Source organism: Cibotium barometz, chromosome 29 (assembly GCF_041138505.1).
Source record: "Cibotium barometz isolate CiBa-2024 chromosome 29, ASM4113850v1, whole genome shotgun sequence".
Classification (NCBI taxonomy): domain Eukaryota; kingdom Viridiplantae; phylum Streptophyta; class Polypodiopsida; order Cyatheales; family Cibotiaceae; genus Cibotium; species Cibotium barometz.
This window is the reverse complement of record NC_141074.1, coordinates 16,780,021-16,852,109: the sequence shown is the minus strand read 5'-3', so window position 1 is coordinate 16,852,109 and position 72,089 is coordinate 16,780,021. Positions and strand designations below refer to the sequence as shown.

Sequence of the window (72,089 nt, the reverse complement as noted above, 5' to 3'; positions counted from 1 at the left end):
AATCTCTGCAAAACGCGTGTATAAACGCAGCTAAAATCATATACACGCGAATATACCTGCGTTCATAAACGCGAACATAAACGCGGCGGCATATTTAAACTAAAAATAGCCCGCCTTCCCCAAATATAGATTTTGAACTTAGAAATCAACAGTGCATGCGTTTTCACCTGTTTTCGCCTCTTCCAACAGCAAGGAGGGAGCAGAGAAAGGAGCACACACACGGGAGAAGGAGGGAGCAGAGAAGGAGCAGAGAGGACTCACTTTTTCAGAGGTGAGTCACTTTGTCCTGTGCCTTGTCTCTTTTGTCAGATTTGTTTACTTTGCTCTTTGCTCTTTGGGTTTGTCTTTTTGCACACGATTGGGTTGCTGCATCCTGACAGGGGCGACAATGGCTGGTCCTTTTATAAGGACATTCTGTCTTTGTCAGGGGGTCGGTCTTTTCGAGAAAATTTTTTCGCAGGTCGCGTGTACAAACACGTGTAGAAGCGCGTGTAACCTGTCTGCAGAGTTTTTTCACGCGCATATACACGCGTTTTTGGCCGGGTGTATACACGCGTTTTTTGACGGGTTTATACACGCGTTTCTGCAGACAGAAAACTGCGGCGTTTCAGATTTCATGGTTTGCAGGCAATTGACTTGTGTAATGACAATGTGTGAGTCAAGAGACAGCCCATGATGTACATGATGATGTTTGTTGCAGGTTCTTTATGGATATTCCAGGTTCTTCATCCGATCCATTTGCGTACAGCAATTGGTTGATGGAGATGATGAATCACTTTGGGTGCCAACCTGGTCCGGTTGAGCTTACAGAGTATATGTATGCCCATCCCCCTCCTTCCCTGCCTGGTGTCTATACCCCTACCGCGAGTATCCAGGGCACTCCAGTGCCGTCTATTCCTCCGAGTCCGACGAGACGGCATGCAGCTTCTCCTCTTCCACGTCCACCGAGGAGACATACCTCGTCCCAGACACACTCACGTACACCCTCACAGCCACCATCACGTGCTCCCTCAGAGCCACCGTCACGTCAGGGCTCACAGCCACCGTCACGTAGACAATCCCCCAGTCGTGACTCCACCCGCAGCAGTAGGAAGAGTGGGAGTGGAGGATGCGGCGGGTGCTTTGGTGGGGGAGGTGGGGGAGGTGGGGGAGGTAGTAGGGCACGGGGTGAGAGAGGAGATAGAGGGAGAAGAGTTAGAGGAGACAGTTCGGAAGAGGAGGAGATGAGAGAGATGGAGAGAGTGGTTTGCTATGATGTGACGGATAGGGGCGGGATAGTGATGGATGCGAGGGGGAGGGAGGTAATGGAGTACATGCGTGGGGTAGTATCAAACTCATATAGAAATTGTTTTATTAAATTTAAAGATCAAAATAGGCGATTAGTTGGGGAGGTGATAGAGGCTGTACACAGTCGGTACCCCAATCCCCCACATGCTACATTCTCGGATGTATGGGGAAGGACGCGAATAAGGGAGATCTTAAGTAATAAAAGATCTCACCTTAAAAAACTCGCGTACGATGACCGGCTAAATGTAGCTGCGGGTGGCTATCCTGCCGAGAAACCTGCCACTGCGCACAAACGCGAGGGGAAGGAGGCAAAGAAACAAGCAGAGGGTGGCGTGAAGAGCACGCAGCATGTGGAGGCACGACGGATCCAGATGGAGACCGTTGGATCTTCGCATTTCGGATCTGGCGGCGTCGAGTCATGGGAGGCAGAGTTCGTAAGTATCCTGTCACTTTATTTGATTGTTTACTTAATTCATTGATTCTATGAATTGTTTTAATCTTACAAATTGTGTTGATTATGATACAGCGACGGGTTACGGGGAGGAAGCCCACAACCCACGATACTGCGTATGCTCGCCGGCATAGCAGACGTGACACGTGGGCCATCTTCAGAGCCGAGGGACGTATTACGGACGCGCAGTTTGAGTTGGCCATGAGACCATACGGTCGACAGGTACTTGAAAATTCGTAACGAATGGTTTTGGTTTATTGAATTGCATATATATATATATATATACTTATATACTATATATTACTTGAACAGGCACAAGCTACTGATGATCCACCGGCCGCCGCTGCAAAGGGTGGACGTGAGCACTACTCCTCGGACATTCCAACCGATGCGAGCTCATTTGAGCATGGGGGGAGCACCGAGTCATCATCTGGGTCTGAGTAGTACTCAGATTTGTAGTATCACATTCCATATTTAGGATGTGATTGTATATATTTTTTTGTAAACTCAAGCCATGGGCTACTTCGAGATATGGACTCCCTTGTATACATGTATGAAATTTTGATAGTAATATTGAATTGATTGATCGATAGTATTACATTCATGTCTGTCTTGAATCGTGTAATGACAATGTATGCATTCATGTTGTTCTTGTCTTAATCTCCCTCATGCATATGTTCTTCGTGGAATATGGTCTAATGGGATGGTCTAATGCACCAAAAACCCTAAACCAGAGAGTGCTATTGGGTGCTGGAATGCTGGAACAGTATTCAGGCACCAAATAGCACTCTCTGGATTTTTTTTTTGCTCTCTGTTCGCGTGTATAAACGCGTCAAAACTGCTAAAACTTGCGTGTATCTGCGCGGATACCCTGGAACTTACGCGTGTATTAATGCGTATAAACTGGCAATAACGCGTGTATAAGCGCATCTAAATTAAAGAAACGCGTGTATCGACGCAAGTAAAAACGCGTCTGGGACATTGAACTGAACAGGATGCGGCTATACACCCGTGTATAAGCGCGTTTAATATAATAAGAAGCGTGTATAGTGGCGTGTATTAACGCGTCTGTATAAAAAAACGCGGCTATATACCCGTGTATACGCGCGTCTGAGAGGTACTGTACACGCGGTTTTACACGCATGTCTCTGGCCGCGATTATACACGCGCTGATACACGGGCCCGCTACTTTTTTTCACAAGTCATTTTTAGCGGCTGAGAGCGCGGGTATGAGCCCGATCCCTTGTAGTGTCATGTTTAATTGATGGGCAATATCAAGATCGAGATACTCCGCTGCTTGAGTTGCATCGATGTCCCAATTTTAGAGAGAGTGAACGAAAGTGAGTACCCTCATCTTGCAACCACCCTTCACAATGTAGTAAGAGAAACAAACCCAACACAAGAATTCTAATCAAGTCTACACGCAAATTAACTATGCTCCTTTGTAGCAGCACCAATGGAAAGCTTAAATGCACCACACTCTCTCACACAAGACTAACCAAGTGGAGTGTACTTACCTTTCTCTTGTTGTGGGGGGAACTTTGGATGCTTACCCATCATCTTGGAGAAGTGGCAACCGCATTTTGCAAACAACAAAGCTAGCACTTAAGAAGATAGTCTCCCATTATCACCATGTGAGTTGTCTATGATGTTGAGTTTAGGACTTCTCATGGTTGAAGAGCTCCAAGAAAGGTAGCTTCAAGATGGTAGCCCTCTCCTCATACACATCCTCACACTCTCACTAGTATCAATGGAAAGACATATGGGAGAGAAGAAGAGACCCACGCACTCTCACACCTACACACATGAGCATAACACTACCAAGAGGTAAGAGAGCATAGAGCTAAAGAGCAAGAGCACAAGAGGCAAGAGGTTAGTTTTAATCCAACTCAATGGAATTTCCCTTTCTCGTTAGACTTCACTTATATACAAGTCACTTATTAGTCTTTGACTTCACTGATTTTTGGGTGCCCAAGTAGACCTTAGTCTAATATTTTTCTAATGTAGATACAAGAGGGTGGGTGCATGGGATGTCAGCTTCACATAAAGCCTGACCATCTCTTGGGTTATAACTTAAAGTGTAATTTTTAGCAAGATTATAACACACTAGAGTTAATCCTATCTTGCTTAGGCAAGATTACAACACACTAGACTTAATCCTAGCTTGCTTAGGCAAGCGTTCACACATAGGGTATGTTGCCTTAAGTCCATAGCTAATTGGAAAAATCAAGCATAAGAAGTAAATACTAACTCCTTCTTCCCAAAGCCACTAATTTCTATTTTTGGTTTTCCTTTTAGTTTTTTTTCTAGCACTTCTTAAAGTGCGAGAGAAAAAATAAATAATGTAAAATTCATGAAGTGTCAACAAGCAATTTGATTAAATAATATATTAAATAAGTAAGATTCTATTTGGTATTATTCTAAAATTTTAAACATCATGCAAGTTAGTTTGTATCTTTCTTAGGAAACGAAGTCTCCTCAATCTAAGAGTCAAAAAGAAATTAGGACCTAAGAGACAATTTTGGTACTAGGCCTTGGATATTATAACAAAAAACTTAGCAAACATTTACTTACAAACTATATTGCTGGCCTTTCTTAAATTGTAAGATGTACCAATTGAAACTTTCACTATCTTCTTGCTATGGACCTTACGAAAAAAGGTTAATGAATATATCTTCTTGCTATGGACCCTACCAAAAAAGGTAAGTGAATGTATGTAAGAAATGTGTTAAAGCATATGATGATCATATATATATATATATATATATATATAGAGAGAGAGAGAGAGAGAGAGAGAGAGATTTGTTTCTATGAGGTGGCATGTGGATTCACACTCTTCTTAGACTGTGAAATAGGAGACTAGTGCATTCACAAGTGTGGATCACCTCCTCCACCACCACACATGTATGAGTCTCCATCTCCTCCTCACTACAAATATGAATCTCCTCCTCATTTGCCACACAAGTATCATTCTCCACCTCTTACTTCTATAAATATGAATCCTCTCCTCCAACCGCATACAAGTATCATTCTCCACCTCTTACTTCTATAAATATGAATCCTCTCCTCCAACCGCATACAAGTATGAGTCTTATTCACCTCCACCCTTCAAGTATGAATTTCCTCCACCTCCTTTGATATACCACCATTAGCACACACAAAAAGATAACCATTCTAATGATGGATTTTCATAAAAGATGACTTTTACAATTTATGTGTACACAAATGAAAATATACTCCACCTCCTACCTTCTATAAGTATGAATCTCCCCCTCCACCCGTATAAAAGTATGAGTCTCCTCCACGTCTCCACGTCCATCCTTCAAGTATGAATATCCTTTAACATCTTTGACATGCCCTCATTAGCACGCACGCACACACACGCGCGCGCGCGCGCGTGCAAAATGATATTGTGCTTCAATTGACAAATGTAAAAATAAGTTTACGCACATCTCAATTTAGCCTTTTTTGAAACATAAGATATTTAATTATGTAAGACTTTATTATGCATATAAAATGCCTTAGCATCACTAAGTATATACATAAAAGAGCTTCACTAATTATGTAAGGCTTTATCATGCATATGAAGGGTGGTTGTACAATGAGATTCCTCACTTTGGTGCACCTTCCAGGGTATTTTATAGCAAAAAACTCTCATTTTTCACAAAAAAAAAGTGGCTAATGTCACCCAGTTTTGGCCAAGGAGTTTTACATTGAGATCTTCTAATGAATCATCACACCCTTAGTCATTACATGGTTCGATCGAAAATTAAAAAATTCAAATACCAAATGGAAATTTCAAATGCCGAATTTCTTACATCATATAGTGTAAATGGCATGTCCCAAATTTGAATAAGTACACAATATAATCTTAAAATGCCAATAACTTGCTTATTTTAAATCCAATGCCATCCCCACTTTGCACATGTTAACCAAGGGTACATGGGCATCCAAACATTAATTCCACACACTTGGACCACATCAACACTAAGTGAAGGGAGCAAAAGGAGCCATGATTAAGTAACAAAGAATAATGAAGCCAACCGAGTCTAAGCAATCAAGGTCATGCATATGCTTGAGCTTGCTTTGCATTTAACAATCTTCTGAGGGAGTCCTTTGTTTATACTTTGCATTTTCTAAGAGATTGACTTTTTTCAACCTTATTTTACATTTCTTAATGACTCTAACATAAAGTTTAGCACTACAAGAATATTTGTTAAAAAGTAGTGGATGGATACATGAGTTATATTTCTCACAACTAAGAGTACATATTAATAGTGAAGCTCTTTATGTGTATACTTATTCAAGCTAAGAGATTTCATATGCATGAGAAAGCATTAAATAGTTAAATATATTATATTTGAATAATGGTTAAATTTAGATGTGCATAAACTTATTTTTGCAGTTGACAAGATAAACGTATGCATGAAAAGAATCACCTTGGTGAGAGAAATATAAATCTCATATACTTGGCATGGGTGGCTCTCTTAAATATAACATAATTTTCTCAATCCAAGTGTTTCCCTTTCCAATACTTAATACTTTATCAAGTGAGGAAGAAGTATTGCATTATTGTAAATACAAATTTTCAAAGGCCAAATTGTTTTTTAAACTCATCATCCCTACTAGACGAATTATACAATTGCTGAAGGGATTGAGTAGGGAAATTGGACTTGCACTAAAGATGTAGGTGAATCCGTATCCCCAAAAGAGAAACAATTGTATAATTCCAAAGATGTAGGTGGAAGAGTTTGGATACTTCACGTATGCAATGAAGTCACAGATTGATACTTCTCCCATCCTTTTTATGCTCTATGCTGATTCGCTTTACTCTGTGTTGTATAAGCTAGTGGTGTTGCATAACCCAACCATATGGGTTAGGATAGTCAAATGTAGATGGTACACGAGGCCTAGAACTCCATAAATTGCTACATTCGGCCCTACTCATCGTACTATCCCTTGGCAATGGTAGAAGATATTGGTGTTTGAGCCTTCACTGGGTCTACTAGCATCTCCTCTTCCCTATATAATCTAACTCCTATGGGTCCTTGCCCTTGGTTTAGTTGTCCTCGTGATGGTCCGGGATTTTCTATTGTCCCTATGATGATTCCATGAGGAAGTCCTATTGGACTGAAGGTTCCATATATTCATCATTCATCCATGGACCAATCCTACCAACGAGCATGTAGAATGCCCCCCCTTTCATCTATCTCACGTTGTGCAAAGGCTAGTGTGCAATGAACTAGTAAGCTATAACTCTATAACCCTAGTAAGATCTCGAAGTGTACATTCCCATCTACAATCTCCAATAAATTTTGATTCTATTTGCAAAAGTTTAACCATCCGCCCATTTTTAAAGAAAAAGCTGACATAGCATTTCTTACGAGGTCCTTTGTGAGTCCAAATTTTGCCTAATGTGATTGAGCACAATATCTAAAGTAGATATTTACCCATAGAAACCTTAATATGTATCGGGAGGTGGATGCAAAATATTACAAGAATTTGATTTTGATATTAAGTATAAATCAGGGAAGAAAAATGCAACTATAGATGCCCTTGGTCACAAAGGCATCCTTGCTTGCCATAACAATAATTTCCAACCCGCTGGCGCCATACACATAGAAGACATACCTATATAATGTCCACATCCCACATAATGCACAAATTTTACGTTTGCTATAAACACAATATCCCACACAATCAAAACTAAAAATGGACAAAGTGCAATAAACACCATATTAGATAATTTGGGAAAAATCCCATTCCCATTTTAAAAATGGGAGCATGGTGAACTTGTCCAAAAGTTTATCAAAACCCCTTCATGTGACATATCATCGGAAAGATCTTGAAGAGTAGAATCTAAATCTATGATCTCCAACAAATTTGGAGTTAGTATGTTTAAGATATGTCCAAAACTATATGGAGTAATTGATTCCCAAAATGTGAGATTTTTCCCAAATTACCTAATATTGACTTAATATGGGTGTAATCAGCTTGATTTTTGACGGGTTTGGTTGTCTTGTTCGTTGAAGACTAAGAATTGGAGGAAGTGTGGGATATCATGGAAAATAGAGACTTCGAGTATATTCTTTGACATTGCATTTGGGCAAAAAATACACATACGGCTTGAATAAAAACATAGATACATAAAGAAGAAGAAATTTTTTATCTTATATCCAAGAAGTTGTCCATAGATGATGGTAGCCACATGAGGCTTGAAAGAGAAACATAGTTGCATAAACCAAAACTATACATGAAGAAAAACTAGCGAGCGACTACTCAGAGGAGTCATCACTCGCCGAGTCATCTTGTCCATCTTATGCCTACACAAAGTGAAGATATATATAAATAAAAATAGAAAGTATTATAAAGGTCGAAACATGTTTTGTAAATAAAAATAAAAAATATTACCTGCAATGTTGTTCTCCTTGCCCGATTGTATTGTTCGTCAGAGATGATCCCTTCATCGTGAAGGTACTCCCATGTATCTCCTCTATTGTGGCGACGACGACAGTCTCTGCTCTGGGGTAGGATCTCTACCCACAATGTCATGCTACATCACAAGACAAACATTATAACAGAACTCAAATAGAGAGAATACAAAGAAGAGACATGAAGTTGCACTATACATACAAACTCGACCTCCCATGATGCACGACCTTCAGATCCAAAGTGGGACGATCCATATCGCTCCATTTGTATTCGCCGCGCTTCTCTTTGTTGCCGGTTCACTACTCCTTGTAAGAGCTCGTTCTTGACTTTCTTCCACTCACCCTTATGAGCAATAGATGGCTTACTGTGTCCATTTGTATTCGCCGCGCTTCTCTTTGTTGCCGGTTCACTACTCCTTGTAAGAGCTCGTTCTTGACTTTCTTCCACTCACCCTTATGAGCAATAGATGGCTTACCGTGTCCATTTTGACCGGCATCTATTTGGGCTTTCTCCTCCTTTGCATGTCTCCTTACTAGAGACCTCCTATTCTTAAGTATGTCTTTGATTTTGTGTCGCGCCTTTGGTCTCATGAGGATTAGGATACTTCTTGTGGACAGCTTTAATGCATTCATCCACTAGGCTCTCCCTTTGCTACTTACAATGTATAAAGCAGTCTTTATAGTGTGCAAAAACTACTTAGCGCAAGTAGTTTACCACCTCCTTCCCACGAGAGTCATCAACTATGCCACCCACATCTGTGATATCATAATATGATATATCACCATGATGTGGTGGCGACTCTGAAGAACTATCCCCACCCCCAAAGCACTGCCCTAGGCATCCTCTATCTCCTCTAGCCCCACTATTGTGCTAACTTTATGCTCTTTCTTGTCTTCCATGGTGGTAGGCTAGGATAACTTTACTCTTTTGAAATTGTAACACCCCCACACACATAGAGGACATTATTATAACCTTCAATCACGTCGGTGCCATACACATAGAAGACATACCTATAAAATGTCCACATCCCACATAATGCAAATTTTACGTTTGCTATAAACACAATATCCCACACAATCAAAACTAAAAATGGACAAAAACCAATATAGGTGTAATCAGCTTGATTTTTGATGGGTTGCGCTGTCTTGTTGTGTTTTAAGACTAAGAATTGGAGGAAGTGTGGGATGTTTCATTTGGGCGAAAAATACACCGATTAAAAGAAAGTTTAAAAAGGATTCATTGGTGGAAGAGTTTCGATACCTCATGCATGCAATGAAGTCACAGATTCATACATCTTCCATCCTTTTTATGCTCTACAATGATTCGCTACACTCTGTGTTGTATAAGCTAGTGGTGTTGTTGCATAACCCAACCATATGGATTAGGAAAGTATGCCATCGAGTGTAGATCACACACAAGGCCTAGAACTCCATGACTTGCTACATTGGACACTACTACTGGTACTATCCCTTGGCAACGGTAGAACATATTGGTGTTTAAAGTAGAGCCTTGATTTGGTCTACTAGCATCTCCTCTTCCCATTATACTCTAGCTCCTATGGGTCTAACGTTGCTTCCAATTCCTTGCCCTTGGTTTGGCAAAGGGTTTGGTTGTGCCCGTGATGGTTTGAGCTTTCCTATTGTCCCTGTCATGGTTCCATGAGGAAGTCCAATTGGACTAAAGGTTCCATCTCCCTTATCTCCCCTTGATTGTAGTTGTTTAGTGGACGACTGATTGGAGTTGTTTATTGGATTCAATTAGGGCAAAATTAATGGATGTACTAGCTGCCCCAACTACGGTTGGAGTTTCAAGGTTCCATCTAATAACATAGGACTTGATCTTCTTCTTTAAGGAACCATGATTGCATTGATTGTGCCTATGTGCCTTTACATTATTCAATCCAACTACTAGTTAGGTCAAGTTACGTCAAGCGCATCAATGTCATCAAGTGGATTATAATAACAAAATGCCTAGAGCAAAGGCGCAAGAATTTATTAAAATAGGGAAAAATATAAGTTTTGTTCAAATTTTTGCTCTCTAGACCACTTTTCAAATTTTCATTTAGAATCACTAGTTTTTTTATGGGCACACTTCTTTAGAAGTGTTACATCCTCATATGTAGAAGTGCTTGTATTGTTGTTATTATACAATGTAAAAGTGATATTTCTAATTCATAAAAAAGAAAAAGAGAGGGAATCTAGACATCAACAAAGACATCAAATCTTGAAAAGAAAGCTCAAGAAAGATACTATAAAGTAAAACAAGAGAGGTTAAAGGTGGCACCAGAAGCCAAGGCCAAGTAAGACTAGGCACCTAAGCAAAACAAAAGAAGCTAGGAGAGAATAGGAAAGGCAAGAAGAGGCCAAGAACGAGCAAGAGAAGGGGAACAATAAGGTCGACGAAGGCCAAATTATTTTTTAAACTCATCATCCCTACTACACCAATTGTACAACTGTTGAAGGGATTGAGTAGGGAAATTGGACTAACACTAAAGATGTAGGTGGATTCATATCCCCAAAAGAGAAACAATTGTACAATTCCAAAGATGTAGGTGGAAGATTTTGGATACTTCACGCATGCAATGAAGTCACAGATTGATACTTCTCCCATCCCTTTTATGCTCTATGCTGATTCGCTACCCTCTATATTACATAAGCTAGTGGTGTTGCATAACCCAACCATATGGGTTAGTATAGTCAAGTGTAGATGGTACACGAGGCCTAGAAATCCATGAATTTCTACATTGGGCACTACTTGTCATACTATCCCTTGGCAATGGTAGAAGATATTGGTGTTTGAGCCTTCACTTGGTCTACTAGCATCTCCTCTTCCCTATATAATCTAGCTCCTATGGATCTAACATTTCTTCCAATTCCTTGCCCTTGGTTTAGTTGTCCTCGTGATGGCAGGGATTTCCTATTGTCCCTATGATGATTCCATTAGGAAGTACAATTGGACTGAAGGTTCCACATATTCACCATTCATCCATGGACCAATACCACCAACGAGCATGTGGAATGGTCCCCCTTTCATCTATCTCATGTTTTGCAAAGGTGTCATAATCCATGTTATTTGATGGATGATAGTCATGCTCATTTATTATTTCACGAGTACGCCCGAGTATTTTTATTAGTCAGTAATGGATGGATTTCCATGTGTGGGTGGCATTTTGGTATTTGATTTATATTTTTGATAATGATGCCTATATCTCATGAACGCGTTAGGATTGATTGATGTGATGTCAATTGATTGTTTACAGGACCATGGTACACGGATATTAAAGTATTCCACAAATTCAATAATAAAAGAAATTAAACCATAATATCATAGCATATATCAAGAGCATGAATCAAAAGCATGAAAGATCAAAAACACAAGACTAGGTGCAATCTCCCCCCCCAACATGAGTGGCTTCTTCTCCTATGGGTATTTGTGATATATTCCAAAAGTAGGCTTTAACCTAAAAATAGAGTACACATCCATATTTGGATTTTGCCATTTAATTAGGCTTTGTCCTCAAGCCTTCTAAGGTTTGCACAATTTTCTAACACAATAATCTAACTTGTGCACATATGCACATTACAAAATAAATCAACTAGTGCTCACACGCACACTGTATAATAAATTGGCGCGTGCGCATACACACACATCACAATGATGTCAAAATAATATCAAACGCCATCATACGGCCACTAAATATTGTGAATATAATAATGAGATCTGTCCACACACCATGGCTCAATCCACCATCCGTACGACACCTAAATCGGTACCCTCGCACTGTGCAACACCTAAGTCGGTACCCTTCATGAGGATTTAGAAAACAATATCATTCACAAGGATTTGATTTAAGTCTCAAAATTCCTCTTGAGGTAAGCTCTAAAATTTGTGGAAGAAATCCAAACTAGCTATATGTGCATGAGATTCTTTTCCATAAAGTATGATGGGGATTATCAAAAAATATTTTCTTTCGTTTTAATTTTTCTTATTCCTTTTAATTGTCAGGAAATGGGTGAATATCCGCACCATCCTACTATTCAAGAACACCTTGATTCTCTCCACATTCCTTTTGAATCAAGAACGAGAGCATCGGGAACTTTCAAAGAAAGATTAAACAACGTCTGTCTAGAATGAACAAAAATATTAAGAAAGTTAAAACTGTGGAAGTATCTAACATGCATAGCCTGACCAATGACATCGTATCCAAGCTATCTACTGTCAAGTATTACAGGTGTAAGATGATGGGACATTATGCTAAATCTTGCCTAACTAAAAAGAAGAACCAAGCTGCACCAAAGGACACACTTGACACCAAAGGACACACTTGACACCAAAGAGGTTAACACACTCGACACATTAACCAAAGGTGGAGGTATGTGTTAAGAATTATTTATTGTATACAATTTCTTGTTTGCTTTTGTATCTATCTTCTAAATATTCTTTCCTTTTAGACCTTGTTAGAAATTTTTAGAAAAACTTTAGCTTCTAAAAAGAATTCTAGACACCCTAACCTAACTAGAAAGATCGAGACAAGATTAGTAAAAGTTATCTTCAAGATCTAGTTGCCCAAACTCAAGTAAAAATGACTGCTAGACATTTCATAGAAGATTAAGACAAATTTAAAGATTCAAGCTCCAAGCAAGTTTTTCCAGTCTTTTATTCGAGTTATCAACTATTGCTTAACCATCGACTAGTGATGATAAAAGTAAAGAAATAGCTTTCAAGTGACCAGAAACCAAGTGTATGCCAATCACAATTAGGAAGTTTATGCCAATTCAAGTGAAGTTTTGTCTAAATTTTCAAGTGTTCTAGTCCAAGATATATCCGAGCACAAGATTATTTCTAGACCAAGAATTGCTCTAAGTTAAAGATATAATCCACCACAAGATTTAAACCCTTTAAGAACAAGATTTATTCAAGAATTGTAGTTATGATTTAACTAAAGACTAATCTCTCAATTTTCGTCCATTCAAGTATTTTTAATCCAAGCCAAGATTCATTACTAGTATATCAAGTTCTTGCTATCAACTAAGGTGCAAGATGTCCATCTTTCTTCAAGTTTTGACTTCAAGTTGAAGATGAAGATCCCCTTTAGGTTTTAATGTTTACAAGTAAGATTCACAAATTCAAGAATTATAAACCGTTTCACATGCATTCAATTGTTTGGTTTTATTTTCAAAAATTGTTTGATGTGACGATCTTGTCCTCCACTTTTGCCATGAAGCCATCCACTCATTGATTGTGCAACTGAGGACACTTGCTTCCAAATAGGGGGAATGTTATGATCCATGTTATTTGATGGATGATAGTCATGCTCATTTATTATTTGACAGGGACACCCGAGTATTTTTATTAGTCAGTGATGGATGGATTTCCATGTGTGGGTGGACTCCCATGTGTATTTGGTGACATTTTGGTATTTGATTTATATTTTTTATGATGATGCCTATTTCTCATGAACACGTTAGGATTGATTGATGCGATGTCAATTGATTGTTATTAATGTGTTTTATGTTTATAAGTTTAGGTGATGAGGTGTGCAAGGGTATCAACTTAGTTATTGCACAGTGTGAGGGTATCGATTTACGTATCGCACAGATGGTGGATTGAGCCATTGCGTGTGGACAGATCTCATTATTATCTTGACAATATTTTATGGTCGTATGATGGCGTTTGATATTATTTTGATATCATTGTGATGTGTGTGTGTGCGCGTGTCAATTTATTGTATAGTGTGCATGCGAGCACTAGTTGATTTATTTTGTAATGTGCATATGTGCACAAGTTAGATTATTGTATTAGAAAATTGTGCAAACCTTGGAAGGCTTGAGGGCAAAGCCTAATTAAATGGCAAAATACAAATATGGATGTGTACTCTATTTTTGGCTCAAAGCCTACTTTTGGAATATATCACAAATACCCACGGGAGAAGAAGCCACTCACGTTGGGGGGGGGGAGGCGATTGCACCTAGTCTTGTGTTTTTTATCTTTCATGCTTTTGATTCATGCTCTTGATTTATTCTATGATGTTATGGTTTAATTTCTTTTATTATTGAATTTGTGGAATAAATTAATCTCCATGTACCATGGTCCTGTAACAAAAGGCTAGTGTGCAATGAACCAGTAAGCTATAACTCTACGTGTCATATCCACATGCCATTGTGCTAACTTTGTGCTCTTTCTTGTTATAAACAAAAGTTCCATAAACTATCACACCCATACACATAGAGGACATACCTATAAGGATGGACGAAGAGAAATGTAGGTGCAATCAGCTTGATTTTTGATGGGTTGGGCTGTCTTGTTCATTTAAGGCTAAGGATCGAAGGAACTGTGGCATGCCTCCTCATCACCAATTTAGAAACTTCTTGAATATGCAAAATTACCCATCATGCTATATATCATTTGGAAAGATCTCTAAGTGTACATTCCCAATCTACAATCTCCAATAAATTTTGATTTTATTTGCAAAAGTTTAACCATCAACCCATTTTTTAAGAAAAAGATGACATAGCATTTCTTACGGGGCTCTTTCTAAGTCTAATTTTTTCCTAATGGGATTGACCACAAAACTTTAAAGTAGATATTTACCCATAGCAACCTTAATATGTGTCAAGAGGTGGATGCAAAAGATTACAAGAATTTGACTTTGATATTATGTATAAATCCGGGAAGGAAAATGCAACTCCCCTTGGTCAAAAGGCTTCCTTGTTTGCCACCATAACAATAACTTCCAACCTGATACCCATAAAAATTAAGGAGAACATTGAAACATATCATGATTATTTCCCCTAATAATTATCTTGTTGATGCAAGAGAGCAAGAGAACTCAATAATTAAGTAAGGTTCAAGGGTTACAAACTTGAGGATGGATGCTTGTATTATAATAATCATTATGTGTTCTGAGCAAAGGTGAATTAAAGAAACAGACTCACGATGATAGGCCAATTGCTATGGACATCCTGGATATGTGAAGACATTCATGATGGTCAAGAGGAATTTATTTTGGCAAAGACTAAAAAATGATGTACTAAACCATGTTCATCAATGCTTTATCTATCAAAAGGATTAAAGTAGAAAGAGTAGAAATAGTAAAATTGCCTACAAAATTGCATCCTCTAATACTTTTACAATGAAATAGAAGTGTATAAGTATGGATTTCAATATCAGATTGTAATGATGGGAAAAAAAAGAGAGAAGATTGCACTCATAAGATGTACCACATGCACTCATGATGGGGTACCATATGCACTCAAGATGGAGTACCACATGCACTCAAGAGAGTACCACATGCACTCAAGGGAGTACCACCATAGCCAAGAAGCATGAAGCTCCAAGAAGTATCAACTTATTGATAAAAGTATGTTGGTAAAAGTATGGTACAAGTATGTACAATATTCACTTATATACTTGCTCCATTTCACACTCATTAATGTTGGGCCTCTACACTTGCCCGGCCATAACCATGCCCATGGGTTCTCTTTGAATCTAATTCCAAGCCCCCTTAATTACAAACCATCCCCACCCAAAGGTTTTGTCCTCGAAACCACGTATGGAGCAATGTATGGGCTGTTTGGAATCTTCTTGATGTCCCTCATGAATGCGGAAGTACATTTGTTGCATCTCCAAAAGTGCCTCACACAAAAGAACTCCACATAGAGCTGTCCACTTATTTGATGTACATATGGACTGATATCTATGATATCCATAAGCCCACAAAGTCTTGTTGAGTGTTGATTGATGAGTGGTGAAGTACACCAATGGACATGGCTGTCCATACAGTAAATTTACAGCAATGGCATCCTTCATATCATCATCCCATTCCATGCATATAGCTGTCCAAAGACACCATACGGCTGTACTTATTCCATGAAGACTCAAGCATAAGGAAATAGGTGACCCACACCAAGTACATCAATAATTTTGACTTCCAAAGATACCTGATTCAAAAGGAGACCCTTCCTCTTTCAATGGCAATGTATCCACGCGGGTCAAATGGAAATCCATCCGCTTCAAGTGGCAATGCAAGTTGTCCACCCGGATCATATGGAAATCCCTCTGCTTCAAGGGGCAATGCATGGTGTCCACCCAGATCATATGGAAATGAATCCACATCGAGCATCTTTCCATGTACACCTGGATCAAATGGATATGAAACATCATGGTTGGAAGTGTCATCATCAACCAATGATCCACCATCAAAGTCCACCCATGAATCACTTCCATGAACCAAAGCATTATCATCATCATTACCCAAAGTATTTTCCTCATAAATGTCACCAGAAGGATCACCATCAACCACATTCAGTATTACTTTCATCTACACCATAATTTTGTGAATCCATATCATATGCCACATCTTCATGGTGGTTGGCAACCACAAATCCCTCATGCAATGCAACTCCATGAAGATCTTCATGAGAGTTGTCTCCTTCATCAAGAAGAGTTTCATTGCATTCATTTTTATCCATATAATTCTCTCCAAGAAGATATCCATGCATTTGCTCTTCATCTTTCCCATCAACACTTGCATCTTCATGGCTGTTTCACTGGTTCATTTTCAGCTATCTATACATGCATTGAAGCCACTTGACACAAATCATTAAGCATCTCCGGCATCACTTGAAGTGTCTCCTAAGCAATGGCTTCCAATAAGAGATGTGGACTGAAGTGAACGTGGACTGAAGTGAACTCCTAGTAGAAAACCCATATATAGACGGGGTAGGCTTGTAGAAGAGATCAACTAACAACATGATCTCATTAAGAGAAATTTCATTGTCAATATTCATGATGCATTGGACCACTTGCATGAACTCCTTGCCTAATTTTTGCATAAATCCACCTATGATCTCGTTCTCCTCAATGTTAGGCACAAAGAAGGAAAGGTACCAATATTCCTTGGCATACTTAGGCAATGAATCCACATGTAATAATAGGATGCATTTTTCCTTAAAGCTCAATTGCTCTTGAGTAGCCACAAAGTTTTGTACCATAGGCTAAATTTGCCCAATCCCATTTATACTCATGCATAACTTGCGAGCATGTGGGGACGGGTCTCCCCCACATGCTCACAAAGTTTGGTCACCATCGCAGCATGTTTAGGTACGATGGCATGAAGAAGAGCGGGATTTTATATGGCCTCTCAAGCACTAAGAGACTTGAAACATCTGCATGGGGCGCTAATTGCTAATTCAAACATACTCCGATGGGTAACCAAACTTTGTGAGCATGTGGGGGTGGGTCGCACTAAGAGACTTGAAAATTCTGCACTAGGCGCTAATTGCTAATCCAAACACTCCGATGGTGACCAAACTTTAAGATCACATGGAGAAGAGAGGGATTTTCCATGGCCTCTCAAGCACTAGGAGACTTGAGAAATCGATATTGGCTGCTAATTGCTAATCCAAACATGCTCCGATGAGTGGTGAGCAAACTTTGTGAGCATGTGAGAATTTGCACTGGGTGCTAATTACTAATTCAAACATGCTCCGATGGTGACCAAACTTTGTGAGCATGTTACGATCACATGGAGAAGAGCGGGATTTTCCATGGCCTCTCAAGCACTAAGAGACTTGAAAAATCCGCACTGGGCACTAATTGCTTATCCAAACATACTCTGATGTGACCAAACTTTGCAAGCATGTGGGGGTGGGTCACCCCCGCACGCTCGCAAAGTTTGGTCACCATTCGGAGCATGTTTAGGTATGATGGGATGGAGAAGAGCGGGATTTTCTATGGCCTCTCAAGCACTAAGAGACTTGAAAAGTCTACACTGGGCACTAATTGCTAATCCAAACATGCTTTGATGGTGACCAAACTTTGCGAGCATGTGGTGGTGGGTCCCTCTCACATGCTCACAAAGTATGGTCACCACATCAGAAGAGCACGTTTGGGTACGATGGCATGGGATTTTCAACAAACAATATGATAGCTAAAGTGTGAAAAAAATCAAAAAACCATAAACATCAACTAAAATGCAATGATCCTAAATAATGAAAAAAACTCATATAATGATATAAAAATCAACTAAGTACATTAAAATGAGAGCTAACCCAGCTACTATGGGTTTAACCACTAACTCAATAGATCAAGGCATAATGAAAATGAGTTATCCCAACTAGTTTAAGGTTAGTCACTGCAAATAAATCTAAGTACAATGTAAGTGAGCTAACCCCGCTAGTCTGAGTTTAGTCACTATCAATGGGAACCCAATCAAAATCATCATCCTTGTCTGGTGGTCGACATGCACATCGAGGTTACTGTGCACGTCGTGGAGGTTGTGTTGGCTATGAGGGTCATCGAATATCTACGGGGAGGTCTGCCTCAAAGGCATGATCATAAGTTGGTGCTCGGAGCTCACGAGTCCCATAAGTTGCTGCTATAGCCCTCTCCTTTGTCTATGCCATGCTACTGCAAGACATCTCTATCTGTAAACCCAAAATCTATAATCGTCAATGATCCATGCCTACCACTCTACGTGTGTAAGCTCCTCTGCTATAACGACACACTACTTATGTGAAGCAGCATTGCTACTACCAGGACCATCACCCGAGGTGCCACTAGGACCAACACCACCCACACACTCGTGTACTCTGAGCTGACTCTCCTAAAGGACTCTCTGGTATGCATCAAACTCGTGTGCACTCCACTCAATCTTTGGAGGCACCTCAGGCTCATCTATGTCCTCACATAAGTGGCCATTGAGTCTTAAGTCAGTAGAGCTTATATAAAATCAAGTGGCATGCTAGTCCTAACATCTACTGGAGCGAAGCCTGGGTGAAGATCGTCAATGCCAAAAACTTTGTATGTCGCTAGGTCGATGCGTGCTTAGAAAGAGGGACATGTCGAGAAGCGTACTAGCTCTTGGGTGATGCAAGAGACAAATGGAAAAAGTATCCACATCCCATAGCATATCCACGAGTATTGTCAATGTTCTTGAGGCATAGAGCACAACAAGCATCGCGGAGGAATGGTGGTGCATCCTAAGAGAGGTCGTTGGTGGAAAACCTCTGTGTAACAGGCCATGGATATAGAGGCAAGTAAGGCACTGTCATGTCAGAAGATCTATGGAACTCTTGAACCTGCAGCATTAACTACTCTGACTTGTGCTGCGCAATTCTATCCATAATTATGTGCTGCTCCACCTCAGCTCTAGTACTCTCTACCTCAGTCCGGTCCTACTCAAAAAGTAAAGCCTATAAATAATTTATTAGTCTCTCTCATTAGGTATTACTTAAAGAAATTTATAACTTTAGACCTTAATTATAACTCTTTTACACACAAAAGAGACATACCTGCTAGATGTAAAATTCTCACATGGCATGCCTTTGCAGTGGCTGCCTTTGTTGTCTGCAATGCTGATCTAAAACGGTCGATCTTCACTCTTGCTTCTAGCAATTCCTGAGTGAGTCTCTCACAGGTAGGTGTGGAACTCTACATGAAACAATCAACCATGCCGCACATTTTAAAAATATAGAAAAGTAAATATAAACATGTAAACAAATGACTATGAAAAACCTTAAGAAGTAATAAATGTGTAAATACCTCGATATCTGTCTCGGTATCGATCGTGAAAACATGCGTACCACATGCTGGATGCTCTCCGTGGTACTCTATATGTCGATACCCACTTGGGCGCCAAGTGCCTCGAATGTAGACAAAGGCACAAACAACGTAGGACCTCTAGCAGCTACACGAAGGGCTGGTGGAGGCCGCCTACCCTAAACCTGGAGATGACCTCGACCAGCATCACTGTCGAGCCGATGGCTAGTGTAATCCACCTTCTCCCCTAAGACAAACTCCGCATATAATTGCTTTGCAAAGTATATGGGACTCTGGCGGTTTTTCGGCATCCTCCCATATGCAGCAACATATTGACTATAGATATGTGCCACCATACAGGATGCGAACAACGTAAAATAAAAAGGGGCTTCCCCACCCTAGGCTGCATCCCACGGCTATCAAGGAGGAAAAGGTCTAAGTAGCCTCCATCCCTAATCGGAACAAGCTCATAGACCTAACAGTATGTCAGGCCATGTGACATAGGAGCAATGCGATGGTGAGCTATCCACTCATCTACATAAACAATATCGTGAAGGCTACAAAGGGATGAGAGCATCGCCTCCAAGTCTGACACAATATGTAATGTAGACGGTGTGTCTATAGTAGCAATCCTATGGATAGCCACCAACTTGCAGTCTATCTCCGCGATGAGGTCCACAATAGACGAGTGGCCCTCCTCATGGCCCTCCATGCTAGAACATAAGCCTAACACAAATGTGCAGGTTAATGTGAAAGGTCCAATGCTTAGTGCTAGGTAGGACTAATAAAGTTATAAAACAACACTATGAGCCCACCACTAATTGCTGATCCAAATCAAGAGAGCAAGGACAACATGAGAGAATGAGGGGAAAAAAAATTTTCCGGTTTCATAACCCCGATTGAGGTTCGGTGGCATGTATTTTAGGGTTTGCAAGATTAAATCCCGGATGTGCGCATGATTTTAGGGTTAGTAAGACAAATGGCCAAGATATGCATTTGATTTTAAGGTTGGTGGTGATCGACGACTCTGATTTGAAATAGGTATCTCGTTCGAGATACATGGACGGCTTAGATTTTGAGCGAGTACCCCGATCAAGGTATGTTTGACTGTCGCGATACGACTTCATTCCTTGATTGAGATATGTAAGCGGTTGGTATCGCATCTTGGAATCAGTGCGAATGGACAGATTGGATTGTGTAGATGTATCTCGATCGAGGTTTTTAAATGGCTTTGATTGCATCTTGGTATCTTGAATGAGATATATGAAAATGGATGAGATCACATCCCCATACCTTGAACGAGATACATCAATGGTCAAGATGATATTTCCTTATCGCATTCAAGATACTTGGATGGTGGAGATGGCATCAATGAATATGCTAAATGTACATATGAGCGGGCAAGTCGAGGGGGATCACTGTGGCATTGATGTGGATTCGAGTGGCCTACATATCTCGATCGAGATAACGATGTGGTGGTGACATGTATTGGTGACATGGATGGTGACTTGAAACTCGAACCTACTGGCGTGGCGTTAGTTGGTATCTCGATCGAGACATGGGGCTTTAGTCTTGGGAGGTATGTGTCATGTTTAGATGGGCAATATCAAGATTGAGATACTTCGCTTGAGTTGCGTCAATGTCCCAATTTTAGAGAGAGTGAACGAAAGTGAGTACCCTCATCTTGCAACCACCCTTCACAATGTAGTAAGAGAAACAAACCCAACACAAGAATTCTAATCAAGTATGCACGCAAATTAACTATGCTCCTTTGTAGCAGCACTAATGGAAAGCTTAAATGCACCACACTCTCTCGCACAAGATTAACCAAGTGGAGTGTACTTACCTTTCTCTTGTTGTGGGGAACTTGGATGCTTACCCATCATCTTGGAGAAGTGGCAACCGCATTGCAAACAACAAGCTAGCACTTAAGAAGATAGTCTCCCATTATCACCATGTGAGTTGTCTATGATGTTGAGTTTAGGACTTCCCATGGTTGAAGAGCTCCAAGAAAGTTAGCTTCAAGATGGTAGCCCTCTCCTCACACTCTCACTAGTATCAATGGAAAGACATATGGGAGAGAAGAAGAGACCCACGCACTCTCACACCCACACACATGAGCATAACACTATACCAAAAGAGGTAAGAGAGCATAGAGCTAAAGAGCAAGAGCACAAGAGGCAAGAGCCTAGTTTTAATCCAACCCAAGGGAATTTCCCTTTCTGGTTAGACAGCTTCACTTATATACAAGTCACTTATTAGTCTTTGACTTCACTGATTTTTGGGTGCCGCCATCTCTTGGGTTATAACTTAAAGTGTAGTTTTTAGCAAGATTATAACACACTAGAGTTAATCCTATCTTGCTTAGGCAAGATTACAACACACTAGAGTTAATCCTATCTTGCTTAGGTAAGCATTCACACATAGGGTATGTTGCCTTAAGTCCATAGCTACTCCATAGCGTGCATGACCTTGATTGCTTAGACTCAGTTGGCTTCATTATTATATGTTACTTAATCATGGCTCCTTTTGCTCCCTTCGCTTAGTGTTGATGTGGTCCAAGTGTGTGGAATTAATGTTTGGATTCCCATGTACCCTTGGTTAACATGTGCAAAGTGGGGATGGCATTGGATTTAAAATAAGCAAGTTATTAGCATTTTAAGATTATATTGTGTATTTATTCAAATTTGGGACATGCCATATACACTATATTTATGACGTAAGAAATTCAGCATTTGAAATTTCCATTTGGTATTTGAATTTTTTTATTTTCGATCGGACCATATGATGACTAAGGGTGTGATGATTCATTAGAAGATCTCAATGTTAAGCTCCTTCGCCAGAACTGGGTGAGATTAGCCACTTTTTTTGTGAAAAATGAGTGTTTTTTGCTATAAAATACTATGGAAGGTGCACCAAAGTGAAGAATCTCATTGTACAACCACCCTTCATATGCATGACAAAGCCTTACATAATTAGTGAAGCTCTTTTATGTATATACTTAGTGATTCCAAGGCATTTTATATGCATAATAAAGTCTTACATAATTAAATATCTTACGTTTTAAAAAAGGCTAAATTGAGATGTGCGTAAATTTTTTTTTAAATTTGTCAATTAAATATAAATTTTCAAAGCCATGTTTTTAGGAAAGGGCAATGAATATCATTTTGCACACACGTGTGTGTGTGTGTGTGCTAATGATGGCATGTCAAATATGTTAAAGGATATTCATACTTGAAGGGTGGACGTGGAGACGTGGAGGAGACTCATACTTTTATACGGGTGGAGAAGGAGATTCATACTTATAGAAGGTAGGAGGTGGAGTATATTTTCATTTGTGTACACACAAATTGTAAAAGTCATCTTTTATGAAAACCCATCATTAAAATGGTTATCGTTTTGTGTGTGCTAATGGTGGTGTATCAAAGGAGGTGGAGGAGATTCATACTGGAAGGGTGGAGGTGAAGAAGACTCATACTTGTATGCGGTTGGAGGAGAAGATTCATATTTATAGAAGTAAGAGGTGGAGAATGATACTTGTGTGGAAAATGAGGAGGAGATTCATATTTGTAGCGAGGAGGAGGTGGAGACTCATACATGTGTGGTGGTGGAGGAGGTGATCCACACTTGTGAATGCACTGGTCTCCTATTTCACAGTCTAAGAAGAGTGTGAATCCACATGCCACCTCATAGAAACAAATCTCTCTCTCTCTCTCTCTTTCTCTCTCTCTCTCTCTCTCTATCTATGATCATCATATGCTTTAACACATTTCTTACATTATATATTCACTTACCTTTTTTGGTAGGGTCCATATATTCATTAACCTTTTTTCGTAAGGTCCATAGCAAGAAGATAGTGAAAGTTTCAATTGGTACATCTTACAATTTAAGAAAAACAAATGTCTTCTTATTTTAAAAGGCCAGCAATATAGTTTGTAAGTAAATGTTTGCTAAGCTTTTTGTTATAATATCCAAGGCCTAGTATCAAAGTTGTCTCTAAGGTCCTAATTTCTTTTTGACTCTCTTAGATTGAGGAGACGTGGTTTCCTAAAAAAGATACAAACTAACTTGCATGATATTTAAAAATTTAGAATAATACCAAATAGAATCTTACTTATTTGTTATATTATTTAATCAAATTACTTGTTGACACTTCATGAATTTTACATTATTTATTTTTTCTCTCGCACTTTAAGAAGTGCTAAAAAGACTAAAAAGAAAACCAAAAATAGAAATTAGTGGCTTTGGGAAGAAGGAGTTAGTATTTACTTCTTATGCTTGATTTTGCCAAGGAGTTGACATATGCTTGAGCTTGCTTTGCATTTAACAATCTTCTAAGGGAGTCATTTGTTTATACTTTGCATTTTCTAAGAGATTGACTTTTTTCAAGCTTATTTTGCATTTCTTAATAATGACTCTAACATAAAGTTTAGCACTACAAGAATATTTGTAAAAAAGTAGTGGATGGATACATGAGTTATATTTCTCACAACTAAGAGTACATATGTGATAGTGAAGCTCTTTATGTGTATACTTATTCAAGCTAAGAGATTTCATATGCATGAAAAGTATTAAATAGTTAAATATCTTATATTTGAATAATGGTTAAATTTAGATGTGCATAAACTTATTTTTACAGTTTTGACAAGATAAACTTATGCATGAAAAGAAGCACCTTGGTGAGAGAAATATAAATCTCATATACTTGGCATGGGTGGTTCTCTTAAATATAACATAATTTTCTCAATCCAAGTGTTTTCCTTTCCAATACTTAATACTTTATCAAGTAAGTGAGGAAGAAGTATTTCATTCCTGTAAATACAAATTTTCAAAGAATTGTTTTTAGGAAAGAGGTATGAAGGGCATTTTGTGTGTGTATGTGTGTGTGTGTGTGTATGTGTGTGTGTGTGTGTGTGTGTGTGCACCTTAGACTTGGCCCTTGTTAAATTATTTTACCTTGAAAATCAATTTATTTCAAGTATTTTTACTAGGCTAAGAAATGTCTTGTAGAAAGTAGGAGGTGGAGAATGATAGTTGTGTGGCAGAGGAGGAGGAGATTCATATTTACAGTGAGGAGGAGGTGGAGACTCATCCTTGTGTGGTGGTGGAGGAGGTGATTCACACTTGTGAATGCACTAATCTCCTATTTCACATTCTAAGAAGAGTTTGAATGCACATGCGAGCTCATAGAAACAAATCTTTGTGTGTGTGTGTGTGATCATATGCTTTAACACATTTCTTGTATATATTCACTTACCTTTTTTCGTAGGGTCCATAACAAGAAGATAGCAAGAATATATATTAATTAAACTTTTTTGGTAGGGTCCATAGCAAGAAGATAGTGAAATTTTCAATTGGTACATCTTACAATTTGAGAAAAAAATGTATCCTTATTTTAAAAGGCCAGCAATATAGTTTGTAAGTAAATGTTTGCTAAGCTTTTTGTTATAATATCCTACGTCTAGTCTCAAAGTTGTCTCTTAGGTCGTAATTTCTTTTTGACTCTTAGATTGAGGAAACTTGGTTTTCTAAGAAAGAAATAAACTAAATTGCATGATATTTAAAATTTTAGAATAATACCAAATAGAATCTTACTTATTTGGTATATTATTTAATCAAATTACTTGTTGAAACTTCATAAACATTACATTATTTATTTTTACTCTCGCACTTTAAGAAGTGCTAAAAAAAACTAAAAAGAAAACCAAAAATAGAAATTAGTGGCTCTAGGAAGAAGGAGTTAGTATTTACTTCTTGTGCTTGATTTTGCAAAGGAGTTGACATATGCTTGAGCTTGCTTTGCATTTAACAATCTTCTGAGGGAGTCATTTGTTTATACTTTGAATTTTCTAAGAGATTGACTTTTTTCAAACTTATTTTACATTTCTTAATGACTCCAACATAAAGTTTAGCACCACAAATGTTTTTGTAAAAATGGATACATGAGTTATATTTCTCACAACTAAGAGTACGTATGTAATAGTGAAGCTCTTTATGTGTATACTTATTCAAGCTAAGAGATTTCATATGCATGAGAAAGTATTAAATAGTTAAATATCTTATATTTGAATAATGGTTAAATGTAGATGTGCATAAACTTATTTTTACAGTTGACAAGATAAACTTATGCATGAAAAGAAAAACCTTGGTGAGAGAAATATAAATCTCATATACTTGGCATCGGTGGTTCTCTAAAATATCACATAATTTTCTCAATCCAAGTGTTTCCCTTTCCAATAATGAATGCTTTATCAAGTAAGTGAGGAAAAAGTATTGCATTATTGTAAATACAATTTTCAAAGGCTTGTTTTTAGGAAAGAGCTATGAAGGGCATTTTTGTGTGTGTGTGTGCGCGCGCGCACGCACGCACGCTCATACTTGAAGGGTGGACATGAAAACATGGAGGGGAGACTCGTACTTTTATTGAGGTGGAGGAGGAGATTCATACTTGTGGAAAGTAGGAGGTGGAGTATATTTGCATTCATGTACACATAAATTGTAAAAGTCATCTTTATCATTCTTTATGGTCAAATTCAGGAATCTTTATCATATAAATCTACACATTTTTATGTGCAAGGTCTCTATTTGAATTAATAAAAAATATACAGCATGACATTAAGCAAAATTTGGACTCAAAACGAGCCCTCTAAGAAATGCCATGATGGTTAAATTTTTGCAAATCAAATCAAAATTTGTCAGAGATTTTAGATTGGGAATCTACTCTTTGAGATCTTTCCAAAAATGAACTTAGTCTAATGCATGTGCCAAAAATACCAACTTTAACTAATACAAGGTGCATAACATTTGTTTTGCCTAAAACCTCTTTCCTCTCTCCATCTCCAATACAAGGTACACAACACTAATATAAGGTGCACTTGTTTTGCCCAAAACCTCTTACCAGTTTCCACATCTCCAATACCATGTATGGTTTACCTCTTTCCACCTTCCCAAATCCACTGCGGTATTGCCAAAAAGTTGTTTATATAGCCTTAGACCAAATAACCTTAGCCAAATTTAAATTAATAAATGTGCACACCTTAGACTTGGCCCTTGTTAAATTATTTTTTACCAAACCAATTTATTTCAAATACTTTTCCTAGGCTAAGAAATGGCTTGTACAAAGTAGGAGGTGGAGAATGGTACTTGTGTGGCAGAGGAGGAGAAGATTCATATTTGTAGTGAGGAGGAGGTGGAGACTCATACTTGTGTGGTGGTGGAGGAGGTGATTCACACTTGTGAATGCACTAATCTCCTATTTCACATTCTAAGAAGAGTCTGAATGCACATGCAACCTCATAGAAACAAATCTCTCTCTCTCTCTCTCTCTCTCTCTCTCTCTCTCTCTCGCCTTCTCTCTCTTTCTATGTCTCTCTCTCTGTCTCTCTCCATTTACCTTTTTTGGTAGGGTCCATAACAAGAAGATAGCAAGAATATATATTAATTAAACTTTTTAGTAGGGTCGATAGCAAGAAGATAGAGAAAGTTGCAATTGGTACATCTTACAATTTGAGAAAAAAATGTCTTCTTATTTTAAAAGGCTAGCAATATAGTTTGTGAGTAAATGTTTGCTAAGCTTTTTGTTATAATATCCTAGGTCTAGTCCCAAAGTTATCTCTTAGGTCCTAATTTCTTTTTGACTCTCAGAAAGAGAGGGGAAGGGAGAGAAGCTCACATAAAACTATGTCCAAGCTTTCCATGAAAGCTTGGAACAAGACATGAAACCATGAAGAAAGCAAGAAAGTGCTTACCTTGGAGAGGGAGACTTGATTGATCCAATAGCCTTGAGGGATGAGTTGAGGTGGGAGGAAAACTTGGGCTAATTTGATTTGGGGATACCTTTAGTGTAAAAGAGTTAATTTGAAAAGGATTTCAAATCTAAAGTCTCAGATGAATCCTTGATTATTGCCCTTTTCTTTGCTAATTTAATATTCACTCTTTCTTGAACTAAAAGCTAGAAAAATGGCTACTCTCTCTATAAAATTTCTAGGTGGTAACTAGGGTTTAATAAGAGTTTTATAATGCTAAATTACTAATTTTATATTCTATTTTCAAGGATTTATTTCAAGACACTTACTTTTCTCTTTTGACTTCAATTGATTCCTAAAAAGTATCTCTCTCTAAAATCACATAGTTCCTTCAATCATTCTTTATTGTCAAATTTAGGATTCTTTATCATATAAATCTACACATTTTTATGTGCAAGGTCTCTATTTGAATAAATAAAAAATATACCGCAGGACATCAGGCAAAATTTGGACTCAAAACAAGCCCTCTAAGAAATGCCATAATGGTCAAATTTTTGCAAATCAAATCAAAATTTGTCAGAGATTGCAAATTGGGAATCTACTCTTTGACATCGTTCCAAAAATGAACTTAGTCTAATGCATGGGCCAAAAATACCAACTTTAACTAATACAAGGTGCACAACATTTGTTTTGCCTAAAACCTCTTTGCTCTCTCCACCTCTCCAATACAAGGTACACAACACTAGTATAAGGTGCACTTGTTTTTCCCAAAACCTCTTACCACTTTCCACATATCCAATGCCATGTATGGTTTACCATTTTCCACTTTCCCAATTCCACTGTGGTATTGCCAAAAAATGGTTTATAACTTTAGACCAAATAACCTTAGCCAAATTTAAATTAATAAATCTGCACACCTTAGACTTGGCCCTTGTTAAAATATTTTTTACCACGGAAACCAATTTATTTCAAATATTTTTCCTAGACTAAGAAATGGCTTGTAGAAAGTAGGAGGTGGAGAATGATACTTGTGTCACAGAGGAGGACGAGATTCATATTTGTAGTGATGAGGAGGAGGTGGAGACTCATGCTTGTGTGGTGGTGGAGGAGGTGATTCACATTTCTAAATGCACTAATCTCCTATTTCACATTCTAAAAAGAGTCTGAATGCAAGGCCTCCGGTAGCTCGCTGAAGCTCCCGCCTCCACCCTGCATTGTGCGCCAGCCTGCACGCCCCCCCTCTCTCTGTCGCCTATTCGCCTCCCACCTCTCCGCCTGTTCGCCTCTTCACCCCCCGCCTGCCTTCGCTCCCCTCTGCTCGCTGTTGCGCCCCCCCTCCTTCCTCGCTGCTGCGCCTCCCCCCTCCTCGCCATTCGTCCCCCGCCTCTTCGTATATTCGCCCCCAACCCCCTCTTCGCCTGCTCGCCCCCCCTCCCCTTTGTCGCCTGTTCGCCCCCCTCCTTTCCGCCTGTTCGCGCCCGCCCCCCCCCTTCAGCAGCGCCCCGCCTCCCCTCCCTTTCGCTTTGTTGCCGCCCCCCCCCCCCAGGGCTTCTCCTTCGTTTTCCCCCTCTCCCTCCTCTTTCGTGTTGTTCACCCCCAGGGGGTTTTGTTTTTCTTCATTTTCATCCGGTCTTCCGCCTCTTTGGGTGCAGCCCGTTTCTTGCAGGTTTTCCGCATTCGCCTCGCCTTCGCCTGAGCTTCAGACTCTGATGGAGACTCCTCCCGCCTCGCCTCAGAGGGACTCACCCGCAGAGGGACTCACCCGCAGCTCCCTCGCCTCGCCTCAGAGGGACTCACCCGCAGCTCCCTCGCCCGCCCCCACCGAGGTCATCCCCATCAGGCTTTCTCTTTCGCCGGAAGAGGAAGCGAGCCTCACTGCAGAGGTGGAACGCCTCCAGGCTCATTCCACCATCTGCCGTATAGTCGGCACTCGCCCCAGCAGAGGGGAGATCAGGGATCTTCTTCAGGCTCGCCTTCTTGCAGATGTGGGCAAGATCCTGGATGTACAACTCCTGGGCTGGGGCCATTATCAGATCGAGTTCGAGGCCGCCCAGAGCGTTGCCAAGGTCCTTGCCATGAGTCCTCTGGACATCAGGGGTGCTCGAGCTTTCTTCAGACCTTGGCAGCATGGATTTGACCCAGCAGAGCGGCAGAGCAGGGAGAGCGCCTCTTCCATATTACAGTTTGTTTCCCTGGTCTCCGCCGGGAGTATCTTCCGCTCCTCCCCAGGCTTGGAGCATTGGTGGGCTCGGTACTAGAGACGGGCCCCTCAGTAGCTTCAGTGGTGGCCAGAGCAGCGGAGCTACCTTCGGTCAGAGTGTTGGTGTCTGACATCTCCTCCCTTCCTAAGGTCATTCAGCTACCTAGGATAGGGGGGGGGTGGATAGATCAGAGAGTGGAGTTCTCGGGGCTCCCGAACCAGTGCTTCATTTGCAGGCAGGTCGGTCATCTGGCCAAGGCCTGCCCTCGCAGGAGACCTCGACCCTCACCACAGCAGCAGGCTACTGATGGCCCACCCACAGATTCGGCTCGGCAGGCTGCCTCAGGGACACCTGCTCAGGCCACAGAGACCTCGGAGTCGCAGCCTGGACAGGGGCGCCGCCGAGGGAGACAGCCACAGCAGCACGCACAGAGACCGCTGCAGCAGCAGCCACAGTCTCAGCCTCACTGGGTTCCCGTGAGGAACAGCTTTGCTCCCCTTCAGGAGGAGACCCCTGCAGCGATCGAGGACCAGGAGATGCCAGCTCCCCCTTCTTCACCCCCCACCCCCATCCCCTCCCACCGCCTCGTCTCCACCTTCGCCTCCTCCCGCCCCCGCTCCGGTTTCGGCAGCGGCTCCCTCTCCACCTCCCTCGCCTCCCCCTCCTCCCCCTCCGCCCGCCTCACCTTCCCGGGAGACCCTGGCAGTTCCCTGGCGCTCACCTGCAGTCCGGAGAGCGCTGAGCACTGACCTCGCTCGAGCATCACAGAGGAGACCTATGCCGATTAGGGCCTCACGGATTTCATCTATCCGCAGTCGGCTGAGTCACCTTGGCATTAGACAGCGCTCGGAGGCCTTTGATTATACCTTTACACGGCTTTTTGGAGCAGAGGGCCCCCATGAGCCAGCACCCATTCGAGTTCATGTAGTGATACCTCCGGCCCGCGGGGAGGAGGCACTAGACTCAGCGGTGGCCTTCTCGTTCCCTCTATGTGGACCTTGTGATCGGGAGTGGACTCTAGAGCTCGCTCTCAGCACTTTGAAGACTCAAGCAGTTGAGTTTTCTCACCACATGAGCGATCTGGAGGTGACTGATGTGATAGGCCGACTTTGGGAGTTGGCTCATTTTTTCTTGGATCCCAGGAGTGTGGATACCTCAGGGATTCGGCATTTGGTCGTGCGCATAGTGGCAGACTTGGCGCGCGACCCTGGATATGTGAGTATACACGAGGTTTCTCTGTCAGAGCAGGAGGCAGTCGCCATGGGCCACAGCCACCACTGGCGCCTGATCCGGGATTCTTGCAGTACACCGGGTGGGCAGATTCGCAGCCATTCGGATGGGGACTACTCTCCATCCAAGCCGCTTGCGAAGGCCCGCCGTACGGCTGAGACAGCATCCACCTCAGCAGGGCATCCATGAGGATCATCTCATGGAATGTACAGGGCCTTGGCGGAGCACACTTTATACGCTATCGAGGTTGCTTGAGGCAGGAGCTTCAGAGATGCCTGGTTGGTGGCAGCATTGACATTTTGATGATGCAGGAGCACCACTTGGGTGAGAGCAGGATCCGGAGATATGGTTCGGTGATGCGTGGTAGATGGGACACTTTTTGGTCTGCAGGGTTTGGTCCTTTGGGTGGACAGGGAGGAGTATGCATGGTTATTGCAGATGTATGGCGGCAGGCCATTGTGGATCGAGGGATCATTGTGCCTGGTAGAGCACAGTATGTCATTCTGAGGATGCATGATGAGCTATTGGGTGTGCTCAACATCTATGCGCCCAATCATGCTAGTGCCAGAGCAGAGTTTTGGACTCAGGTTATAGATGCATTGCCAGAGGCCGCACATTGGTGTGTTGGGGGAGACTTCAACATGCTTGAGGACCCGACAGATAGGGTGGGAGGCAGTCATGTTACACTGCACGGCACGGAGCTTGCAGCTTGGGACCGATTTTGCATGTCACTGAGGATCACTAATGCATGGCAGCATGGGACTTTCTCCCGGTCTCAGGACAGTCTTAGTTTCTCTCGGTCGGATCGCCGGCAGGGAGGGACTAATCTATCACGGATTGATCGCTTTTATGTGGGCGATTGGTTAGGGGAGCGAGGGGGCTCCGTCGACATTCTTGCTGGCACCTCATTTTCAGATCATGCGCCAGTTATATTGACATTGGAGGAGGGGACACGGGAGCCCAGCTTGCAGTTGAGGATCCCAGAGAGGGTACTTGCAGATCCCAGTCTCGCTGAGGACATTGAGAGGATTTGGCATGATAGTCAGTGCTCTGACCAGGATGCAGCGGGCCAGTGTGCCCAGGGACTCATTGATCTTAGCTCTTTTCTACACGCTGCAGCTTTGACACGACTGGGAGAGATTCGCGAGCGGGAGCAACGGCTGAGACGCAGCCTTGCTTCGCTACAGCGCCTTCAGGAGCAGCAGCCTGCATGTGAGTGGGTGGCGTCCCAGCTGAGCCAGGCACGCCAGGAGGTTAGAGAGGTAGAGGAGCAGAGACATGAGTTTTACTATCGTCGTCAGGCCTCTCAGTGGGCGCAGATTGGTGATAGAGTGACTGGGGAGTTTTTTGAGATCACTGCACCCCGTCATGCGCGAGCAGGAGTTCGCCAGCTTGGTAGACCGGATGGATCGATAGCTACTGAGCTCGGGGAGATCAGAGCCATTGCCACTGCTTTTTATAGTGACCTGCTTTCAGCGGAGCCAGCCACTGAGGATCGAGATGTGTGCAGACAGACTGTGTGGGCCCATGTGCAGAGGAGGGTCACAGACCATATGTGCACACTTCTAGGTGCGCCTCTGTCAGAGATTGAGCTTGCCGAGGCCTTGAGGGTCCTGCCGCGACATAGTTGCCCAGGGGAGGACGGACTGACGCCGGCCTTTTTTATGCGCTATTGGGACCTTTTGGGGCCAGGCCTCCGCAGGGGCTTTCAACATGTTTTGGACACTGGGGTGATGCCGCAGAGCTTTTCAGAGGGCTTGATCTATCTTATCCCCAAGGGGGAGGGAGTATCGGATGACATTCGGCATTGGAGGCCTATTACGATCCTCAATACTGTCTACAAGGTCTTAGCAAAGGCCTTGAGTTTGAGGATCCAGCCCTTCCTGGGGGAGTTGATTCATGCTACTCAGACAGGATTTGTCAAGGAGCGCAGTATCCTTGACAACATCTTTACTTTCTGGGAGGCGACGGCCCGAGCTAGGTTTCTTGGCGAGGACTTGGTCGTGATGCTTCTCGATTTTGAGAAGGCATACGATAGAGTTGATTGGGGATTCTTAGAGGGCACTATGCTGCGCCTGGGCTTTGAGCCAGGATGGATCAGAGGGGTGGCAGCTTTGTATTCCACAGCTCGCAGCCAGGTGCTGATTGCAGGAGGTCGGGGGCCGAGTTTTGAGCTGACCAGATCAGTCCGTCAGGGGTGTCCTCTCGCCCCTTTCCTTTTTCTCTTCTTTGCGGAGGCTATGAGTATGTATTTGACGGCAGAGGAGGTTGGTTTGAGAGGACTTCAGCTCCCAGTCCGGGGGGAGGATTTGCTTGATGCTGAGTTTGCAGACGACACAGGCTTATTTTTGCATGGCCAAGAGGCCAATCTTATTCGGGCAAAGCAGTCGCTCCAGGTTTTTAGTGCAGCTTTGGGAGCATTGATCAATTGGCGCAAGACAGTGGCCTTTTGGATCAGTAGTGCTCCCACTCCGGCATGGAGCCCGGACCCCGGTTTTAGATGGATTCCTCCAGGCACAGCAGTGCGGTATTTGGGATGCCAGATTGGCCTCGATTTGTCACCTGAGCAGCAGATTGCCCCGCTTCTTCTGAGCATTCAGAAGAAGCTATTGTATTGGAGTACAGCTCGACTATCCTTGGCTGGGAGGGTGGTGGTGGCAAATCAGGTGCTGTTAGCGACTATGTGGTACATTACGTCTTGCTGGATTTTCTCGAGCTCTTGCATCAGCCAGGTACAGAGGCTGATCAGGAATTTTCTGTGGTCTGGGCGGGACGGTCAGCCAGCTCGGGCAAAGGTTGCATGGGCAGTTATTACACTTCCGCTGGCTCAGGGCGGTTTGGGCATTATAGATCCAGTCGATCAGAGTAGAGCCTTATTGGGGAAGCTTATTGTTTGGGGGTTACTTCCAGGTGCTGAGCCTTGGAAAGAGCTCCTCTTGCAGCGACTGCAGGCCCGGGCGCCTCCCGCAGGGGGTACTTGGGCACCAGAGATTCGCTCGATCTTCATAGAGATGCGGAGGACAGGCCTCAGTAGAGGATGGGAGGACAGATTTGCTTTGAGTATCCTGAGAGCTTGGGAGCTGCTGAGACCGGGGCTCTCTCAGCGGCCTCCTTCTTGTGTTGAGGAGCGGGCCAGGCAGCCGCTCATCTGGAGCCCAGCGGTTCGTACAGAGCAGGGTCATATGCTGGGTTCTCGGCCTCGTCTAGCCTGGGGACCTTTAGCAGGGCAGGCCTAGCTCGTAGTTTTGGAGACTGGCAGGCTTTCTGCAGTCTACCAGAGGAGACCCAGGTGGAGAGGCTGAGTCACTTCAGAGGGGGGTTGATTATGAGGGATGATATTCATGAGGCACTTACAGAGGAGTGGTTCACACCTCTCGAGCCAGTGGCCCCACGGTGGATGGGAGCCTTTACACAGTTGGAGATCCTGATTGCTGTCAGAGCTAGCACTGAGGATGGCAGATGCCTATATTATGAGATTCAGGATGAGGGCAGACTCCAGAGAGTGGACGTGGAGTCGCCTTTGGTTGCAGAGTGCACCTTTCAGAGGATTCGGGTAGTGGCTGCCGCTTCTCGGAAGTGGCATATTGACCCCGACCCTGCTGATGTGCTCCCGGATTGGCGCATATGGGCATATGCAGCGCGCCCCTTGGCCCGGCTACAGTGGGACCCCGGGGAGTACGAGTGGCATGATCCTTATGCATCCCATGAGGCCACAGAGATCACCTTTTTCCAGTATACTGTTCAGCTGGGACGGCATATTTTGACGGCGAGGAGGACGGTTTCTCCAGCGGCAGCGGGGCATTGGCGATTGCAGGGACTTTCACAGGAGTTCCTGGAGGATTTCTGGGCTCGGCTCTGGGCTAGTCGACAGGCCCGCAGGATCTCGGCTTTTCAGTGGCTGGTTGCCCACAGGGGCTCAGCAGTTGGCACTTGGCTTGTTTACAGCGGTCTTCCGGCGGCCTGCGTCCGATGCGGCCACCCTATGGAGACACAGAGACATTGCCTTTGGGACTGCCCTCAGGCACAGCAGATTTGGCTGCGGATGCTGCGTATTCTGGCCCCCCTCTCTCCAGAGGGTATGTTTACGTGGGGTGCCGCTGCTTGGTCGACTTCGTCAGGGCCTGCTATGGGCTATGAGATGGAGCAGGGCAGTCAGGCCATCAGATTTATTAGGGGCCAGCCTCGCCTGGTTCCGGCACCGGATTTCTCGTCCGCCAGCTGGACACAGGAGAGGGATTTACGATGGGAGCTCCTCAGCAGCCTCATCATCTGGTTCACCTGGAGGACCCGGTGCTTTACGGCCTTTGAGGGGAGATTAGAGCCACCAGCAGAGACTGTTCGGGGGATTTGGCAGGAGTTGATTCACACCCTGCGAGGACAGTACGACCGCATCCGGGGAGACTCGGATGAGGCGATCTTACGGCACCAGGCCTTTCACACCACTTAGCGCTGCGGCCCGTTCTACACCCTACACATGGGATCCCCCCGTTGGCACTACAAGCCACCTGTTTAGCTCTTCCCCCCCCCTATTGTATGATTTAGCCGCTCAGTTCTTTAGACTGATGCTTGTATTTTGCAGCACCTAGGGAGAGTCTCCCGGGCTGCCATGATGTATTCACTGCTCTTCTCTCTCTTAGGAGCAGGAGAGATCTTTTGTAGCCCTACGGGCGTTTTTTACATAACTAATGAAAGGATCTTTTCTCGGAAAAAAAAAAAAAAGAAGAGTCTGAATGCACATGCCACCTCATAGAAACAAATCTCTTTCTCTCTCTCTCTCTCTCTCTCTCTCTCTCTCTCTCTCTCTCTCTTTCTCTCTTTCTCTCTATGTTTGTGTGTGTGTGATCATATGCTTTAACACATTTCTTAAATATATTCACTTACCTTTTTTGGTAGGGTCCATAACCAGAAGATAGCAAGAATATGGTTTATAGATTTAGACCAAATAACCTTAGCCAAATTTAAATTAATAAATGTGCACAACTTAGACTTGGCCCTTGTTAAAATATTTTTTACTACGGAAACCAATTTATTTCAAATATTTTTCCTAGGCTAAGAAATGGCTTGTAGAAAGTAGGAGGTGGAGAATGATACTTGTGTCGCCGCAGAGGAGGATGAGATTCATATTTGTAGTGAGGAGGAGGTGGAGACTCATGCTTGTGTGGTGGTGGAGGAGGTGATTCACACTTCTGAATGCACTAATCTCCTATTTCACATTCTAAGAAGAGTCTGAATCCACATGCCACCTCATAGAAACAAATCTCTCTCTCTCTCTCTCTCTCTCTCTCTCTCTCTCTCTTTCTCTCTTTCTCTCTATGTTTGTGTGTGTGTGATCATATGCTTTAACACATTTCTTAAATATATTCACTTACCTTTTTTGGTAGGGTCCATAACCAGAAGATAGCAAGAATACATATTAATTAAACTTTTTTGGTAGGGTCCATAGCAAGAAGATAGCGAAAGTTGCAATTGGTACATCTTACAATTTGAGAAAAAAATGTCTTGTTATTTTAAAAGGCCAGCAGTATAGTTTGTGAGGAAATGCTTGCTAAGCTTTTTGTTATAATATGCTAGGTCTAGTCTCAAAGTTGTCTCTTTTCGTTATAATATGCTAGGTCTAGTCTCAAAGTTGTCTCTTAGGTCTCCTAATTTCTTTTTGACTCTTAGATTGAGGAGACTTAGTTTTCTAAGAAAGATATAAACTAACTTGCATGATATTTAAAAATTAGGAATAATACCAAATATTTAAAAATTAGGAATATTTGTGTGTGTGTGTGCGCACGCACGCATGCGCTAATAATGGCATGTCAAGGGTGCTAAAGGATATTCATACTTGAAGGGTGGACATGGAGACATGGAGAGGAGACTCGTACTTTTATTGAGGTGGAGTACTTGTAGAAAGTAGGCGGTGGAGTATATTTTCATTCGTGTACACACGAATTGTAAAAGTCATCTTTTATGGAAACCCGTCAATAAAAATGGTTATCTTTTTGTGTGTGCTAATGGTGATATGTCAAAGGTCATACTTGAAGGGTGGTGGTGGAGAAGACTCATACTTGTATATGGGGAGGAGGAGTAGATTCGTACTCGTAGAAAGTAGGAGGTGGAGAATGATACTTGTGTGGGAGAGGAGGAGGAGGAGATTCATATTTGTAATGAGTAGGAGGTGGAGACTCATACTTGTGTGGGGATGGGGGAGGTGTTTCATACTTGAATGGGGATGGGGGAGGTGTTTCATACTTGTAGGGGGAAGGAGGTGGAGACCCATACTTGAATGGGGATGGGGGTGGCATTTCATACTTGTGGGGGGAAGGAGGTGGAGGCTCATACTTGTATGGGGGTGGAGGTAGAGATTTATGCTTGTAGGGTGAAGGCGGTGGAGACTCATACTTGTGCGGTGGTGGCGGAGGAGGTGATTCATACTTGTGTGGTGGTGGAGGAGGTGATTCATACTTGTAGATGGGAGGAGGTTGATGCTCATACTTGTATGGGGGTGGAGGTCGAGATTCATAGTTGTAGGGATGAGGAGGTGGAGACTCATACCCATGGGGGGGCGGAGGTAGAGGTTCATATTTGTGAGGAGGAGGAAGAGTACACTCGGAATTGTGGGGGGGAGGAGGTGGAGACTCATACTTATACGGACGTGGAGGTGAAGATTCATACTTATAAGAATGTGGTGGGGCTGGAGATTCATGGTTGTATAAAGGAGGTGGAGATTCATGCGTATAAGAACGTGGTGGGGCTGGAGATTCATGGTGGTTGTATAAAGGAGGTGGAGATTCATGCTTGTATGGACGTGGGGGTGGAGATTCATGCTTATAATACGGACGTGGGGGTGGAGCTGATTCATGATGGTTGTATAAAGGAGGTGGAGATTCGTGCTTATACGGACGTGGCGTTGGAAATTCATGCTGAGGTGGTGGAGACTCATACTTGTGTAAAGGAGGTGGCCGAGACTCATACTTGTGTAAAGGAGGTGGCGATTTGTGTTTGTACTCGTAGGGCCGAGGTGGAGGAGATTCATATTTAGGGTACTTGTGCGGAGGAGTCGAGGGTGGCCGGTACAGCGGTGGCGTGCCGTACATGTGGCCAGAGTGATGGCAAATGTCGTACTTGAGAGGGGAGGCGTATGCGAAGGGGCCGGCCAAGAGCACCACCTCGTGTTCAGTTCTTGACTTGATGTGGAGATGAGCGCCCGATTGGCCGCCATGGAGATTCGTGGGCAGCGTGCAGGAGGTGGCGTAGGAAGGCGAGATAAGCTTGGCCCGGCAAGACTCTCCCCCGCCCCTTCTCCGGTAGTCGAATGCAGCAAGCTCCACCCTAAACCCGCCCCTTACGTCCGTTGTGCCATAAAAAGACTCCTCCGACTTGCCGTTGCCGCAGAACACGCCTACCTTCACGCCTGCCCACATTCTATCAATCTATCAATCTCCATGATCCGCACAATTAATATACGTGCTTAAGTATCGTGGCGTGGCGTTACCTTTGAGAGGCTTCTTGATCTTGCCGTCCTTGCAAATGTCGCAGTATACATTCCCTCTCACCACCGCTTTGAACTCGCCGTAAGGCGGGGATTCGTATACGTATGGCACATCATGAGGGCGGGGCGGGGACTTATACACGTGCACGCAGGCACTAATGATGGCATGTCAAAGATGCTCATACTTGAAGGGTGGACATGGAGACATGGAGGAGGGGAGACTTGTACTTTTATTGAGGTGGAGGAGGAGATTCATACTTATGGAAAGTAGGAGTTGGAGTATATTTGCATTCATGTACACACGAATTGTAAAAGTCATCTTTATCATTCTTTATGGTCAAATTCAGGATCCTTTATCATATAAATCTACACATTTTTATGTGCAAGGTCTCTATTTGAATTAATAAAAAATATACAACATGACATTAAGCAAAATTTGGACTCAAAACGAGCCCTCTAAGAAATTCCATGATGGTTAAATTTTTGCAAATCAAATCAAAATTTGTCAGAGATTTTAGATTGGGAATCTACTCTTTGAGATCTTTCCAAAAATGAACTTAGTCTAATGCATGTGCCAAAAATACCAACTTTAACTAATACAAGGTGCACAACATTTGTTTTGCCTAAAACCTCTTTCCTCTCTCCACCTCTCCAATACAAGGTACACAACACTAATATAAGGTGCACTTGTTTTGCCCTAAACCTCTTACCACTTTCCACATCTCCATTACTATGTATGGTTTACCACTTTCCACTTTCCCAAATCCACTGTGGTATTGCCAAAATTGTTTATAGCCTTAGACCAAATAACCTTAGCAAAAAAATTGTTTGTAGCCTTAGACCAAATAACCTTAGCCAAATTTAAATTAATAAATGTGCACACCTTATACTTGGCCCTTGTTAAATTATTTTTTACCACAGAAACCAATTTATTTCAAATATTTTTCCTAGGCTAAGAAATGTCTTGTACAAAGTAGGAGGTGGAGAATGATACTTGTGTGGCAGAGGAGGAGGAGATTCATATTTGTAGTGAGGAGGTGGTGGAGACTCATACTTGTGTGGTGATGGAGGAGGTGATTCACACTTGTGAATGCACTAATCTTCTATTTCACATTCTAAGAAGAGTCTGAATGCACATGCAACCTCATAGAAACAAATCTCTCTCTCTCTCTCTCTCTCTCTCTCCTTCTCTCTCTTTCTCTCTTTCTCTTTCTCTCTCTTTCTCTCTCCTTCTCTCTCCCTCTCTCTCTCTCTCTCTCTCTCTCTCTATGTTTGTGTGTGTGTGTGTGTGTGATCATATGCTTTAACACATTTCTTATATATATTCACTTACCTTTTTGGGCAGGGTCCATAACAAGAAGATAGCAAGAATATATATTAATTAAACTTTTTAGTAGGGTCGATAGCAAGAAGATAGAGAAAGTTGCGATTAGTACATCTTACAAATTGAGAAAAAAATGTCTTCTTATTTTAAAAGGCTAGCAATATAGTTTGTGAGTAAATGTTTGCTAAGCTTTTTGTTATAATATCCTAGGTCTAGTCTCAAAGTTGTCTCTTAGGTCCCAATTTCTTTTTCACTCTCAGAAAGAGAGGGGAAGGGAGAGAAGCTCACATAAAACTATGTCCAAGCTTTCCATGAAAGCTTGGAACAAGATATGAAACCATGAAGAAAGCAAGAAAGTGCTTACCTTGGAGAGGGAGACTTGATTGATCCAACAACCTTGAGGGATGAGTTGAGGTGGGAGGAAAACTTGGGCTAATTTGATTTGGGGATACCTTTAGTGTAAAAAAGTTAATTTGATAAGGATTTCAAATCTAAAGTCTCAGATGAATCCTTGATTACTACCCTTTTCTTTGCTAATTTAATATTCGCCCTTTCTTGAACTAAAAGCTAGAAAAATGGCTACTCTCTCTCCATAAAATTTCTAGGTGGTAACTACGGTTTAATAAGAATTTTATAATGTTAAATTACTAATTTTATATTTTATTTTCAAGGATTTTTTTCAAGACACTTACTTTTCTCTTTTGACTTCAATTGATTCCTGAAAAGTATCTCTCTCTAAAGTCACATAGTTCCTTCAATCGTTCTTTATGGTCAAATTTAGGATCCTTTATCATATAAATCTAGACTTTTTTAGGACATTACGCAAAATTTGGACTCAAAACGAGTCCTCTAAGAAATGCCATAATGGTTAAATTTTTGCAAATCAAATTAAAATTTGTCAAAGATTGCAGATTGCTAATCTACTCTTTGACATCTTTCCAAAAATGAACTTAGTCTAATGCATGTGCCAAAAATACCAACTTTAACTAATACAAGGTGGTGCACAACATTTGTTTTGCCTAAAACCTCTTTCCTCTCTCCACCTCTCCAATACAAGGTACACAATACTAGTATAAGGTGCTCTTGTTTTTCCCAAAAACTCTTACCACTTTCCACATATTAAATACCATGTATGGTTTACAACTTTCTACTTTCCCAAATCCACTGGGTATTGCCAAAAAATGGTTTATAGATTTAGACCAAATAACCTTAGCCAAATTTAAATTAATAAATGTGCACAACTTAGACTTGGCCCTTGTTAAAATATTTTTTACTACGGAAACCAATTTATTTCAAATATTTTTCCTAGGCTAAGAAATGGCTTGTAGAAAGTAGGAGGTGGAGAATGATACTTGTGTCGCCGCAGAGGAGGATGAGATTCATATTTGTAGTGAGGAGGAGGTGGAGACTCATGCTTGTGTGGTGGTGGAGGAGGTGATTCACACTTCTGAATGCACTAATCTCCTATTTCACATTCTAAGAAGAGTCTGAATCCACATGCCACCTCATAGAAACAAATCTCTCTCTCTCTCTCTCTCTCTCTCTCTCTCTCTCTCTCTCTCTCTCTCTCTTTCTCTCTATGTTTGTGTGTGTGTGATCATATGCTTTAACACATTTCTTAAATATATTCACTTACCTTTTTTGGTAGGGTCCATAACCAGAAGATAGCAAGAATACATATTAATTAAACTTTTTTGGTAGGGTCCATAGCAAGAAGATAGCGAAAGTTGCAATTGGTACATCTTACAATTTGAGAAAAAAATGTCTTGTTATTTTAAAAGGCCAGCAGTATAGTTTGTGAGGAAATGCTTGCTAAGCTTTTTGTTATAATATGCTAGGTCTAGTCTCAAAGTTGTCTCTTTTCGTTATAATATGCTAGGTCTAGTCTCAAAGTTGTCTCTTAGGTCTCCTAATTTCTTTTTGACTCTTAGATTGAGGAGACTTAGTTTTCTAAGAAAGATATAAACTAACTTGCATGATATTTAAAAATTAGGAATAATACCAAATAGAATCTTACTTACTTGTTATATTATTTAATTACTTGTTGACACTTCATAAATTTTATATTATTTATTTTTTCTCTCGCACTTTAAGAAGTTCTAAAAAAAACTAAAATGAAAACTGAAAACCAAAAATAGTGGCTTTGGGAACAAGGAGTTAGTATTTACTTCTTGTGCTTGATTTTGCCATGGAGTTGACATCTGCTTGAGCTTGCTTTGCATTTAACAATCTTCTGAGGGAGTCATTTGTTTATACTTAGCATTTTTTAAGAGATTGACTTGTTCCAAGCTTATTTTACATTTCTTAATGACTCCACCATAAGTTTAGCCCCACAAGAATATTTGTAAAAAAGTGTTGGATGGATACATGAGTTATCTTTCTCACAACTAAGAGTATGTATGTAATAGTGAAGCTCTTTATGTGTGTACTCAGTCATGCTAATAGATTTCATATGCATGAGAAAGTCTTACATAGTTAAATATCTTATATTTGAATAATGGTTAAATTGAGATGCGCATAAACTTATTTTTGCAGTTGACAAGATGAACTTATGCATGAAAAGAAGCACCTTGGTAAGAGAAATATAAATCTCGTATACTTGGCATGGGTGGTTCTCTTAAAATATCTCACATAATTTTTTGAATCCAAGTGTTTCTCTTTCCAATACTAAATGCTTTATCAAGTAAGTGAAGAAGAAGTATTGCATTCCTGTAAATACAAATTTTCAAAGGCTTGTTTTTAGGAAAGACCTATGAAGGGAATATTTGTGTGTGTGTGTGCGCACGCACGCATGCGCTAATAATGGCATGTCAAGGGTGCTAAAGGATATTCATACTTGAAGGGTGGAGATGGAGACATGGAGAGGAGACTCGTACTTTTATTGAGGTGGAGTACTTGTAGAAAGTAGGCGGTGGAGTATATTTTCATTCGTGTACACACGAATTGTAAAAGTCATCTTTTATGGAAACCCGTCAATAAAAATGGTTATCTTTTTGTGTGTGCTAATGGTGATATGTCAAAGGTCATACTTGAAGGGTGGTGGTGGAGAAGACTCATACTTGTATATGGGGAGGAGGAGTAGATTCGTACTCGTAGAAAGTAGGAGGTGGAGAATGATACTTGTGTGGGAGAGGAGGAGGAGGAGATTCATATTTGTAATGAGTAGGAGGTGGAGACTCATACTTGTGTGGGGATGGGGGAGGTGTTTCATACTTGAATGGGGATGGGGGAGGTGTTTCATACTTGTAGGGGGAAGGAGGTGGAGACCCATACTTGAATGGGGATGGGGGTGGCATTTCATACTTGTGGGGGGAAGGAGGTGGAGGCTCATACTTGTATGGGGGTGGAGGTAGAGATTTATGCTTGTAGGGTGAAGGCGGTGGAGACTCATACTTGTGCGGTGGTGGCGGAGGAGGTGATTCATACTTGTGTGGTGGTGGAGGAGGTGATTCATACTTGTAGATGGGAGGAGGTTGATGCTCATACTTGTATGGGGGTGGAGGTCGAGATTCATAGTTGTAGGGATGAGGAGGTGGAGACTCATACCCATGGGGGGGCGGAGGTAGAGGTTCATATTTGTGAGGAGGAGGAAGAGTACACTCGGAATTGTGGGGGGGAGGAGGTGGAGACTCATACTTATACGGACGTGGAGGTGAAGATTCATACTTATAAGAATGTGGTGGGGCTGGAGATTCATGGTTGTATAAAGGAGGTGGAGATTCATGCGTATAAGAACGTGGTGGGGCTGGAGATTCATGGTGGTTGTATAAAGGAGGTGGAGATTCATGCTTGTATGGACGTGGGGGTGGAGATTCATGCTTATAATACGGACGTGGGGGTGGAGCTGATTCATGATGGTTGTATAAAGGAGGTGGAGATTCGTGCTTATACGGACGTGGCGTTGGAAATTCATGCTGAGGTGGTGGAGACTCATACTTGTGTAAAGGAGGTGGCCGAGACTCATACTTGTGTAAAGGAGGTGGCGATTTGTGTTTGTACTCGTAGGGCCGAGGTGGAGGAGATTCATATTTAGGGTACTTGTGCGGAGGAGTCGAGGGTGGCCGGTACAGCGGTGGCGTGCCGTACATGTGGCCAGAGTGATGGCAAATGTCGTACTTGAGAGGGGAGGCGTATGCGAAGGGGCCGGCCAAGAGCACCACCTCGTGTTCAGTTCTTGACTTGATGTGGAGATGAGCGCCCGATTGGCCGCCATGGAGATTCGTGGGCAGCGTGCAGGAGGTGGCGTAGGAAGGCGAGATAAGCTTGGCCCGGCAAGACTCTCCCCCGCCCCTTCTCCGGTAGTCGAATGCAGCAAGCTCCACCCTAAACCCGCCCCTTACGTCCGTTGTGCCATAAAAAGACTCCTCCGACTTGCCGTTGCCGCAGAACACGCCTACCTTCACGCCTGCCCACATTCTATCAATCTATCAATCTCCATGATCCGCACAATTAATATACGTGCTTAAGTATCGTGGCGTGGCGTTACCTTTGAGAGGCTTCTTGATCTTGCCGTCCTTGCAAATGTCGCAGTATACATTCCCTCTCACCACCGCTTTGAACTCGCCGTAAGGCGGGGATTCGTATACGTCATGAGGGCGGGGCGGGGACTTATACACGTGCGGCGGCGGACGATGAGACTCATCCTCATACGGAGGTGGAGGACGGGAGTGGTATTTATGAGGCGGAGGAGGAGGGGGGAGGAGAGATTCGTATCTGTATGGATGAGGAGGAGGAGGTGGAGAGACGTATTTGTAGGGAGGAGGAGGGGAGTCCGCCGCCGCATTGGCCAAAATTAGGAGCAGAAACGCCGCTATGATCACCACCATGATAGCCTGCAAAGCGGAAGGGCCAGCTATTAAGCTTACAATCATCATCAAGGGCGCGATGCACTCGCGATTTAACGTTAGAACAAGAGAAAAAAAATCACGAAGAGAAGTAGTGTATTGACTTACAACAACAACAAGCGAGAGCGAGCAATGAATGCGGCCACTGGTGGCAAGTTTAGCTGAGGATCATGTATAGCCTGCCGCGAATATATATATATTAAGTGCGCGCGGTGTCTGCTGGGACTTGTCAACCTACGTTAATGTACATATAATACAATATATTATGATGTTTCTTCATCTACCCCCACCACCATTCGATAACAGACTCCACTGCGCCTCTCCGACACTCTTTTTAGTAGAGAATTCATCCTACCAACAACGAGCATGTATGCGCTGCGCAAAGGCTGCCAACCAACTTTTCCTTGGTTTTGCTGGTAAACGCTACAACTCTACGTACATCCCACAGAATGCGCTCTTTCTTGTCTTCCATGGTATGGTGGTAGGCTAGGCTAACTTTGCTCTTTTGAAATTGTAACACGCATAGAGGACGCCATACACATAGAAGAAGACATACCTATATAATGTCCACATCCCGTTTTGCTATAAACACAATATCCCACACAATCAAAACTAAAAATGGACAAAGTGCAATATAGGTGTAATCACCTTGATGTTTGACGGGTTCGGCTGTCTTGTTCGTTTAAGACTAAGAATTGGAGGAAGTGTGGGATATCATGGAACATAGCTACTTCGAGTATATTCTTTGACGTTTCATGTGGGCGAAAAGTACACCGATTAAAAGAAAGATTTAAAAAGGATTCATTGGATACCTCATGCATGCAATGAAGTCACGGATTCATACATCTCCCATCCTTTTTATGCTCTACAATGATTCGCTACACTCTGTGTTGTATAAGCTAGTGGTGTTGTTGCATAACCCAACCATATGAATTAGGATAGTATGCCATCGAGTGTAGATCACACACAAGGCCATGACTTGCTACATTGGACACTACTGCTAGTACTATCCCTTGGCAATGGTAGAAGATATTGGTGTTTAAAGTAGAGCCTTGACTTGGTCTACTAGCATCTCCTCTTCCCTTTATACACTAGCTCCTATGGGTCTAACGTTGCTTCCAATTCCTTGCCCTTGGTTTGGCAAAGGGTTTGGTTGTGCCCATGATGGTTCGAGCTTTCCTATTGTGCCTGTCATGGTTCCGTGAGGAAGTCCAATCGGAGATAAGGTTCCATCTCCCTTATCTCCCCTTGATTGTAGTTGTTTAGTGGACGACTGATTGGAGTTGTTTATTGGAGTCAACTAGGGCAAAATTAATAGATGTACTAGCTGCCCCAACTTTGGTTGGAGTTTCAAGGTTCCATCTAATAATATAGGACTTGATCTTCTTCTTTAAGCAACCATGATAGCATTGATTGTGCCTATGTGCCTTTACGTTATTCAATCCAACTACTAGTTAGGTCAAGTGCATCAATGTCATCTTGATCCAACATTGGACCTTTTATGGTTCTCACCATGTTTACAAGACCACGTCCATGTAATAGGGGTAGCTGGTGCCAATCAGCTATAATTTCAACCATTTGGTTTGAAGACCATGCCCATGCAATAGTTGGTGTGGTGAGGCTATAGTTTCAACAACTTGGGTGGATTTAGTTTGAAGTTTGGCCTCGCTCCCTAAATCAATACTCTCTTCTTGGCTTATGGTTGACAAATCCTCACTACCACTACACTCCTGATGACAAAGAATTGGAGTGCTTCTATGGGCACTCCATGATAAGATAGAGTCTTGACTAGGCTAGTGTAATGCCACATTTTTTATATTTTCTTTGTAGAGTGGATTATAATAACAAAATGCCTAGAGCAAAGGTGCAAGAATTTATTAAAATAGGAAAAAATATAAGTTTTGTTCAAATTTTTTCTCTCTAGACCACTTTTTAAATTTCCAAAGAATCACTAGTTTTTCTATGGGCACACTGAATCTTTAGAAGTGTTACTTGCTCATATGTAGAAGTGCTTGTGTTGTTGTCATACAATGTAAAAGTGATTTTTCTAATTTATAAAAAAGAAGAAGAGAGGGAATCTAGACATCAACAAAGACATCAAATCCTCAAAAGAAATCTCAAGAAAGATGCTATAAAATAAAACAAGAGAGGTTAAAGGTGGCAACAGAAGCCAAGGCCAAGTAAGACTAGGCACCCGGAGCAAAACAAAAGAAGCTAGGAGAGAATAGAAAAGGCAAGAAGAGGCCAACAAAGAGCAAGATAAGGGGAACAATAAGGTGGACGAAGGCCAAATTGTTTTTTAAACTCATCATCCCTACTACACGAATTGTACAATTGCTGAAGGGATTGAGTAGGGAAATCGGACTTGCACTAAAGATGTAGGTGAATCCATATCCCCAAAAGAGAAACAATTGTATAATTCCAAAGATGTAGGTGGAAGAGTTTGGATACTTCACGTATGCAATGAAGTCACGGATTGATACTTCTCCCATCCTTTTTATGCTCTATGCTGACTCGCTACACTTTGTGTTGTATAAGCTAGTGGTGTTGCATAACCCAACTATATGGGTTAGGATAGTCAAGTGTAGATGGTACACGAGGCCTACAACTCCATAAGCTGCTACATTTGGCCCTACTCGTCGTACTATCCCTTGGCAATGGTAGAAGATATTGGTGTTTGAGCCTTCACTGGGTCTACTAGCATCTCCTCTTCCCTATATAGTCTAACTCCTATGGGTCCTTGCCCTTGGTTTAGTTGTCCTCGTGATGGTCCGGGATTTCCTATTGTCCCTATGATGATTCCATGAGGAAGTCCTATTGGACTGAAGGTTCCATATATTCACCATTCATCCATGGACCAATCCTACCAACGAGCATGTAGAATGCCCCCCCTTTCATCTATCTCACGTTGTGCAAAGGCTAGTGTGCAATGAACTAGTAAGCTATAACTCTATAACCCCAGTAAGATCTCGAAGTGTACATTCCCAATCTACTATCTCCAATAAGTTTTGATTCTATTGCAAAAGTTTAACCATCCGCCCATTTTTAAAGAAAAAGCTGACATAGCATTTCTTACGGGGCCCTTTGTGAGTCCAAATTTTGCCTAATGTGATTGAGCACAATATCTAAAGTAGATATTTACCCATAGAAACCTTAATATGTGTTGGGAGGCGGATGCAAAATATTACAAGAATTTGATTTTGATATTAAGTATAAATCAGGGAAGGAAAATGCAACTATAGATGCCCTTGGTCACAAAAGGCATCCTTGCTTGCCATAACAATAATTTCCAACCCGCCGGCACCATACACATAGAAGACATACCTATACAATGTCCACATCCCACATAATGCACAAATTTTACGTTTGCTATAAACACAATATCCCACACAATCAAAACTAAAAATGGACAAAGTGCAATATGGGTGTAATCAGTTTGATTTTTGACGGGTTTGGCTGTCTTGTTCGTTTAAGACTAAGAATTGGAGGAAGTGTGGGATATCATGGAAAATAGCTACTTCGAGTATATTCTTTGACGTTTCATTTGGGCAAAAAATACACATACGGCTTGAATAAAAACATAGATACATAAAGAAGATGAAAATTTTTATCTTATATCCAAGAAGTTGTCCATAGATGATGGTAGCCACATGAGGCTTGAAAGAGAAACATAGTTGCATAAACCAAAACTATACATGAAGAAAAACTAGCGAGCGACTACTCAGAGGAGTCATCGCTCGCTGAGTCATCTTGTCCATCTTGTGCCTACACAAAGTGAAGATATATATAAATAAAAATAGAAAGTATTATAAAGGTCGAAACATGTTTTGTAAATAAAAATAAAAAGTATTACCTGCAATGCTGTTCTCCTTGCCCGATTGTATTGTTCGTCTCAGAGATGATCCCTTCATCGTGAAGGTAATCCCATGTATCTCCTCTACTGTGGCGACGATGGTAGCCAGTCTCTGCTCTGGGGTAGGATCTGTACCCACAATGTCATGCTACATCACAAGACAAACATTATAACAGAACTCAAATAGAGAGAATACAAAGAAAAGACATGAAGCTGCACTATACATACAAACTCGACCTCCCATTTGTATTCGCCGCGCTTCTCTTTGTTGCCGGTTCACTACTCCTTGTAAGAGCTCATTCTTGACTTTCTTCCACTCACCCTTATGATGGCTTACCGTGTCCATTTTGACCGGCATCTATTTGGGCTTTCTCCTCCTTTGCATGTCTCCTTACTAGAGACCTCCTATTCTTAAGTATGTCTTTGATTTTGTGTCACGCCCATCTATTGTTATACCTTTGGTCTCATGAGGATTAGGATACTTCTTGTGGACAGCTTTAATGCAATCATGCAATCATCCACTAGGCTCTCCCTTTGCTACTTACAATGTATAAAGCAGTCTTTATAGTGTGCAAAAACTACTTGGCGCAAGTAGTTTACCACCTCCTTCCCACGAGAGTCATCAACTATGCCACCCACATCTGTGATATCACAATATGATATATGACCATGATGTGGTGGTGACTCTGAAGAACTATCCCCACCCCCAAAGCACTGCCCTAGGCATCCTCTATCTCCTCTAGCCCCACTACTGTGCTAACTTTACGCTCTTTCTTGTCTTCCATGGTGGTAGGCTAGGCTAACTTTACTCTTTTGAAATTGTAACACCCCCACACACATAGAGGACATTATTATAACCTTCAATCACACCGGCGCCATACACATAGAAGACATACCTATATAATGTCCACATCCCACATAATGCAAATTTTACGTTTGCTATAAACACAATATCCCACACAATCAAAACTAAAAATGGACAAAAAGCAATATAGGTGTAATCAGCTTGATTTTTGATGGGTTTCGCTGTCTTGTTGGTTTAAGACTAAGAATTGGAGGAAGTGTGGGATATCATGGAAAATAGCTACTTCGAGTATATTCTTTGACGTTTCATTTGGGCGAAAAATACACCGATTAAAAGAAAGTTTAAAAAGGATTCATTGGTGGAAGAGTTTCGATACTTCATGCATGCAATGAAGTCATGGATTCATACATCTCCGATCCTTTTTATGCTCTACAATGATTCGCTACACTCTATGTTTTATAAGCTACTGGTGTTGTTGCATAACCCAACCATATGGATTAGGAAAGTATGCCATTGAGTGTAGATCACACACAAGGCCTAGAACTCCATGACTTGCTACATTGGACACTACTACTGGTACTATCCCTTGGCAATGGTAGAAGATATTGGTGTTTAAAGTAGAGCCTTGATTTGGTCTACTAGCATCTCCTCTTCCCATTATACTCTAGCTCCTATGGGTCTAGCGTTGCTTCCAATTCCTTGCCCTTGGTTTGGCAAAGGGTTTGGTTGTGCCCGTGATGGTTCAAGCTTTCCTATTGTCCCTGTCATGGTTCCATGAGGAAGTCCAATTGGACTACAGGTTCCATCTCCCTTATCTCCCCTTGATTGTAGTTGTTTAGTGGACGACTGATTGGAGTTGTTTATTGGATTCAATTAGGGCAAAATTAATAGATGTACTAGCTGCCCCAACTATGGTTGGAGTTTCAAGGTTCCATCCAATAACATAGGACTTGATCTTCTTCTTTAAGCAACCATGATTGCATTGATTGTGCCTATGTGCCTTTACGTTATTCAATCCAACTACTAGTTAGGTCAAGTGCATCAATGTCATCAAGTGGATTATAATAACAAAATGCCTGGAGCAAAGGTGCAAGAATTTATTAAAATAGGAAAAAATATAAGTTTTGTTCAAATTTTTGCTCTCTAGACCACTTTTCAAATTTCCAAAGAATCACTAGTTTTTATATTGGCACACTTCTTTAGAAGTGTTACTTCCTCATATGTAGAAGTGCTTGTATTGTTATCATACAATGTAAAAGTGATATTTCTAATTTATAAAAAAGAAGAAGAGAGGGAATCTAGACATCAACAAAGACATCAAATCCTGAAAAGAAAGCTCAAGAAAGATACTATAAAGTAAAACAAGAGAGGTTAAAGGTGGCACCAGAAGCCTAGGCCAAGTAAGACTAGGCACCTAAGACAAACAAAAGAAGCAAGGAGAGAATAGGAAAGGCAAGAAGAGGCCAAGAACGAGCAAGAGAAGGGGAACAATAAGGTGGACAAAGGCTACATTATTTTTTAAACTCATCATCCCTACTACACCAATTGTACAACTATTGAAGGGATTGAAGAGTAGGGAGATTGGACTAACACTAAAGATGTAGGTGGATCCATATCCCCAAAAGAGAAACAATTGTACAATTCCAAAGATGTAGGTGGAAGATTTTGGATACTTCATGCATGCATTGAAGTCACAGATTGATACTTCTCCCATGCTTTTTATGCTCTATGCTGATTCGCTACCCTCTGTGTTGCATAAGCTAGTGGTGTTGCATAACCCAACCATATGGGTTAGGATAGTCAAGTGTAGATGGTACATGAGGCCTAGAAATCCATGAATTTCTACATTGGGCACTACTTGTCGTACTATCCCTTGGCAATGGTAGAAGATATTGGTGTTTGAGCCTTCACTTGGTCTACTAGCATCTCCTCTTCCCTATATAATCTAGCTCCTATGGGTCTAACATTTCTTCCAATTCCTTGCCCTTGGTTTAGTTGTCCTCGTGATGGCAGGGATTTCCTATTGTCCCTATGATGATTCCATTAGGAAGTACAATTGGACTGAAGGTTCCACATATTCACCATTCATCCATGGACCAATCCTACCAACGAGCATGTAGAATGGTCCCCCTTTCATCTATCTCATGTTTTGCAAAGGTGTTATAATCCATGTTATTTGATGGATGATAGTCATGCTCATTTATTATTTCACGAGTACACCCAAGTATTTTTATTAGTCAGTAATGGATGGATTTCCATGTGTGGGTGGACTCCCACGTGTATTTGGTGACATTTTGGTATTTGATTTATATTTTTGATAATGATGCCTATATCTCATGAACGTGTTAGGATTGATTGATTTGATGTCAATTGATTGTTTATTACAGGACCATGGTACATGGATATTAAAGTATTCCACAAATTCAATAATAAAAGAAATTAAACCATAACATCATAGCATATATCAAAAGCATGAAAGATCAAAAACACAAGACTGGGTGCAATCTCCCCCCCAACAAGAGTGGCTTCTTCTCCTATGGGTATTTGTGATATATTCCAAAAGTAGGCTTTGACCTAAAAATAGAGTACACATCCATATTTGGATTTTGCCATTTAATTAGGCTTTGTCCTCAAGCCTTCTAAGGTTTGCACAATTTTCTAACACAATAATCTAACTTGTGCACATATGCATATTACAAAATAAATCAACTAGTGCTCGCACGCACACTGTACAATAAATTGGCATGCACGCATACACACACATCACAATGATGTCAAAATAATATCAAACGCCATCATACAGCCACAAAATATTGTGAATATAATAATGAGATCTGTCCACACACCATGGCTCAATTCACCATCCGTGCGACACCTAAATCAGCACCCTTGCACTGTGCAACACCTAAGTCGGTACCCTTCATGAGGATTTAGAAAATAATATTATTCACAAGGATTTGATTTAAGTCTCAAAATTCCACTTGAGGTAAGCTCTAAAATTTGTGGAAGAAATCCAAACTAGCTATATGTGCATGAGATTCTTTTCCATAAAGTATGATGGGGATTGTCAAAAAATATTTTCTTTCGTTTTAATTTTTCTTATTCCTTTCAATTGTCAGGAAATGGGCAAATATCCGCACCATCCTACTATTCAAGAACACCTTGATTCTCTCCATATTTCTTTTGAATCAAGAACGAGAGCATCGGGAACTTTCAAAGAAAGATTAAACAACGTCTGTCTAGAATGAACAAAAATATTAAGAAAGTTAAAACTGTGGAAGTATCTGACATGCATAGCCCGACCAATGACATCGTATCCAAGCTGTCTATTGTCAAGTGTTATAGGTATAAGATGATGCGACATTATGCTAAATCTTGCCTGACTAAAAAGAAGAACCAAGTTGCACCAAAGGACACACTTGACACCAAAGAGGTTAACGCGCTCGACACATTAACCAAAGGTGGAGGTATGTGTTAAAAATTATTTATTGTATACAATTTCTTGTTTTCTTTTGTATCTGTCTTCTAAATATTCTTTCCTTTTACACCTTGTTAGAAATTTTTAGAAAAACTTTAGCTTCTGAAAAGAATTTTAGACACCCTAACCTAACTAGAAAGATCGAGACAAGATTAGTAAAAGTTATCTTCAAGATCTAGTTGCCCAAACTCAAGTAAAAATGACTGCTAGACATTTCATAGAAGATTAAGACAAATTTAAAGATTCAAGCTCCAAGCAAGTTTTTCCAGTCTTTGATTCGAGTTATCAATTATTGCTTGATGAGAAAAGTAAAGAAATAGCTTTCAAGTGACTAGAAACCAAGTGTAAGCCAATCACAATTAGGAAGTTTTTACCAATTCAAGTGAAGTTTTGCATGAATTTTCAAATGTTCTAGTCCAAGATCTATCCGAGCACAAGATTATTTCTAGACCAAGAATTGCTCTAGGTCAAAGATATATTCAACCACAAGATTTAAACCCCTTAAGAACAAGATTTATTCAAGAATTGTAGTTATGATTTAACTAGAGACTAATCTCTCAATTTTCGTCCATTCAAGTATTTTTAATCCAAGCCAAGATTCATTACTAGTATATCAAGTTCTTGCTATCAACTAGGGTGCAAGATGTCCATCTTTCTTCAAGTTTTGACTTCAAGTTTAAGATCAAGATCCCCTTTAGATTTCAATGTTTACAAGTAAGATTCATGAATTCAAGAATTATAAACCGTTTCACATGCGTTCAATTGTTTAGTTTTATTTTCAAAAATTATTTGATGTGACGATCTTGTCCTCCACTTTTGCCATGAAGCCATCCACTCATTGATTGCGCAACTGAGGACACTTGCTTCCAAATAGGGAGAATGTTATGATCCATGTTATTTGATGGATGATAGTCATGCTCATTTATTATTTGACAGAGACACTCGAGTATTTTTATTAGTCAGTGATGGATGGATTTCCATGTGTGGGTGGACTCCCATGTGTATTTGGTGACATTTTGGTATTTGATTTATATTTTTTATGATGATGCCTATTTCTCATGAACACGTTAGGATTGATTGATGCGATGTTAATTGATTGTTATTAATGTGGTTTATGTTTATGAGTTTAGGTGATGAGGTGTGCAACGGTATCGACTTAGTTGTTGCACAGTGTGAGGGTACCGATTTAGGTATCGCACAGATGGTGGATTGAGCCATTGCATGTGGACAGATCTCATTATTATATTCACAATATTTTGTGGTCGTATGATGGTGTTTGATATTATTTTGACATCATTGTGATGTGTGTGTGTACGCATGTCAATTTATTGTATAGTGTGCATGCGAGCACTAGTTGATTTATTTTGTAATGTGCACAAGTTAGATTATTGTATTAGAAAATTGTGCAAACCTTAGAAGGCTTGAGGACAAAGCCTAATTAAATAGCAAAATACAAATATGGATGTGTACTCTATTTTTGGCTCAAAGCCTACTTTTGGAATATATCACAAATACCCACGGGAGAAGAAGCCACTCACGTTGGGGGGGGCGATTGCACCCAGTCTTGTGTTTTTTATCTTTCATGCTTTTGATTCATGCTCTTGATTTATTCTATGATGTTATGATTTAATTTCTTTTATTATTGAATTTGTGGAGTAAATTAATCTCCATGTACCATGGTCCTGTAACAAAAGGCTAGTGTGCAATGAGCCAGTAAGCTATAACTCTACGTGTCATATCCACATGCCATTGTGCTAACTTTGTGCTCTTTCTTGTTATAAACAAAAGTTCCATAAACTATCAATCACACCCATACACATAGAGGACATACCTATAAGGATGGACAAAGAGAAATATAGGTGCAATCAGCTTGATTTTTGATGGGTTGGGCTGTCTTGTTCATTAAGGCTAAGGATCGAAGGAAGTGTGGCATGCCTCCTCATCACCAATTTAGAAACTTCTTGAATATGCAAAATTACCCATCATGCTATATATCATTTGGAAAGATCTCAAAGTGTACATTCCCAATCTACAATCTCTAATAAATTTTGATTTTATTTGCAAAAGTTTAACCATCAACCCATTTTTTAAGAAAAAGATGACATAGCATTTCTTACGGGGCCCTTTGTGAGTCTAAATTTTTCCTAATGGGATTGACCACAAAACTTTAAAGTAGATATTTACCCATAGCAACCTTAATATGTGTCAAGAGGTGGATGCAAAAGATTACAAGAATTTGACTTTGATATTATGTATAAATCAGGGAAGAAAAATGCAACTCCCCTTGGTCAAAAGGCTTCCTTGCTTGCCACCATAACAATAACTTCCAACCTGATACCCATAAAAATTAAGGAGAACAGTGGAACATATAGATTATTTTCCCTAATAATTATCTTGTTGATGCAAGAGAGCAAGACAACTCAATAATTAAGTAAGGTTCAAGGGTTACAAACTTGAGGATGGATGCTTGTATTATTATAATCATTATGTGTTCTGAGCAAAGGTGAATTAAAGAAACAGATTTTGGTTGAGACTCACGATGATAGGCCAATTGCTATGGACGTCATGGATATGTGAAGACATTCATGATGGTCAAGAGGAATTTCTTTTGGCAAAGACTAAAAAATGATGTACTAAACCATGTTCATCAATGCTTTATCTATCAAAAGGATTAAAGTAGAAAGAATAGAAATAGTAAAATTGCCTACAAAATTGCATCTTGTGATACTTTTACAATGAAATAGAAGTGTATAAGTATGGATTTCAATATCAGATTGTAATGATGGGAAAAAGAAAGAGAGAAGATTGCACTCATAAGATGGAGTACCACATGCACTCATGATGGAGTACCATATGCACTCAAGATGGAGTACCACATGCACTCAAGGGAGTACCACCATAGCCAAGAAGCATGAAGCTCCAAGAAGTATCAATTTATTGATAAAAGTATGTTGGTAAAAGTATGGTACAAGTATGTACAATATTCACTTATATACTTGCTCCATTTCACACTCATTAATGTTGGGCCTCTACACTTGCCCGGCCATAACCATGCCCATGGGCTCTCTTTGAATCTAATCCCAAGCCCCCTTAATTACAAACCATCCCCACCCAAAGGTTTCGTCCTCGAAACCACGTATGGAGCAATGTATAGGCTGTTTGGAATCTTCTTGATGTCCCTCATGAATGCGAAAGTACATTTGTTGCATCTCCAAAAGTGCCTCACACAAAAGGACTCCACATAGATCTGTCCACTTATTTGATATACATATGGACTGATCTCTATGATATCCATAAGCCCACAGAGTCTTTTTGAGTGTTGATTGATGAGTGGTGAAGTACAGCAATGAACATGGCTGTCGATACAGTAAATTTACAGCAATGGCATCCTTCATATCATCATCCCATTCCATGCATATAGCTGTCCAAAGACACCATACGGCTGTACTTATCCCCGCAAAAAATCTCAACCAAAATACAAAAGCAATTTCCCAATATCCACTCATGATCTAATGCCCCAAATAATCATCATCAAAGGCATATGCTTGCTCATGTGACCTTTATGCTTGACCACTAGCAAACATCCATGGCATATCCAATCAAGTGATCAGCATGCTTGCAATAGATTCGATTGTATGTCGGAGAAGAGCATTATGCTTGCCGATCTCCCGGACAAGCCTTCCCACCCTCATACCTAGTCCGATTCTAGGCACAAGTTGGGTGGGATGGAAATGGTTCAAGAACTCCATTTGCAGCTTCAAGAACTCTCCTCACAAAAGGTAATCTTATGTGCAGCCCATCCATGTCTTCTCAGTAGCAAAATGTTGTTGATCTCCATAGCTTTACAAAGATGCATCCACAGCAGCAGAGCCGGCGCTCCTTTTCAGTTGTGCGCTGAAAATGCACCTAGACATTGCCTACTATGCACTGACTATAGCTGAATGGTTGATTCAGTCGAAGCTTAAGCCTAGGCTAAGCTTAGGCTAAGCTTAGACATGTGCATGAAGGTGAAATCACCTCAAATAGTCTCAAATGATGTGCTGAAAATTGTTGCGTTTCGCCTCAAACGGCTACCTAAACAGACTGCGATTCACAGCAAAATGCGATGCAATGTCATGCTTCAACGTTGCTCTCTTGTCATGTTGATACTAAGCTAGGATTAGGGTAAGCTTATGCACAAGAAATCACAAAAAAATGGAATCAAATGGTAAGCAACAAATCTCCACACTCCCTCAAGCATAAGCAACATTCCTAGGCTCATTTGAAAGATCATGGAAAGCTCCATCAAATCCCTAAAGAAATGATCATCAATGGCAAAGAAAGGAAACCCTATTTCCCTCAGAAATCAGACATGTGAGGATGAAGGGACTAATCAAAAACGTTTTGTATTAGGCAAAGATTAATCAAGATTAGCCACTAATTTCCCCCAATTTTGATCCTCCCTTTCAAATTTTAGGGCGGTTGCCTCTCAGAAATTAGTCCTCGGCCACAACCCATGACCCCAAAACTTTACCCAAATCAAAAATTCAAGATGATCCAAGCATTCCACACTCTCCATGCCCCATTTCTTGATCAAGAACTCAATCAAAAGCAAGGAAATTCCCAAGAAAATCAAGAAAATACCAAAAAAAAACTTTTTTTAGAAATCATGGATCAAATACAAGGCTCTGATACCACTGTAATGATGGGGAAAAGAAAGAGAGAAGATTGCACTCATAATGGAGTACCACATGCACTCGTGATGGCATACCACATGCACTCAAGGGAGTACCACCATAGCCAAGAATCATGAAGCTCCAAGAAGCATCAATTCATGATAAAAGTATATACAATATTCACTTATATACTTGTCCCCATTTCACACTCATTAATGTTGGGCCTCTACACTTGCCCGGGCTATAACCATGCCCATGGGCTCTCTTTGAATCTAATTCCAAGCCCCCTTCATTACACAGATTGCCTTTAAGCTCTAGCCTTATATTTCTATAATTGTAGTAGTCGATAGACTGACTAAAGTTGCACACTTGATTCTAGTAGAGAAAACTTTCACTGCAAATGGATATTGCTAAGAGATTTTCTAACTTCATGGATTACCTTGTAGGATACTAAGATTGATGGATAAATTGTGTCATTGAGAATAGTCTCAGAGCTTTTAGTAGACGAGAATAAAGAAATGGTTAAACTATCTCCATATGGTGGAATTTAAATATAACTCTCCTTATCACCATAATGAGTCCAAGAAAAGGAGGAAGTTAAGACTGGTATGATCTTATTCTAGAGAGAGAGTCTCAGACTAAGTTGATGAATGTCTAAAAAGAAATGTGCCTTAAACATTAGGGATAAAATAGAAGAAAATTCCAATAGGAGATTTTAGTGTATTTTCCCTAGTAAAGCAACAAAAAGATGAGAGGATCGTATACAAAAATACCATGCCCAATAGATTTGCAAAGATGCGTAATATTGACTTTAGAAAATTTACCTTGAAGTTCTGTAGTAATGTGCACAAATTTCTTTAGTATAAACTTCTTCGGTGCTGCCTTTTGTCTAGATGTCGAAGGTGCTTTAGCTCCATTCAAAAGACATAATTTCTTTGTGTGTCCTTTTTCGTTGCATTTGAAACATGTGATATTATCCTTGCTCACAAATTTCTACGGTGGTCGACATGCACATCGAGGTTACTGTGCACGTCGTGGAGGTTGTGTCGGCTACGAGGGTCATCGAATATCTGGGGGGAGGTCTGCCTCAAAGGCATGATCATAACTTGGTGCTAGGAGCTCACGAGTCGCATAAGTTGCTGCTATAGCCCTCTCCTCTCTCTATGCCATGCTATTGCAAGACATCTCTATCTATAAACCCAAAATCTATAATCGTCAATGATCCATGCCTACCACTCTACATGTGTAAGCTCCTCTGCTATAACGACAACCTACTTATGTGAAGCAGCATTACTACCAGCACCATCACTCGAGGTGCCACTAGGACCAACACCACCCACACACTCGTGTACTGTGAGCTGGCTCTCCTAAAGGACTCTCTGGTATGCATCAAACTCGTGTGCACTCCACTCAATCTTTGGAGGCACCTCAAGCTCATCTCTGTCCTCATAATGCCTCTATGTATTGTGTCTACAGCATAACAATGCCATCATTATGGTGTCAAAACTCAATGCCCAAATAATACGATCTGACATTCTTAAGTTAGTAGAGCTTATATAAAATCAAGTGGCATGCTAGTCCTAACATCTACTCGAGCGAAGCCTGGGTGAAGATCGTCAATGCCAAGAACTTTGTATGTCGCTAGGTCGATGCGTGCTTAGAAAGAGGGACATGTCGAGAAGCATACTAGCTCTTGGGTGATGCAAGAGACAAATGGAAAAAATATCCACATCCCATAGCATATCCACGAGTATTGTCAATGTTCTTGAGGCATAGAGCACAACAGGCATCGCGGAGAAATGGTGGTGCATCCTAGAGAGGACGTTGGAAAACCTCTGTGTAACAGGCCGTGGATATAGAGGCAAGTAAGGCACTGTCATGTCAGAAGATCTATGGAACTCTTGAACATGCAGCATAAACTACTCTGACCTGTGCTGCGCAATCCTATCCATAATCATGTGCTGCTCCACCTCAGCTCTAGTACGCTCTACCTCAGTCCGGTCCTACTCAAAAAGTAAAGCTTGTAAATAATTTATTAGTCTCTCTCATTAGGTATTACTTAAAGAAATTTATAACTTTAGACCTTAATTATAACTCTTTTACATACAAAAGAGACATACCTGCTAGATGTAAAACTCTCGCATGGCATGCCTTTGCTGTTTGCAATGCTGATCTAAGACGGTCGATCTTCACTCTCGCCTCTAGCAATTCCTGAGTGAGTCTCTCACAAGTAGGTATGGAACCCTACCTGAAACAATCAACCATGCTGCACATTTTAAAAATATAGAAAAGTAAATATAAACATGTAAACAAATGACTATGAAAAACCTTAAGAAGTAATAAATGTGTAAATACCTCGATATCTGTCTCGGTATCGATCGTGAAAACATGCGCACCACATGGTGGATGCTCTCCGTGGTACTCTATACATTGATACCCACTTGGGCGCGAAGTGCCTCGAATGTAGACAAAGGCACAAACAATGTAGGATTTGACCAGCATCACTGCCGAGCCAATGGCTAGTGTAATCCACCTGCTCCCCTAAGACAAACTCCGCATATAATTGCTTTGCAAAGTATATGGGACTCTGGCGGTTTTTCGGCATCCTCCCATATGCAGCAACATATTGACTATAGATATGTGCCACCATACAGGATGCGAACACCGTAAAATAGTAAGGGGCTTCCCCGCCCCAGGCTGCATCCCACGGCTATCAAGGAGGAAAAGGTCTAAGTAGCCTCCATCCCTAATCGGAACAAGCTCATAGACTTGAGGGTATGTCAGGCCATGTGACACAGGAGCAATGCGATGGTGAGCTATCCACTCATCTACACAAACAATATCGTGAAGGCTACGAAGGGATGAGAGCATCGCCTCCAAGTCTGGACACAATATGTAATGTAGACGGTGTGTCTATAGTAGCAATCCTATGGATAGCCACCAACTTGCAATCTATCTCCGCAATGAGGTCCACAATAGACGAGTGGCCCTCCTCATGGCCCTCCATGCTAGAACATAAGCCTAACACAAATGTGCAGGTTAATGTGAAAGGCCAATGTGAAATGTCGAATGCTTACTGCTAGGTAGGACTAATAAAGTTATAAAACAACACTATGAGCCCACCACTAATTGCTGATCCAAATCAAGAGAGCAAGGACGACATGAGAGAATGAGGAAAATTTTTTTTCCCCGGTTTTATAACCCCGATTGAGGTTCGGTGGCATGTATTTTAGGGTTTGCAAGATTAACTCCCGGATGTACGCGGGATTTTAGGGTTAGTGAGACAAATGGCCAAGATATGCATTTGATTTTAAGGTTGGTGGTGATCGACGACTCTAAAATGAAATAGGTATCTCGTTCGAGATACATGGATAGCTTAGATTTTGAGCGAGTACCCCGATCAAGGTATGTTTGACTGTCACGATACGACTTCATTCCTTGATTGAGATATGTAAGCGGTTGGTATCGCATCTTGGAATCAATGCGAATGGATAGATTGGATTGTGTAGATGTATCTCGATCGAGGTTTTTAAATGGCTTTGATTACATCTTGGTATCTTGAATGAGATATATGAAAACGGATGAGATCACATCCCGATACCTTGAACGAGATACATCAATGGTCAAGATGATATTTCCATATCGCATTCAAGATACGTGGACGGTGGAGATGGCATCAATGAATATGCTAAATGTACATATGAGCGGGCAAGTCGAGGGGGATCACTGTGGCATTGATGTGGATTCGAGTGGCCTACATATCTCGATCGAGATAACGAGGTGGTGGTGACATGTATTGGTGACATGGATGGTGACTTGAAACCCGAACTTGCTGGCGTGGCGTTAGTTGATATCTCGATCGAGATATGGGGCTTTAGTCTTGGGAGGCATGCGTCATGTTTAATTGATGGGCAATATCAAGATTGAGATACTCCGCTTGAGTTGCGTTGATGTCCCAATTTTAGAGAGAGTGAACGAAAGTGAGTACCCTCATCTTGCAACCACCCTTCACAATGCAGCAAGAGAAACAAACCCAACACAAGAATCTTTCCAAAAATGAACTTAGTCTAATGCATGGGCCAAAAATACCAACTTTAACTAATACAAGGTGCACAACATTTGTTTTGCTTAAAACCTCTTTCCTCTCTCCACCTCTCCAATACAAGGTACACAACACTAGTATAAGGTGCACTTGTTTTTCCCAAAACCTCTTACCACTTTCCACATATCCAATGCCATGTATGGTTTACCATTTTCCACTTTCCCAAATCCACTGTGGTATTGCCAAAAAATGGTTAATAGCTTTAGACAACCAAATAACCTTAGCCAAATTTAAATTAATAAATGTGCACACCTTAGACTTGGCTCTTGTTAAAATATTTTTTACCACAAAAACCAATTTATTTCAAATATTTTTCCTAGGCTAAGAAATGGCTTGTAGAAAGTAGGAGGTGGAGAATGATACTTGTGTCGCAGAGGAGGACGAGATTCATATTTGTAGTGATGAGGAGGACGTGGAGACTCATGCTTGTGTGGTGGTGGAGGAGGTGATTCACACTTCTGAATGCACTAATCTCCTATTTCACATTCTAAGAAGAGTCTGAATGCACATGCCACCTCATAGAAACAAATCTCTCTCTCTCTCTCTCTCTCTCTCTCTCTCTCTCTCTCTCTCTCTCTCTCTCTCTCTCTCTCTCTCTATGTTTGTGTGTGTGTGATCATATGCTTTAACACATTTCTTAAATATATTCACTTAACTTTTTTCGTAGGGTCCATAACCAGAAGATAGCAAGAATACATATTAATTAAACTTTTTTGGTAGGGTCCATAGCAAGAAGATAGCGAAAGTTGCAATTGGTACATCTTACAATTTGAGAAAAAAATGTCTTGTTATTTTAAAAGGCCAGCAATATAGTTTGTGAGGAAATAGTTTGCTAAGCTTTTTGGTACAATATGCTAGGTCTAGTCTCAAAGTTGTCTCTTAGGTCCTAATTTCTTTTTGACTCTTAGATTGAGGAGACTTAGTTTTCTAAGAAAGATATAAACTAACTTGCATGATATTTAAAAATTTAGAATAATACCAAATAGAATCTTACTTATTTGTTATATTATTTAATTACTTGTTGACACTTCATAAATTTTATATTGTTTATATTTATCGCTCCTATTCACTCTCCTATTCGAAAAAAATCATAGCTCCACAGAGACAAGGCCGATCAAAATTCTGTCACCACAGATATTTTTTAAATATACCAAAGAAAATTCCTATGGAGTTAGAATTTTCATACTTGGTATCACACCCACAAACTCTCTAGCAGCCCCATCAAGAGTAAACATTAAATATCAGTATTACAGGCAAATTCAATCTGGGTCAATAAGATCCCTAAGCAAAAAAAGAACAAAAACATCAATGTACGCAAAAACCACAGTGAGCAATACTGACAAGCCCTAATTTTGCTTCAATTTACTGCAATTAGGGTGTTGAAAGCATCGTCGCCCCCTCCCACGGTCTTATCACTCATTGTTGCCCCCTATTTTGAATGAAAAATGCACCTGCGCAGTTGGAGTGTTGGGGGGGCACGGTGAGGCCGCATGCGTGGATGACGTGCTTGAGGGCGGTCTGGTTGATGAGGCCGCGGGGGGATAGGGATGATGGAGAGGTGGTTGCAGACGCAGAAGATGTTGGGGTCTCGGTGACGATGGAGCAGCAGCACTGCCCCCCCTCCTCCGCCTCCGGCGGATCGTCCCCCATCACGTACTTCCCGCAGCTCTCCACCAGGCCGCCCTTGATCTCGTCGCACGTGCGCTCCGCGTATAACCCCACCACCACCACCACCGCCGCCGCCATCCACACGAGCGCGAGCGCCTGCGCCTGCGCCCTCGTCATCCCACTTGACCAATGGTACTCAATCGGCGTCTGAGAGAGAGAGAGAGAGAGAGAGAGAGAGATGCGCTGCAAATATTTCATTCGCACGATAACCGTCGAAGTCCTATTGGAATGACACCACTTTTTTTCAGCCTCTAAATTTAATCTAAAGGACCTTGGAAAAGCATCTCCTTCACTAATTAATACATTTATTTTCTTCACTCATTGTGGCCCCCTATTAAGAAGTTCTAAAAAAAACTAAAATGAAAACTGAAAACCAAAAATAGTGGCTTTGGGAACAAGGAGTTAGTATTTACTTCTTGTGCTTGATTTTGCCATGGAATTGACATCTGCTTGAGCTTGCTTTGCATTTAACAATCTTCTGAGGGAGTCATTTGTTTATACTTAGCATTTTCTAAGAGATTGATTTGTTCCAAGCTTATTTTACATTTCTTAATGACTCCACCATAAAGTTTAACACCACAAGAATATTTGTAATAAAGTAGTGGATGGATACATGAGTTATCTTTCTCACAACTAAGAGTATGTATGTAATAGTGAAGCTCTTTATGTGTGTACTCAGTCATGCTAATAGATTTCATATGGATGAGAAAGTCTTACATAGTTAAGTATCTTATATTTGAATAATGGTTAAATTGAGATGCGCATAAACTTATTTTTGCAGTTGACAAGATAAACTTATGCATGAAAAGAAGCACCTTGGTAAGAGAAATGTAAATCTCGTATACTTGGCATGGGTGGTTCTCTTAAAATATCTCACATAATTTTTTGAATCCAAGTGTTTCTCTTTCCAATACTAAATGCTTTATCAAGTAAGTGAAGAAGAAGTATTGCATTCCTATAAATACAAATTTTCAAAGGCTTGTTTTTAGGAAAGAGCTATGAAGGAAATATTTGTGTGTGTGTGTGCGCACACGCACGCATGCACTAATGATGGCATGTCAAGGGTGCTAAACAATATTCATACTTGAAGGTTGGACATGGAGACATGGAGAGGAGACTCGTACTTTTATTGAGGTGGAGGAGGAGATTCATACTTGTAGAAAGTGGCGGTGGAGTATATTTTCATTCGTGTACACACGAATTGTAAAAGTCATCTTTTATGGAAACCCGTCAATAAAAATGGTTATCTTTTTGTGTGTGCTAATGGTGGTATGTCAAAGGTCATACTTGAAGGGTGGTGGTGGAGAAGACTCATACTTGTATATGGGGAGGAGGAGAAGATTCGTACTTGTAGAAAGTAGGAGGTGGAGAATGATACTTGTGTGGGAGAGGAGGAGGAGGAGATTCATATTTGTAATGAGTAGGAGGTGGAGACTCATACTTGTGTGGGGATGGGGGAGGTGTTTCATATTTGAATGGGGATGGGGGAGGTGTTTCATACTTGTAGGGCGAAGGAGGTGGAGACCCATACTTGAATGGGGATGGGGGTGGCATTTTATACTTGTGGGGGGAAGGAGGTGGAGGCTCATACTTGTATGGGGGTGGAGGTAGAGATTTATACTTGTAGGGTGAAGGCGGTGGAGACTCATACTTGTGCGGTGGTGGCGGAGGAGGTGATTCATACTTGTGTGGTGGTGGAGGAGGTGATTCATACTTGTAGATGGGAGGAGGTTGATGCTCATACTTGTATGGGGGTGGAGGTAGAGATTCATAGTTGTAGGGATGAGGAGGTGGAGACTCATACCCATGGGGGGGGCGGAGGTAGAGGTTCATATTTGTGAGGAGGAGGAAGAGTACACTCGGAATTGTGGGGGGGAGGAGGTGGAGACTCATACTTATACGGACGTGGAGGTGAAGATTCATACTTATAAGAATGTGGTGGGGCTGGAGATTCATGGTTGTATAAAGGAGGTGGAGATTCATGCGTATAAGAACGTGGTGGGGCTGGAGATTCATGGTGGTTGTATAAAGGAGGTGGAGATTCATGCTTGTATGGACGTGGGGGTGGAGATTCATGCTTATAATACGGACGTGGGGGTGGAGCTGATTCATGATGGTTGTATAAAGGAGGTGGAGATTCGTGCTTATACGGACGTGGCGTTGGAAATTCATGCTGAGGTGGTGGAGACTCATACTTGTGTAAAGGAGGTGGCCGAGACTCATACTTGTGTAAAGGAGGTGGCGATTTGTGTTTGTACTCGTAGGGCCGAGGTGGAGGAGATTCAGATTTAGGGCGTGGAGAGGGGTACTTGTGCGGAGGAGTCGAGGGTGGCCGGTACAGCGGTGGCGTGCCGTACATGTGGCCAGAGTGATGGCAAATGTCGTACTTGAGAGGGGAGGCGTATGCGAAGGGGCCGGCCAAGAGCACCACCTCGTGTTCAGTTCTTGACTTGATGTGGAGATGAGCGCCCGATTGGCCGCCATGGAGATTCGTGGGCAGCGTGCAGGAGGTGGCGTAGGAAGGCGAGATAAGCTTGGCCCGGCAAGACTCTCCCCCGCCCCTTCTCCGGTAGTCGAATGCAGCAAGCTCCACCCTAAACCCGCCCCTTACGTCCGTTGTGCCATAAAAAGACTCCTCCGACTTGCCGTTGCCGCAGAACACGCCTACCTTCACGCCTGCCCACATTCTATCAATCTATCAATCTCCATGATCCGCACAATTAATATACGTGCTTAAGTATCGTGGCGTGGCGTTACCTTTGAGAGGCTTCTTGATCTTGCCGTCCTTGCAAATGTCGCAGTATACATTCCCTCTCACCACCGCTTTGAACTCGCCGTAAGGCGGGGATTCGTATACGTATGGCACATCATGAGGGCGGGGCGGGGACTTATACACGTGCGGCGGCGGACGATGAGACTCATCCTCATACGGAGGTGGAGGACGGGAGTGGTATTTATGAGGCGGAGGAGGAGGGGGGAGGAGAGATTCGTATTTGTATGGATGAGGAGGAGGAGGTGGAGAGACGTATTTGTAGGGAGGAGGAGGGGAGTCCGCCGCCGCATTGGCCAAAATTAGGAGCAGAAACGCCGCTATGATCACCACCATGATAGCCTGCAAAGCGGAAGGGCCAGCTATTAAGCTTACAATCATCATCAAGGGCGCGATGCACTCGCGATTTAACGTTAGAACAAGAGAAAAAAAATCACGAAGAGAAGTAGTGTATTGACCTACAACAACAACAAGCGAGAGCGAGCAATGAATGCGGCCACTGGTGGCAAGTTTAGCTGAGGATCATGTATAGCCTGCCGCGAATATATATATATTAAGTGCGCGCGGTGTCTGCTGGGACTTGTCAACCTACGTTAATGTACATATAATACAATATATTATGATGTTTCTGCATCTACCCCCACCAGCATTCGATAACAGACTCCACTGCGCCTCTTCGACACTCTTTTTAGTAGAGAATTCATCCTACCAACAACGAGCATAGTATGCGCTGCGCAAAGGCTGCCAACCAACTTTTCCTTGGTTTTGCTGGTAAACGCTACAACTCTACGTACATCCCACATAATGCGCTCTTTCTTGTCTTCCATGGTATGGTGGTAGGCTAGGCTAACTTTGCTCTTTTGAAATTGTAACACGCATAGAGGACGCCATACACATAGAAGAAGACATACCTATATAATGTCCACATCCCGTTTGCTATAAACACAATATCCCACACAATCAAAACTAAAAATGGACAAAGTGCAATATAGGTGTAATCGGCTTGATGTTTGACGGGTTCAGCCGTCTTGTTCGTTTAAGACTAAGAATTGGAGGAAGATTCAAAAAGGATTCATTGGTGGAAGAGTTTGGATACCTCATGCATGCAATGAAGTCACAGATTCATACATCTCCCATCCTTTTTATGCTCTACAATGATTCGCTACACTCTGTGTTGTAAAGCTAGTGGTGTTGTTGCATAACCCAACCATATAAATTAGGATAGTATGCCATCGAGTGTAGATCACACACAAGGCCTAGAACTCCATGACTTGCTACATTGGACACTACTACTGGTACTATCCCTTGGCAATGGTATAAACACAATATCCCACACAATCAAAACTAAAAATGGACAAAGTGCAATATGGGTGTAATCAGCTTGATTTTTGACAAGTTTGGTTGTCTTGTTCGTTTAAGACTAAGAATTGGAGGAAGTGTGGGATATCATGGAAAATAGCTACTTCGAGTATATTCTTTGACGTTTCATTTGGGCAAAAAATACACATATGGCTTGAATAAAAACATAGATACATAAAGAAGATGAAATTTTTTATCTTATATCCAAGAAGTTGTCCATAGATGATGGTAGCCACATGAGGCTTGAAAGAGAAACATAGTTGCATAAACCAAAACTACACATGAAGAAAAACTAGCGAGCGACTACTCAGAGGAGTCATCATCGCTGAGTCATCTTGTCCATCTTGTGTCTACACAAAGTGAAGATATATATAAATAAAAATAGAAAGTATTATAAAGATCAAAACATGTTTTGTAAATAAAAATAAAAAGTATTTGTAGAGCAGTTCTCTCTACCGTGCAATATAGTGCTCATAGAGTACTACCGATCAACAAATGTATTGGGAAACACAATGTCAATCCGAGGACTCGACCCTATTAGTGCATGAAGGCTTATCCCTTGCGAGAGAGCTCACATACATGAACCACCACTTGATGATTCAACCATTCAGTCACCTCAATCAATCTCTCAATCCCTTAAACCCACTACACTAATCAAGAGAACAAGCAATGCATGGTAAACTCTTAATCCCATTCAAACATTGATTAAATCTTAGCTTTCCCTAATGCCAACAAACCCATCAGCGTGCATCTACTAATCCACAAGCTTAAGCAAGCATAGAATGTAACATTCACAAACCCACAAGCTCATAGAGAGAGTCTATCCATGAATAACTCATTGCTAATGAAGTGGGCAAGAGCTTGCATCAATGGAGACTACACACACACACACTACAAGCATGCAGCATACACAAGAGAAAGAAAGAAGCATTCAACTAATCATAGATTAATCTACTTCAATGATGCTAAAACAGATTAAGAGAATGAAGTGGAGCTATAGTCATTGGAGCTTGATGCTCATTAGAGTACAATAGAGAGAGAGTTAGAGAGTTGCCATAGCTTGAGAGCTCAAGAGCTTCACTCAATAGCTTATGAGAATGGCCAAAAATGTCCTTTTTCTTTAGCTAACATCTCTTTTATAGAGATGTCACTAACCCTAACCCTAGGCCTCTTTCACACATGGGCAGACAACCCCATAAGTGAGCCTTGCTTAATACACTTAGAACTCTCATTTAGAACCCACATTGGCCTAAAACGATTTACATTGCACTTTGACACAAAAATATGGAAAAATTATGTGCGTCTTTATGTTCCCATGGCTACAAATGATGTACTAAACCATGTTCATCAATGCTTTATCTATCAAAAGGATTAAAGTAGAAAGAGTAGAAATAGTAAAGTTGCCTACAAAATTGCATTCCCTAATACTTTGACAATGAAATAGAAGTGTATAAGTATGGATTTCAATATCAGATTGTAATGATGGGAAAAAGAAAGAGAGAAGATTTTGCACTCATAATGGAGTACCACATGCACTCATGATGGAGTACCATATGCACTCAGATGGAGTACCACATGCACTCAAGGGAATGCACTCAAGGGAGTACCACCATAGCCAAAAAGCATGAAGCTCCAAGAAGTATCAATTTATTGATAAAAGTATGTTGGTAAAAGTATGTACAATATTCACTTATATACTTGCTCCATTTCACACTCATTAATGTTGGGCCTCTACACTGCCCGGCCATAACCATGCCCATGGGCTCTCTTTGAATCTAATTCCAAGCCCCCTTAATTACAAACCATCCCCACCCAAAGGTTATATCCTCGAAACCATGTATGGAGCAATGTATGGGCTGTTGGAATCTTCTTGATGTCCCTCATGAATGCGGAAGTACATTTGTTGCATCTCTAACCTCACACAAAAGAACTCCACATAGAGCTGTCCACCTATTTGATGTACATATGGACTGATCTCTATGATATCCATAAGCCCACGGAGTCTTGTTGAGTGTTGATTGATGAGTGCTGAAGTACACTAATGACCATGGCTGTCCATACAGTAAACTTACAACAATGGCATCCTTCATATCATCATCCCATTCCATGCATATAGCTGTCCAAAGACACCATACGGTTGTACTTATTCCTCCATGAAGTCTCAAGCATAAGGAAATAGGTGACCCACTGTCACCAAGTACTCATCAATAAGTTTGACTTCCAAAGATGCCCGATTCAAAAGGAGACCCTTCCGCTTCCAATGGCAATGCATAGTATCCACGTGGGTCCAATGGAAATCCATCCGCTTCAAGTGGCAATTCATGTTGTCCACCCGGATCATATGGAAATCCCTCCACTTCAAGTGGCAATGCATGTTGTCCACCCAGATCATATGGAAATGAATCCACATCAAGCATCTTTCCATGTACACCGGGATCAAATGGATATGAAACATCATGGTTGGAAGTGTTATCAACCAATGATCCACCATCAAAGTCCACCCATGAATCACTTCCATGAACCAAAGCATTATCATCATCATTACCCAAAGTATTTTCCTCATAAATGTCACCACAAAGATCACCATCAACCACATTCAGTATTAATTTCATCCACACCATAATTTTGTGAATCCATATCATATGCCACATCTTCATGGTTGGCAACCACAAATCCCTCATGCAATGCAACTCCATGAAGATCTTCATAAGAGTTGTCTCCTTCATCAAGAAGAGTTTCATTGCATTCATTTTTATCCATATAATTCTCTCCAAGAAGATATCCATGCATTTGCTCTTCATCTTTCCCATCAACACTTGCATCTTCATGACTGTTTCACTGGTTCATTTTCAGCTATCCATACATGCATTGAAGCCACTTGACACAAATCATTAGCATCTCTGGCATCACTTGAAGTGTCTCCTAAGCAATGGCTTCCAATAAGAGATGTGGACTGAAGTAAACATGGACTAAAGTGAACTCCTAGTAGAAAACCCATATATAGACGGGGCAGGCTTGTAGAAGAGCTCCACTAACAACATGATCTCATTAAGAGAAATGTCATTGTCAATATTCATGATGTATTGGACCACTTGCATGAACTCCTTGCCTAACTTTTGCATAAATCCACCTATGGTCTCGTTCTCCTCAATGTTAGGCACAAAGAAGGAAAGGTACCAATATTCCTCGGCATACTTAGGCAATTAACTTGGAATGTATGACCTCATCATATAACCATGCATACCTATCTTTGTTATCTTCATTGGAAATTATGGATATTTTCTTTTGTTTTGACTCCATCAAATCTTGCCTATGCATTCCTTTCCATAAGTCTTTGGCAATGGTGAATCAACATGAGAAACTTCTTTTGGGTTCTCTTGAAGTGCTGTCTTCATAAGTCTTTGGCAATGGTGAATCAACATGAGAAATTCCTTCCTTTCCATAAGTCTTTGGCAATGGTGAATCAACATGAGAAACTTCTTTTGGGTTCTCTTGAAGTGCTGTCTTCATACCTTGAGCATACCCATTGGAAGTTTCCACCTCAATTTCAACCTTTCCATGCCGATTAAGCCCACAAGATGATGATGGATTTGGAAATGACCTTTGTGGTTGTGACCAGCCTCTTGTCCTATCAAGGGAACTATCAATCTTTTTCACAGACCTTTCCACTTCATTTACCCCATCACCAAGCTTCTTGAAGTCCTTATTCATGGCGTTGAACTTTTTCTCCATGAGAACATTGCTTTGCTGTATATGCTCACTGTTTTGCCTCAAAAACTCACTGTTTTGAAGAAAATATCCCTTTGTGCATCCTTCATAGCTTCGGTGTGATAGTAACCTTTAGTATATCCAAAGTAATGTGCTTCAAAGAAACTTGTGCACTTCCACTTGTGTGCCATGACATTCTCTCATTCACCATGTGATCACTCATGTTATGTAAAGGCATTCCCTCTTGCTCACGGTCACCCATGGCACAAAATGAGGGTTTTTGGTGCTACCAATGTCGGAATTGAAAGATTAAAGGCTTGCCACGTTCGTTTTGATGAGAAGAAACGGTCACAAAATTGAGAATTTGTTGGCTCTTTGGGAAGCTCTTTAGTAGTGTTCTCAAGCTATGTAAGCACCTTCAATTCAGTCCGCACCATTTTTTACTCAATTAGGGTTTTCAACCTAACAGATATGTCCACTTTGTACCCTAAGATGGTGTCCGAATCCACCATTTGATAGCTAGTTGGAACCACCTTTTGAGACCCTTTTAAGAATTCCAAAGGCCCTTGAGAGATCTTGAGTGAGTTGGGACAGAATTGCATTTCTTTGTCCACTGTAGAGTGCAAAAATTTCACAAAACGTTTGCCATAGTCTCCCCGTAATTTGGCCCAAATCTCAACCAAAATACAAAATCAATTGCCCAATATCCACTCATGATCTAATGCCCCAAATAATCATCATCAAAGGCATATGCTTGCTCATGTGACCTTTATGCTTTACCACTAGCAAACATCCATGGCATATCCAATCAAGTGATCGATGGCTACCATAGCCTCAGCATGCTTTCAATAGAGTCGATTGTATGTCAGAGAAGAGCTTTATGCTTGCCGCTCTCCCGAACAAGCCTTCCTACCCTCATACCTACTCCGATTCTAGGCACAAGTTGGGTGGGATGGCAATGGTTCAAGAACTCCAATTTGCAGCTTCAAGAACTCTCCTCACAAAAGGTAATCTTATGTGCAGCCCATCCATGTCTTCTCAGCAGCAAGACGTTGTTGATCTCCATAGCTTCACAAAGAAAATGCAAAAAAATAAAAACTTTTTTTAGAAATCATGGATCAAAGACAAGGCTCTGATACCACTGTAATGATGTCGAAAA

The 72,089-nt window shown here is 41.4% G+C and overlaps 3 protein-coding genes across 4 annotated transcripts; all 3 read right to left on the bottom strand.

Moving 5' to 3' along the window:
* Positions 1-36,783: 36,783 nt before the first annotated feature.
* LOC147621909 (uncharacterized) lies at positions 36,784-38,498 on the bottom strand. Its single transcript, XM_086823637.1, has 2 exons — positions 38,368-38,498; positions 36,784-38,286 (listed from the first exon to the last, which is right to left on the bottom strand). The coding sequence occupies exon 2, from the start codon at positions 37,967-37,969 to the stop codon at positions 36,935-36,937; it is 1,035 nt and encodes a 344-aa protein (XP_086679763.1). The 5' UTR covers positions 37,970-38,286; positions 38,368-38,498; the 3' UTR covers positions 36,784-36,934.
* A 3,807-nt stretch (positions 38,499-42,305) lies between these two features.
* On the bottom strand, positions 42,306-44,760 carry LOC147621908 (uncharacterized). Its single transcript, XM_086823636.1, has 3 exons — positions 44,641-44,760; positions 44,175-44,520; positions 42,306-44,093 (listed from the first exon to the last, which is right to left on the bottom strand). The coding sequence occupies exons 2-3, from the start codon at positions 44,512-44,514 to the stop codon at positions 42,742-42,744; spliced, it is 1,692 nt and encodes a 563-aa protein (XP_086679762.1). The 5' UTR covers positions 44,515-44,520; positions 44,641-44,760; the 3' UTR covers positions 42,306-42,741.
* Positions 44,761-64,767: 20,007 nt separating this feature from the next.
* On the bottom strand, positions 64,768-66,445 carry LOC147621907 (uncharacterized). 2 transcript variants are annotated; one of them, XM_086823635.1, is made up of 3 exons: positions 66,322-66,383; positions 65,851-66,205; positions 64,768-65,769 (listed from the first exon to the last, which is right to left on the bottom strand). In XM_086823635.1, exons 2-3 carry the CDS (start codon positions 66,197-66,199, stop codon positions 64,892-64,894), a joined length of 1,227 nt encoding a protein of 408 aa, XP_086679761.1. In that variant the 5' UTR covers positions 66,200-66,205; positions 66,322-66,383; the 3' UTR covers positions 64,768-64,891. The 2 variants fall into 2 exon arrangements, with proteins under 2 accessions (XP_086679761.1, XP_086679760.1); XM_086823634.1 differs by having other exon boundaries at positions 64,769-65,769; positions 66,326-66,445.
* Positions 66,446-72,089: the final 5,644 nt, after the last annotated feature.

What these genes read in the sequence shown, in the direction of transcription:
- LOC147621909 (XM_086823637.1), bottom strand. Translation starts at nt 37,969, where the DNA reads ATGTACGGCACGCCACCGCTGTACCGGCCACCCTCGACTCCTCCGCAC.
- LOC147621908 (XM_086823636.1), bottom strand. Translation starts at nt 44,514, where the DNA reads ATGGTGGTGATCATAGCGGCGTTTCTGCTCCTAATTTTGGCCAATGCG. An exon ending in GATCAAGAAGCCTCTCAAAG is followed by an intron (nt 44,094 to 44,174) that starts GTAACGCCACGC and finishes GAATGTGGGCAG; the next exon opens with GCGTGAAGGTAGGCGTGTTC.
- LOC147621907 (XM_086823634.1), bottom strand. Translation starts at nt 66,199, where the DNA reads ATGGTGGTGATCATAGCGGCGTTTCTGCTCCTAATTTTGGCCAATGCG. An exon ending in GATCAAGAAGCCTCTCAAAG is followed by an intron (nt 65,770 to 65,850) that starts GTAACGCCACGC and finishes GAATGTGGGCAG; the next exon opens with GCGTGAAGGTAGGCGTGTTC.